The following is a 60,948-nucleotide window of genomic DNA, read 5'->3' on the forward strand; positions in this document are numbered from 1 at the left end:
TGAGGATAGCAGGCCAGTTTTCATACTCCTTTTAAAGCATCCTTTCCTTTCCAGAAGACTCAGAAGTCCAATTTCTTCTCCTCCTCAGTATCTGACACCAGATTCTCTCCAGAGTTGGTTTAGGCTAACAAGGCAGCTGATAGTGGTGGCAGTCCGTATGAGATATTAAGCCATCACTGAATAAATGAGAAATATGATGTCAAGCAACTCATGTTTCCTCACACAACTTTTTACCTTGATGGTGTAAAGTTAAATTGTCCCACTACCTACAAAGTAGAAAATGCCCTTCAGTAAAAGTTTTAAAAGCACATCTCTCCAGCGCCTATATTTTTCTCTTAACTGTTCCAACCCAAAACCAGGCAGCTGATTGCCTCCAAAGATCTCTGTCACAGAGAATTGAAATTATACAACTGAGTCATGCATAGCATGGTGCCATTTACTAAGATTTATTTTTTTAATTTTTAACTTTTTAATAAGCCTACCAAGGAGAGGTCTGCTTTAGTAGATCATAAAATGATAGGGAAGAATGAGAACTACAAAAACATTTTAAAGACTATTTTTAAGACAACCTTAATTAATGGAAAAAATTGTTAATAAAAATAAGTTTTTCTTGCCACTTCTAAATAAATGTTAAACAAATACTTACAGATGTCTGGTTGGACAGAGGGTTTTAAGTTATTAGTCTGCCTTGATGTTCCTTGATTTCTTCCCCTAGCTTAGCTGCTCCAAAAAGATGCTTACAAGCTAATTTTTAATATATTTGTTGTATATTTTACTGTTAGTCACTCTGGGCAGGGGAATAAATAAAAACAAATATAATGATATTACAAAAATCTAGAATTTTCTGAATTTATTATGACATTGATCCTGCATTTCTACTCCTGACTATTTTCTGAAATAATAACCAAGTTCCATTAGACATCAATTCTCCACTTTTATTCCTGTTAAACTCCACACAACTACTGATTATCTCTTTTACTTTAGAGGAAAGCTAATCACTCTTTGTACCCTTTTCCCAAAGCATCAGGTCGCAGAATGAAAGAGGTCTTCTAGATAGAACAATTTTGTTGTTCAGTCACTCAGTCGCGTCTGGCTCTTTGCAACCCCATGGACTGCAGCACGCCATGCTGCAGCACGCCATGCCTCCCTGTCCATCACCAGCTCCCAGAGCTTGCTTAAACTCATGTCCATTGAGTCAGTGATGCCCTCCAGCCATCTCATCCTCCAGTCTCCCCTTCTTCTCCTGCCTTCAGTCTTTCCCAGAAGGGTCTTTTCAATGAGTCAGTTCTTCGCATCAGGAGGCCAAAGTATTGGAGCTTCAGCTTCAGCATCAGTCCTTCCAATGAATATTCAGGATTGATTTCCTTGAGGATTGACTGGTTTGGTCTCCTTGCAGTCCAAGGGACTCTCAAGAGTCTTCTCCAGCAACACAATTTGAAAGCATCATTTCTTCAGCACTCAGCCCTCTTTATGGTCCAACTCTCAAAGCCGTACATGACTACTGGAAAAGCCATAGTTTTGACTAGACAGACCTTTGCTGGCAGAGTAATGTCTCTGCTTTTTACCATGCTAAGTTGGTCATAGCTTTTCTTCCAAGGAGCAAGTGACTTCTAATTTCATGGCTGCCGTCATCATCTGCAGTGATTTTGGAGCCCCCAAAAATAAAGTCTCTCACTGTTTCCATTGTTTCTCCATCTATTTGCCATGAAGTGATGGGACCAGATGCAATGATCTTAGTTTTTGGAATGTTGCGTTTTAAGGCAGCTTTCTCACTCTCCTCTTTCACTTTCATCAAGAGGCTCTTTAGTTCCTCTTCACTTTCTGCCATAAGGGTGGTGTCATCTGCATACTTGAGGTTATTGAAATTTCTCCCAGCAATTTTGAATCCAGCTTGGGCTTCATTTAGCATGATGTACTCTGCATATAAGTTAAATAAGCAGGTTGACAATATACAGCCTTGATGTACTCCTTTCCCAATTTTGAACCAGTCCATTGTTCCATAGAACAATATGCATTTCTTTATCTCTATCTGATCACCACAAGCTGTATTTGTGAAGACTCTCTCAGTTAAAAGTTAGAAAAATCTAATTCAAATTGGCTTAAACAGAGGGTGGGCTGACATGGTGGGGGTAGAGAGATTTGTTGGCTTATGTAACTGAAAAGTTTAAGCGTAAACTCTCTTTAGACAAGATCTGGTAGAGGGGCTCAGACATAGTCCCGTAGTTCATAGTATCATAGTTCATAGACATAGTTCATCAGTATCTCTCACTACCTCTACTTTCGACTTTTCTCTAAAGTTATGTGTTCAATAATTTATTCAATAATTGGTTCTAGCATCTTCAAGTGTTCATCAGACTCAATGCCAATGGACCCAGTGAAAACAATCCCTTTGGCCCAACAAAATGCCCCAAATCGAATCTCTGACCTGGTTTGTATTTTATGCCCATCCACAATACAATTATTGCACTCAAGGAGGTGAAAATTACTGACTAGCCAGCTTCAGTCACATGTCCACTTCTAGAGAGGAAACTACTCCACTGGAACCTAATGGATTGAAAGGCGTAAGAAGTTATTCCCCAAAAGAGTGAGCAAGATGCTCTGACTTAGGGAGAACAGCTGTGCCAGTTTACCCAAAACTGTGGGGTTTCCCAAGACCTGGGACTTTCAGTAATACAACTGGACCAGTCCCAAGCAAAATAGGATGACTGGTGACTCCAGTGCTGGTATCAGATGTTTCTAAAAGCTAATGTTGAGCCACAGTGCCTTGCAACCCATATAACAGAAGCAGTGCAAGGTCCTCCCTGGAGATTTCTGGATTTTCCCTCTTTCAGGTCTCAAGGGGGGACTTCCTGCCCCATCATTTTTGGTTGAACTCAACCATCATCATCACTGTATTACAGGGTGAGTCTGGATGGGTAAATCACACACCCAACCTCACGCTGCTCCCTTAGCTGGGTGAGCAGTCAAATAAGCCTGATCAACTCCATCTAGAATTTCAAGTTCCTTTTCTGTTGATAGGCTCTGTCTCAAAGGTCATTCAACAAATTTCTTGATCACTCTACTTTCCCCCCAATTCCAAGTTACATTCTCTCTTCTTTTTGCTTCATTTCATTTTTATTCACTCTTTCCCCCTTTTTTCTCTTTAATCCTAAAGAACTTGGACTACTCTCTTTTAGCCTTGTGTCTGTTCCTCAGACTTGTAGTAATACTCCTCTCTGCAAAACCATCGTTGCTCTGATCCAACAGTCTCTCTCTCAACTTGCTCACAGCTGATTTGGTCACTAATTTCAAAATAGGAAGACATACAGTGCGGGGACAGACAAAACATTACACTGAGATATAGGAATAGATTATTTCAGATCTTCTGTTTACAATCACTTTGTATTATCCTCCTTTCATTATGTGAGGTTATGTTTTGCAACATAATAAGTAAATATTGTAGCACATATATAATTTATAAGTAATTTTGCACATCTGGGAACAAGAACTGATTCTAATTTATTTCCAGATTCTCAGTGCTTAGTGTACTACCTGATTCAGCAATTGCTTTTTAAGCAAATGTGTCCATGAATGAATCAAATATGTCACATAAAATCAATCAATGTATCAATGATGTTCCTTACTCTTTGTCCATAGAACATTCTAAATAAGTCCTTGTAAGGTCATAGGCACTGTCCTTATAGACTTTTCATTGCTTTTCTCTTTTCCACACCTGATGATAATGACTTTTTCATCAGACACACTGTAGACCTCAGTCCCTGCACCCTCAATCAAATAATCCTGAGACCTCAAGATCTCCCATCTTTGCCCATCTGTATCTCCTCCAAAGCTGGCACCTCCCTTCAGGACCACCTAAACTCCCACTCAAGAATCATGTTTCTGGTCCTTATATTCTGGCATTTCCCACCTCCAACAAGCCTTAACTGTGCACATCTCACTGGCTATAAGTCAACACCCAGTCCTCTGGCTCTAGGCTTCTACGGCCATGCTGGTCCCTGATGATGGTTTCCCATCTAAAAGGAAACAAAGCGAAAAGTAAGGACAATGTAAAACATATATGCAATTTATATATATATTTTTTTCTAGTTGTCCTTTATTGTCCTTTATATTACTGTCCTTTACTCTGAGATTGTGTTTTTCTGTATGTTTTATATCAAAATATTTTTCTCTTACAAATGTTGATAATCATAATAATTAGTTATTGTCCTTACTGGGCAAAATAAAAATTTGGTGATTTCCTTTGTGTCCTGGTATCCTTTACATGAAAATTTACTCATTCATACAACCCAAAGTCTGAATATCACCAAACTACTAGCAAACACGCAATGTTTTATTTGTTTTTTAGGTGGAGAGAAGTTGATTCATGGGGCAAAATACAGAGAGTCCAGACAAGGTTACAAACTAAGCTTTGCCATTCAATCATCATGTCTTCATACATCTCTTTCCTAACAGCAAATTTTAGAGCCAGGAGTGAGCTTGAGGAACCTGGGGCACTGAGCATCAATGAGAAAGTGAGATGGGTGAGGGCAGGGGGCTCTGAGGATCATCTATGATGTCATCACACTGGCACCAAGGGCTAATTCTGTCCTAGAATCTTGCCTAAAAGTGTCTCCTATATTTCAGGAGACTTCTTGATATCCGTGTGTTGCTGCCAACAGGAAAAATATGGTCCTTATGGACCTATCCATGTTCCTGCTGCATTTTACTTTATCATCAAAGGAAGCAAGATTTGCGTTTCCCAACTAAAACGCTGCTTGGCAAACTAATAAGGACCTAATTCTTTTTTTTTTTTTTAATTGGAGGCTAATTACTTTACAATATTGGAGTGGTTTTTGCCATACATCTACGTGAATCAGCCACAGGCACACGTGTGTTCCCCATCCAGAAACCCCCTCCTACCTCCCTTCCCATCCCATTCCCCAGGGTCATCCCAGTGCACCAGACCTGAGCACCCTGTCTCATGCATTGAACCTGAACTGGTGATCCACTTCATATATGATAATATATACATTTCAACACTACCCTCTCAAATCATCCCACCCTTGCCATCTCCCACAGAATCCAAAAGACTGTTCTTTACATTTGTAACTCTTTTGCTATCTTGCATATTGTAATATGCTGTCTCGAATATGGTAATCATCATTACCATCTTTCTAAATTCCATATATACACATTAATATACTGTATTGGTGTTTTTCTTTCTGACTTACTTCACTCTGTATAATAGGCTCCAGTTTCATCCAAACTCTTTAGAACTGCTTCAAATGCATTCTTTTTAATGGCTTAGTAATATTCCATTGTGTATATGTACCATAGTTTTCTTATCCATTCATCTGCCGATGGACATTTAGGTTGCTTCCATGTCCTGGCTATTGTAAACAGTGCTGCGATGAACATTGGGGTACATGTGTCTCTTTCAATTCTGGTTTCCTCAGTGTGTATGCCCAGCAGTGGGATTGCTGGGTATGGCAGTTCTATTTCCAGTTTTTAAGGAATCTCCACACTGTTCTCCATAGTGGCTGTATTAGTTTTCATTACCACCAACAGTGTAAGAGGGTTCCCTTTTCTCCACACCCTCTCCAGCATTTATTGTTTGTAGACTTTTTGATAGCAGCCATTCTGACTGGCAAGAGATGGTACCTCATTGTGGTTTTGATTTGCATTTCTCTGATAATGAATGATGTTGAGCATCTTTTCATGTGTTTGTTAACCATCTGTATGTCTTCTTTGGAGAAATGTCTATTTAGATCTTTGGTCCATTTTTTGATTGGGTCATTTATTTTTCTGGAATTGAGCTGCATGAGTTGCTTGTATATTTTTGAGATTAATTCTTTGTCAGTTGCTTCATTTGCTATCATTTTCTCCCATGCTGAAAGCTGTCTTTTCACCTTGCTTATAGTTTCCTTCATTGTGCAAAAGCTTTTACGTTTAATTAGGTCCCATTTGTTTATTTTTGCTTTTATTTCCATTACTCTGGGAGGTGGGTCATAGAGGATCCTGCTGTGATTTATGTCGGAGAGTGTTTTGCTTATGTTTTCCTCTAGGAGTTTTATATTTGCTGGTCTTACATTTAGATCTTTAATCCATTTTGAGTTCCTTTTTGTGTATGGTGTTAGAAAGTGTTCTAGTTTCATTCTTTTACAAGTGGTTGACCAGTTTTCTCAGCACCACTTGTTAAAGAGATTGCCTTTTCTCCATTGTATATTCTTGCCTCCTTTGTCAAAGACAAGGTGTCCATAGCTATGTGGATTTATCTCTGGGCTTTCTATTTTGTTCTGTTGATCCATATGTCTGTCTTTGTGCCAGGACCATACTGTCTCGATGACTGTTGTTTTGTAGTATAGCTTGAAGTTAGGCAGGTTGATTCCTCCAGTTCCATTCTTCTTTCTCAAGATTGCTTGGCTATTTGAGGTTTTTTGGTATTTCCAAACAAATTGTGAAATTATTTTTTCTAGTTCTCTGAAAAATACCGTTGGTAGCTTGATAGGGATTGCATTGAATCTATAGATTGCTTTGGGTAGTATACTCATTTTCACTATATTGATTCTTCTTATTCATGAACATGGTATATTTCTCCATCTATTTGTGTCATCTTTGATTTCTTTCTTCAGTGTTTTATAGTTTTCTATATACAGGTCTTTTATTTCTTTAGGTAGCTTTATTCCTAAGTATTTTCTTCTTTTCATTGCAATGGTGAATGGAATTGTTTCCTTAATTTCTCTTCCTGTTTTCTCATTGTTAGTGTATAAAAATGCAAGGGGTTTCTGTGTGTTAATTTTACATCCTGAAACTTTACTATGTTCATTAATTAGCTTTAGTAATTTTCTGGTGGAGTCTTAGTGTTTTCTATGTAGAGGATCATGTCATCTGCAAACAGTGAGAGTTTTATTTCTTCTTTTCCTATCTGGATTCCTTTTATTTCTTTTTCTGCTCTGATTGCTGTGGCTAAAACTTCCAAAACTATGTTGAATAGTAGTGGTGAGAGTAGGCACCCTTGTCTTGTTGCTGACTTTAGGGGAAATGCTTTCAATTTTTCACCATTGAGGATAATGTTTGCTGTGGGTCTATCATATATGGCTTTTATTATGTTGAGGTATGTTCCTTCTATTCCTGCTTTCTGGAGGTTTTTTTTTTTTTATCATAAATTGATGTTGAATTTTGTCAAAGGCTTTCTCTGCATCTATTGAGATAATCATATGATTTTTATTTTTCAATCTGTTAATGTGGTGTATCACACTGAGTGATTTGCAGATATTCAAGATTCCTTGCATCCCTGGGATAAAGCCCACTTGATCATGATGTATGATCTTTTTAATATGTTGTTGGATTCTGTCTGCTAGAATTTTGTTAAGTATTTTTGCATCTATGTTCATCAGTGATATTGGCCTGTAATTTTCTTTTTTTGTGGCATCTCTGTCTGGTTTTGGTATTAGGGTGATGGTGGCCTCATAGAATGCGGTTGGAAGTTTACCTTCCTCTGCAATTTTCTGGAAGCATATGAGTAGGATAGGTGTTAGCTCTTCTCTAAATTTTTGGTAGAATTCAGCTGTGAAGCTTTCTGGTCCTGGACTTTTGTTTGCTGGAAGATTTCTGTTTACAGTTTTGATTTCCGTGCTTGTAATGGGTCTGCTAAGATTTTCTATTTCTTCCTGGTTCAGTTTTGGAAAGTTATAATTTTCTAAGAATTTGTCCATTTCTTTTAAGCTGTCCATTTCATTGGCATATAGTTGCTGATAGTAGTCTCTTATGATCCTTTGTATTTCTGTGTTGTCTGTTGTGATTTCTCCATTTTCATTTCTAATTCTGTTGATTTGATTCTTCTCCCCTTTTTTCTTGATGAGTCTGGCTAATGGTTTGTCTATTTTATTTATCTTCCAAAGACCAGCTTTTAGCTTTGTTGATTTTTGCTATGATCTCCTTTGTTTCTTTTTCATTTATTTCTGCCCTAATTTTTATGATTTCTTTCCTTCTACTAACCCTGGGGTTCTTCATTTTTTCCTTTTCTAGTTGCTTTAGGTGTAGAGTTAGGTTATTTGTTTGACTTTTCTCTTGTTTCTTGAGGTAGGCTTGTATTGCTATGAACCTTCCCCTTAGCACCGCTTTTACTGTGTCCCATAGGTTTTGGGTTGTTGTGTTTTCTTATCTAGCCTGAAATGATGCATCCTGTTCAAATTATTTTCCAGATATATGAGATATATTTTTTATTAAAAATCTATATACAATTAGTCACTCCAACTGGGACTCAAAAACATAGCCAGGTCTAGAAAACTGATGAATTCTGGGCAGTATATTGATCAGCCTTGCTTATTGGTTTTAGAATTGACTCTTGAAACTCAAATGGGGTGACGTACTTGAGTTGCTTATTCTGCCTCCTGCCCCCCGCCACAGTCAAGGGAGTATTATCTTGTTACTCCCACAAGCCAAACCAAACGGAAATGAGTCACTGCGTGGCTGAGTCCTGTCCTTTGAACACCACATGAGGCTGAAACTCAGGCTTCAGTGGTCATTCTGAGTCATAACTAACTCAGGGGCATAAGCTTATGACAAGGAAATGCTAAGTTTCTCCTACAGAATCTGTGGTAGACCTTTCACGTGGAAAGAGCAGGTTGGCTCTCTCACTTTGGGAAATTTGAATTTGTTTTTTCAGAGCTCACATTCAGTGACAAAGATCTCTGGATGTTGTTGTATTCAGCCTGTTATTTTTCAAAGCATTCCTATAGTGTGGATAAGAAATGTTCCTCATTTCTCTGGGGAACAGAGGCTCAATTTTGGTAAAATGGTGTAAGCAAAATCCCACAATGTTAAAGTTAGGACATGAGCTTCTTCATACGTTAGCATATATACCGAGATTGCTTTGCTTGCAATTCCTAGATTTGGTGGGAAAAAAAATCCCAGAAGTTATTTGTTTTTATTTATTTTTTGTTTGAGCTGGTCTTCATTGCTTTGTACAGGCTTTCTCTAGTTACAGACAGCAGGGACTACTCTTGGTTGCAGTGCACTGGTTTCTCATTGCAGTGGCTTCTCTTGTTGCAGAGCATGGGCTCTAGGCACACGGGCTTCAGTATTTGTGGCACAGGGGCTTAGTTGCTCTGAGGCATGTGGGATCTTCTCTGACCAGGGATCGAACCCATGTACCCTGCATTGGCAGGCGGATTCTTATCCACTGCACTACCAGGGAAGTCTCCTACAAATTTTTTAAAAATCCTTGACCACTGACCCCATGGACAGAAATTTGGATATAAGAAGTGTTCTCTTGGTCATAGGGCTTAAGATGTGTATCTGGCAGCCAGAGGGTCAGAGCTAAAAGGAACCAGCCTCGCAGTCACTGATGGACATTTTGAGTCAGAATTCTCTCTGCCCAATTCAAGTCTCACAATCACTCCATTACCAAGAGTTTGAGTGTGTTCTGACTTCTTTCCCCCTCCCTGACTGAGCACATCACTAGGATATGGTCCCTGCTCCTTCTGCTTGTCATGCAAATGAGATCTCCCCTAGGGTCTCCCCTGTCCCTGAAGACCTGCATGAGATTGTTTGGGCTCTTATTCTACACCTTGAGAAAGTCTACTGCTCACTCCAGAATTTCTCAGAATTCCCAGGAATTTTACATTTTCATGGGCGTCTCTCATTCCAGCTCCCTGCCCCTACTGAAGTCTTGTTCTCTGCTCCACCCTTCCAAAGATGTTCTTTCTCCAGTCAGATATCAACCCAAAGATGGAGCTCAGCCCTTTTATTAAAAATAGATTTTATGTTTTAGAGCAGTTCTAGGCTCACAGCAAGATTGAGAGAGTTCCCATGTAAGCCCTGCCCCACACATGCACAGCCTCCCCAACTGCCAACATTCAGCACTAGAATGGTATATCTTATTATAATCAATGAATCTACACTGACACATCGTTCTCACCCAAAGTCTGTAGTTTACATAGAGTACACTCTTGATGTTGTACATTCTTCACTCTCTGAGCTACCAAGGAAGCACCAAACTGTCTTCCAAAAATGGCTGTACTACTCTGCATTATCACCAGCAGTAAATGAGAGTACTGTTGCTCCACACCCACATCCTCACTAGAATTTGGTGTTAGGGTTTTGAATTTTAGCCAATCTAGCAAGTAGATAGTAGGATCTCACTGTTTTTGATGCTTAAATTTGAGATTGATTTTACTGCCTCGTACATGATCATTATTCGAAATGTTGCAAGATGTGTCATCTCATCACAGTATGTGTAGTTCTACTCATATATTTTTCCTTGTTGTTGTTTTAATTTGTAATTCCCTAATGACATAAGATGTTGAGCATCTTTTCAAATGCTTAATTTCCATTGGTATAATTTCTTTGATGAAGAGCTCTTTAGATCTTTTGCTCATTTTTATATCAGGTTTTTCATTTCCTTAATGCCAACTGTCAAAGAGTTCTCTATATATTTGGGATGAGTCTTTGACCCAAAAGTTTTTTGGATAAAATGTGGTTTGGAAGGTATTTTTCTTTGGCAAATACTTTCTCTCCATTTGTGGTCTATCTTCTCATTGTCTTGAGGTTGATAGTTATTTTTATTCTCAATTTTTAAAGATATAATTCTGTTACCTCTGGTTTCTACTGGTGCAGTTCATACAATGGCTGTAATTCTTTTCTTTCAGGTTTTTTAAATGTTTTCCTCTTTTTCTTTGGTGTTTTTTGCAATATACAATACATTCAGATATTGCAGAAAATTCTTAGCCAATAACCTATCTAATAATGTCCTTCTTTCATTCTCTTGATTCTCTTCCTTCAGTACTCCAATTGTATGTTGGAACTTCTCATTCTATCCTCTATGCCTCTTACTGCCATTTCATGCTTTCCATCTCTTTATTTGTGTCTGTATTTTGTGTACTTTTCTCAGGTCTATCTTTTTGTTTATGGATGCTGACTTTAGCTGTATTTAATCTCCTGCTTACCCATCGTTAGCTTTCTATTTCTGCAATGTTCCAAATCTTTTACTTTATTTTTTTCCTTGTACACAACATATTGATTCAATGTTTCTATACATTACAAACCCTTTACTTTAATAATGGGGGACCTGAGGCAAAGAGGTGTTAGCCAACAATGTATAATATAGTCCTGTGAGTTGGAGAAAGAGTTGAGAATTGAATCCAAGTTCAAAGTATGTGGAAATGATTGTTGGACCAAAAAAATTTTAAACTTCTCTAGAGATACTTTGTGTGGAAGACTAGGGTCTAGTTTCTGATCAATGTGAAGAAACACAATGTGAAAGTGACTAGTCAATCACTAAAGCTTTTAATTATGTTGCCATCAGTCTGCCGTACTACTATTTGCTGTTTTCTGAGTTTAGGGTTCCACATTTAAGCTACAATCAACCCAGGGAGATAATCATTATTATTATGTGATTTTACAGATGAACACAATGAGGCTAGGAGAGGTGAAGTGATGTAGCTGTTGCCTCTAACAGCTCGTCAGCAGTGCCATGAGGATGAACCCAGGCTATTGGCTCCAGAGCCCAGTGCCTTCCTGAAACTTTCCTCTGCCATCTTCCCTCCCCTGTGGTCTTTGGGCTGAAGGCAGGGTCAGTGCCACAAAAGCTACAAATAGCTTGACCCCATTCACTACCCAGTTCTATCAAATAACTATATTTGATTCTTTGCAGATTCATACTTGCCCATTCACCTGCTCCCTAAAATGGATTTTAATCAGTGTTCAAGGTGCTTCCTCAGTCATCACTGGACATGTATGTATGCATAGGGCAGAAAATGTGGGTGGTAGGATGTGTATGCTCCTAGGTGAGGTGGAACAAGACAACGTTTTGCCTTTCTGTTTCAGCTCCTCCCATAAACAAATGCCCTTCTTGCAATAGTTTTAGTGCCATTTTATTCATATCTTTGTGCTTTTTATTGGTGATTTCTTTATTTAAAATGGATCTTTGTGCTTTTTGTTGGTGATTTCTTTATTTAAAATGGCCCAAGCATAGTACTGAAGTGCTGGCTAGGGCTCCCAAGCACAAGAAGACTGGGATGTGCTTTACAGAGAAAAGGATATATTAGATGAACTTTGTTTAGGCACGAGTTCTAGTGCTATTGGTCATGAGTTCAATGTTAATGAATCAACAATGTACATTAAATAAGGTGTCTTTAAGCAGAAACCCCAATAAAACAAAGTTATGTATTGACCGATTGATAAAATATGACCTGAGGCTCACAGGAACTGAACTCTGTATTCCTTCAGGGGGCAATGATTCTGTATTCGCTAATTCAGTGTTCCTGGTAACTGTATAGACTGCAATAACAGTGGTTAAGAAGAATCAGCTGTATTTCATGCTGCCCCATAACCTGCCTTACCTAGGTTTTTAAGTAAAGCAGCAGCAGTACCTTGGGAGAGCCACATGGATAAAGCCCTTTCATCTCCAATCACTGTTTTATTTGATGTAGAGCTGATTTACAATGTTGTGTTAATTATGCTGTGCAGAAAAGTGATTCAGATATAAATCCATTCCTTTGGCATCTCCAAGTATTGTGTGGCTTAGCCACCGGGAGCCCTCCCCAGCCAACCTGCTGGGTCCTCCAGGCAGTGCCCTCTGCTCCCGCTTTATCCTCCACAGAGGGGAGCCTGGCTAATCAGGAAAGAAACTCCCTCAAAAGGTAAACAGTGAGCAGAGTGTACATATGGTGGAAAACAAATGGCTCTTGGTACCATGTTGTGGAAATTATCTCACTTGGGAAGATAAAGGTGCGTGCGGGGCGGGCCCAGGTGGCACTGTTGAGTCCCCACCTCCTTACATGGTCCACGGTGACGTGTGTGCCAGCCTCTCTAAGAAAGCTCCATCCTGACACTCAGCACTCTCAGAACTTGACTGTCCCCCTGTCGAGTGGTACTCCGTGTCAGCTCTGCACCCCACCATGTCCGTGACCGCCTGCCAGGGCTTGGGGTTTGTGGTTTCACTGCTCGGGATTGCAGGCGTCATCGCCGCCACCTGCATGGACCAGTGGAGCACCCAGGATCTGTACAACAACCCAGTGACAGCTGTATTCAACTACCAAGGGCTGTGGCGCTCCTGCGTCCGAGAGAGCTCTGGCTTCACCGAGTGCCGGGGGTACTTCACCCTGCTGGGGCTGCCAGGTAAGGACTGGTACCTGACAAGATGTGGGCAGACAGAGCTGAACAGCATACAGCCACCTCTGCCTGGGGCACCGCCAAGGGACCACTGGGGAGGGAGAAGCAACAATCCCCACCACTGAGGTGGAAACAGGAAGTGCAGGAAACAGGGACAGGGAGCTTCTTGGAGCTGGTAGGGCTCCTGTATCCCTAACTAGGTGGTACCCAACCGGCACATTTTTTAAATAACTCCACTGCACACAAGTCTCAATCACCCACAGGCTCAGGACTCAGGAGGCCCAGGTCATAGCCACTTCCTTCCTTTAGTCCCAGATCCTCCTCCCTGAGTTGGGGATGGTGAATTTCCTGAATGGAGTTCCATTTCCGGCCCTCTGTGCCTGGTCCCAGGTTCTAGGGCACCTATGCACAGAGCAGCAACAGAAAGTGGGCAGAGGAAAAGAACTGAGTGCTATGTTTCTCTGGGGGACACCAGATGGGCCCGCCCCTTGTCTGTGTCTCCTGACCTCCAAAATGTATTGATCACATGGAACCAGCTTCTGGGTTCTCTCTGCACAAAGCAACCTTGTAGAAAGTGCGCTCAGCCATGCAGGACAAAGGAATGACAGCTGTGAAGTGCAGGCTGGCCTATTAGCAGCACAAGGATTTGTTTGCTTCACAGATGGGTCATGTTAACAAAGAAAACTTCAAACCTCAAGAGCAGAGATTGTCAAAAGTGTCTTTCACTCAGGTATCAGAGTAAGACAAAAAATACACTTATTTTTATTTCTTAGTTCTTTTTTTCTTTCATAAATATTCATCAAAGTCTGGAGACAGACAATGATGTAAGGTGGGCACAGTAAGGAGGATCAGAAATAGATACTAGGATTTCTACTCCAGGAATTTCTCACTGGGTTGCAGAGCCAAGACTTAGGCCTGCACAGAAGTTACAAGGTGAAGACTCTGTCTCACAGTGATTCGGTCTTTCATACATTCCACACTTGGGGATGGAGAGCTCAAAACAGCCTCAGGATTCTGTGGGCCTGGCATCCCCAAAATGTGAAAGTGCACACCAGGGTGGTATGATAAGCTGACAAGTAAGGAAAATAGAGGGCTAGTGCTGCAGGAGATGAGAGAAAGATGACTTGCTCAGGAAGAGACCCAGTGGGAAGGAAATCCTACAAGTGACCCTTGAAAGGTAGTTATGAGTTAGAGGTGCAGCATCACAGTAGGAAAAACAACATGGGCAAAGGCAGGAAGGTACTTCCACCTGAGGCTTACTCAGGAGAAAATGAAGGAATGACCTTGGTAGGAAAAGAGGATTTATATGGAGACGATGGTGGAGAGCACTGAATGCCAGGCTAAGAGTGGAATGGCCTGTATACAAATAAGAACATAAGCCAGATCCCTGGGTTTCCAGTGACTGATTCAGTGGGATCTCCTTCCTCCAGGGACTGGAGAAAGGTGAGCCACTCCCATATCTCTATGTCCTGCTGACCCATCCTGAGCTCCAGGTCTAACCATCTGCCCTTGGAATTCACCCTCAACTCAAATGCAAAATGCCCCTGCTCTCTCAGAGACCTCAGTTCATGGGCCTGGGTCCACACAGAGCTAGAGGCCCTGAAGGAGAGAGTCAGACTGAGGCAGAGCACCCAAGTGACACCTGAGGGGTCCTACAGCTTCATAAATCGCAAACAACAATGGCAGACCAGGCACTAGCACTTGAGCCAACAATTGCCTTGAAGTACTTTGTGTAATCTCTACAAGCCACCCCGTCCATGAACTTGATGCTATCATTACCACTCTTTTAGAAACAAGGAAACTGAACTGGGGTAACTTGCCCAAGGTCACATGCAGATAGAGCTAGGGCTCAGACTATGTCCTACCTGAACCCAAGTCCCAGCTCACAGCCCTCACAGGGAGCCCCATGGCTCTCAGACACAAAGCAGAAATCCCCAGTGCAAAAGCACCTTCCTAGCCTCACCTCTTAGCTAAGACTTAGGCTGCAGTCTTGGGGGCGTCCTAGAGTAGCAACAGCTGTCAACAACCACCCCCCCACCGCCCCATGTTTATTTTGCAAGTAAAGACATGGAGACTCAGAGAGTCAAAGTGACTTGCCCACATTAACAGAGCTAAACTGGGGCCGTACTGAAACTGTTTTAGGGCCTTCTCTTAGAACCTTTGTGTGTGTACATATGTGAAGATTCTACCACTAGATAGTTCAGAGAAGTACTCTTCAAAAAGAATTTTGTAGAAATCTGTTTTAAAAGAAAAAAATTCTTGCAGCCCTTCAATATTGATTTCAATTATACTCATTTTACATCACTTTAACATGGACATGTATAACAACAGATTTAAATTCCTAATGCACATAAATTTTATACAAGGAACCAAAACTACATTTGCAATTGTAATGTAAATACCACTAAATAAACCCAAATGTCAACATTCATTTGGTGTTAGGGATATTATTGGTTTTCACTTGGAGTTTAATAGGACAAAGATACAGTTCAATTTTGTATTTTACCTCTCTCAAAGTTTTGACTTTAGTATTATTAATGCAGATTCTCTATTCACATGAGTTTGTTTTACAAAGTGGTATTAATAAATTCAAGGTACTCACATCTCTCACCCTTAGCCACCACTTCATCAGGGAATTGTCCTCTCTTATCTACGGTGATGAGGCATCTGTGACGTGATGCTTTTTGCAATGGTTTTGTTCATTTGAGGTGAGGTTGGGATGCGGTGCTTCTGAAATGTGGCTCTAAGACTATTGACCTGATTACTTCTGGGATCTGGGGAGGAAAAGTTCTCCGCCGTGTATTTGCAACTGTGTGTGCTCAGTCATGTCCGACTCTGTGTCCCCATGGATTGTAGCAAGTCAGGCTCCTCTGTCCATGGAATTTCCCAGGCAAGAATACTGGAGTGGGTTGCCATTCCCTTCTCCAGGGGATTTTCCTGACCCGGGGATCGAACCCAGGTGTCCTGCTTTGAAGGCAGATTTTTTACCATCCGAGCCACCAGGGAGTGGGTTGCTATTTCACACTCCAGGGGATCTTCCCGACCCAGGGGGTCAAACCCAAATCTCCTACGTCTCCTGCATTGGCAGGAGATTCTTTACCACTGTGCCACCCACCACTAATTGTTGCAATCAGTTTTGTGCAAAATAGGACGTGCAGTACTTGTTGGTGAAGTTCCTGCAGAATTGACCACTGGGGCACGGGTGTATGAGTCATAGTACCAGTGCCACAAGGTGGGGGAAATTCCCCTGACTCCATTTCTATTTGAGCTGGAATGAACCCTTTGTTCATGGATCATTTAAGGCTTTCACTTCACTGACTCGTGGTATAAACATGATCATTCATACCAACATAAACCTAGACCATAAGTGGCCAGCCTGAGGGTCTGGAACATACTTGCTTTAACTTTTTTCCATTGCCATTGAAATGAAAGCACAGAATTTTTTAATTTCCATGGAGAAGCTACACACTCCCAAGAATGCAAACACAGATACTTAGGCTCAGAGGGAAGAAGTCAAGCACAACTGAACCCTCCAGAGAAACGCGAGGTTCTGGACTGACAGTCAACCTTCCTAGACAAAGTCATCTCACTAAAACCAAAACTGGCAGCCACCCTCTCCTGGACTGACCGAGTTTAGACAAGGTCCCCTCTGGGCAGGGATAGGAAGGAAGAGTAAAGCCTTTGGTCTTCCCATATACACAGAAGTAATAAGGAAATAACTGTAACACACACAAAAAAATAAAAGTAAAAAATTTTAAAACTCAGTAACACAGAAATCATGACACTAGAAAGAACATTTATGTATTCAACAAGCATTTGTTGAGTACCTGCTATGTCCCAAGCTGTCTGCACATGGGGAAAGGCTCAGAAATCTAAAAGAGAGACAGAGGATAAACACACCATTGCAAAGCAAAGTTTCTCAACCTAGGCAGTATTGATACTTTAAGCCATATAATTCCTTTTGTAGGGTGCTGTTCTCCGCTGCTAAATAGCAGCATCCCTGGCCTCCACCCACTAGATGGGAGTAGCAGCACCTTTCCCTCCCTAGTTGAGACAGCAAAAATGTCTTCAGACTTGTCACATATCCCCTGGAGGCAAAAGCGGCCCCAGTTAAGAACCACTGTTATAAAGCATAGTCAGTGCCTCACATGGTACACGATGTAGACATGAGGGAAGGGAAGACTTCCCAAAGGAGACGACAGCTGAGCTGAGTTACTTAGTTATGACATGTATGAGTTACCCAGAAAGACAAAGAGGTAAAAAGTTTTTCAGAGAGAGAGAAACATTATTGGAAAAGACACAGTGGCATGAGAGAGTGTAGTGTATTAAGAGAATTAAAATAACTTAAATCTCTTTGTGAGGCAACACACTACAGTGTTATGTGTTAAACACTTGGAATAATATCTTTAAATGTTAGGCAAGAATAAACTGAAAAAGGAAGTTTACTAAGGAAAATTTAAACATCAGTTAAAAAGGAATATATACTACAGGATCCTAGATAGGGATATTATAAAAATGTGAATTTCTTTCTAATTAATGTATAATAAATACTATATTTAACTAATTGTATTATAACAATAATAAAACATATTGAGACCTTACTCTGCCCTAGGCATTGGTTTGAGAAATTAGCATATGTTAATTTATATTTTAAATCTAATTTAGTGATTATATAAATTTACATAAATTACCTTATACTTACTTTAATTTTCACAACTCTGTGAGGTAAGTGGTGATATTATCTCCATTTTATAGATGAGGAAACTGAAGCACAAAAGGGTTATAGAATTTTCCCATTGACATTGTGATAATAAGTGGCAGTTGAGAATTCAAACCCAGGCAGATGTTTTGCAGAGCCTAAGCCTGTAAGAATAATATTACAAGAATTCTAATCAAAATGCTAGTGACAGTTTTCCCTTGGGAGCATGGCAAAGTAGTTATCTATAAGAAGAAGCAGATGAAATTAATTTTTTAATTTTTTTAAGGATAATATTAATAGAAAAGTAGAGAGTTAACTCTGCCAGATATTTAACCAAATTCTAAAGCTGTGATAATTAAAAGTGTGCTTTGTCCCAAAGATAGACACAGGTGAATGGAGCAAAGTTTAAAATTAGGAAGACATATATGTGAATTTAATATAGGTAGAGGAGGTTTTACAAAGCATGAGGAAAGGGAAAGTTATTTGATAAATGCTGTAAAAATTATTGATTAGCTTTTTTGAGGGAAAAAAATGAATCATAAACTACAAACCAAAATAGTTTCCAGATTAATTAAATATAAAGATACACAAGACACTTTTAAATTTTCTAAAATTCTAAAATAATTCTAGTATCATTTCTAAGTGGAAAATAAATTCCTAAGCATAGAAAAGAGCACTCATTTTACTACATCATTTAACAGATTTTTATTAAGCACCTATTATGTGCCAGGTACTGTGAACATATAAATGGAAAACACAGTATTTTTCTAAAACCACAAAAAAGAAATTAACAAGCAAATATTCAATGTGAAAAGATCTTTTTAGTAATCATAACACTATATTAAGATCCTTAACAAATAATTCACGTAAGTTGATAGAAAAAATGCCGAATTCCAGTAAATGTATCAGGAAGAAGTACAAACTGATAATTCACGAAAAAGAAAAACAAACACTCCACAAATATGTGTTTAAAAAATAGTTTCAAGCTCATTAATAATCAAAGTAATGCAAATTTAAACATGCAGTCATGTATAACAACAAATTCACAAAGCAGGTAAGGGTTTCAGTGAGACAAGATCTTTCAAATGCTGTTAATGCTTCAAATGCTGTTTACTAGGAATAAAATTCATAGGAAAAAAGTCTGCCTCTACATAAAAAACTTTTTTTAAAAAAGGTTTTTTTAAAGCCTCATACCCTTTGACATCTTAATGCCTCTCTTAGGAATCTGTCCTAAAAGGGTAATCAGAAATGCTGGCAAGAGAGTCATCTGAAAAATGTTCATCATTAACATTGTTTTTCATACAAACAAAAAACTGGGGGAGGGGTAAAGTCTAATTATCTAAGAATAGATGCTGTTTTGGTGAATAGTTGCACTTCTATATGAAAGTGAAAGGGTTAGCCACTCAGTGGTGTCCGACTCTTTGTGATCCCATGGACTGTAGCCCATCAGGCGACTCCGTCAATGGAATTCTCCAGGCAAGAATATTGGGAGTGAGTAGCCATTCACTTCTCCAGGTGATCTTCCCGACCCAGGGATCAAACCAGGATTTCCTGCATTGAAGGCAGATTCTTTACTGTCTGAGCCACCAGGGAAGTCCAGCATTTCTATATAATGAAATACTAACATACTCATAGATTAAATATTTAAGATTAAATATATTAAACAATGTTTAAAGTACTTTAATTGTATCTGTATGCAATTAAGTGAAAAGAGAAAAACATTAAATTGTATGATCTCTTAATTATGTAAAAAATATATACAGAAAATAGATTAAAAAGAAAGTATGCCATATATTTTGTCTAGGGTTTAAAATTATGAGTAAGATTTGTTAACATTTTCCCGCTTCTAAGTTTTCTATTATGAGCACCAAAAGGTGGAGTCAGAAGTTAAGACTATAAAGTGTGTTAATACTTTAAAAGAAAGGAATCAATGGATATATCAATCATTTGTCTTGCTAATAACACTAATTTAACTCCTCCCATATTCCTAGCTATAATATTTTATATTGATATTTGACTGCCATTTTGCCTAATTAGCATAGATATTATTGTATTAATATTCCTATAACAAGGTAAAGAAAAGTTAGGGGAAATGTTTTCTCCAATATCAGTAAAATAACATAAGCTCCTGAAAATGTACAATCTGAAATGGCAACACCAGAATCATATTTAAAGTTGAATATAGGGAGGATTCCCCTCAAGAAGTCAGCAAAATTTTTTGCTCCATTGTAAAAGTGATTAAACAAAGTTGAAACAGACCCATTATTGTTAAACACAATGAGATCATGTTAATTGATTGTTATCATTATTGTTAATAATGATTGTTATCATTATTATTATATACTATCATAATCAGACCATGAATTGTCATTATCATTAGAGATGCATTTAATATATTTTAACAAAGCCAATTGCCATAAACAAGGAAGCCAGATGTTCCTCTGTGGACCCCCAATTACTCTTTAGCAGTGACTGCTAAAGCAGCAGTCCACTCATTCTAGAGCACAGAAAACTCACCAGGAAGTGAAAAATCCCATTTTCCACATGTTTTAAAGCAAGTTAATACTTGGCAACCCACTCCAGAATTCCTGGCTGGAAAATTATATAGACAAAGGAGCCAAGGAGTCACAAAGAGATGGACACGACTGAGCTTGCACGCATATAAATGTATACTTATTTCATACTTTTTAAAGTGTGTACACTTAGAATCCCTCTCTACTCATTCAATAGTTTGCCTAAGTAGAGGGAGATTTACTTTATCCTTTAAAACTAACTTTTCTTTCCTCCAAAAATATAAAGTCACTGTCACCATTTCAAACAAGAAAGAAAGCTTAATTCATTGTTACCTGAATATCTTTTTATTGTCTTGAAATTTTGCATAAAGACATTTTCATAGGGAAGTGAGAGGAGAAACTGTCATGAATGATACTAGGTAACTATAATAACCTTTTCTTTTAAAAAAAAATAACCTTTTCTTTTTAATTTTGCCATTTTCAATCTACATTTGGGTGGTCAATGATGGGGGTGAGGGTGTAAACAAATGTCATAAAATGAACAACTGGAAACCAAACTCTCATAAATCTCTTTGTGAATAAAAAGCCTAACTTTTAATTGAAATGCGAGTGAAATGAGCTCTGTCCACAGAAACAGTGGCAGAATCTTTCCTGAATTATTCCAACACTTTCCAATCTAACTGGTCAATCCCTGTCCATTAGCGGAGACCAGAGTCACTTCTTCTAGCTGCCCCCTCCCCACCTTTTAGCTTTGTAGCTCAGTTCAGGAGTTACAGAGCCACCAACAGGACTTCACCTATGTCATATAACTCTTGCCTACTCTCTTCTTTGGGGGTTTTCTGGCTCATTCTTCTTACCGTGCAAACCCTGATCACAGAACCTAAAGCAAGGTGTGCGGTTGAGGGGAGTGTTGCCTCCATTCAAATCAGAGGGGAGACTTTGCATATCTGCTTTCTGTGTTTGCTGGGAATAAAGCCATGGGAGTGGTGACTGGGTACACCCAAGATAACATTGAAATGTCCAGATGCACAGGCTTGTTTCCTGGAGAATGTATATAGGCTAGAGATTGGGGTATAGGTGTGTATCAGGGCCTTGACATCCAGATTCGAGGAACATCTCGCTAAAATGTGTCTGACTTCAGACACCAGACACACACCACCCACAGGAAGAAGCAGGTCCATCAATTCTCTAATGTAATTCTAAAATCAAATTATGTAGACAAAACACACCAGCTGATCTCTGGCCAAGTCTCTGTTTTAGTGATTCCATAATTCCTGACATTTTGACCAACTATAGTAAAGATTCTTTTGCAAAATGTAGACGAGAACAGGGTATGACACCTGAAAGGGTTCTGAAGTGTTTCGGCTTACCCTGTCCATGTTACAGATGAAAACACCATGACCCACATAAGTGGAGCCATTTGCCCCAATCACCCAGCACACAGCATGTTAGGGACAGGGTCAGGAACAGATGCTAGGCCTCTCAGTAACCAGGTCAGGGTCTCTGGTCCAGCCTGCCTGTTTCCTCCTCATGGCCTTCTGTGGAACTTCTGTGTCTGCTTGCCACATGGTCTTCATAGGGTTCCTGCAGCAAGAATGAAAGGGTGAGATGTCTGTCAACACAACGCCCTGCTTCTTCCCATCCTAGATCCAATTCCTGCAGACCCAGAGTATAGCTGTAGGATCTGGCCACCTGTTCTCAAGAGTGGGGACAACTCTGCCTGCCCCAGTCACTCCATATGGAAACAGAAAGAGTCCCAGACTAGAAGTTGAGATAGGACTTCCACCTTTGCCATCTTTTAAGTTAAGCAGCTGTGGTGCAAGACACGGGGGCAAGTACCTTAACTTCTTTGTACCTTGCTTGACTCACCACCCCCCTCCCCCGCAAAACTATGGGTGGGAATAATTAATACCTGCTCTACCCATTTCTGTAAGATCAAAATGGAAAGATGTCAGTGGTTTACCAGTTTACCAGTTGTGAAGAGAAAACGTCTGGTGTGAGACGGAGATTTCTGGGGCCATGTTTTTTAAGTGAGGTCAGTCGAACGGGTTTCCCATGATGAACAGGGCCTCAGGGAAGGCTTGTGTGTGTGGGTGGGGGTGGAGGAACGCGAGTCTTAGCTGCGCTTCTCCCCGGGGGCAGACCCCGAGCCGGGATGGGGCGGGGGTCCACTCAGACTGCCGCGCCCTCAAACCAACCCGGCCTGTGCCGCTCCCCAGACAAGTGCCTCTTGGGGCTGCTTCCCTAACAAATGAAAAAATAATGTCCTTGAACCAAGAGTGAAACTGAACTATCTAAGGAAAACACTGTGAACAAACACAGAGGGCCGAGGAAAACCATCTGATCAGAGCAGCTCCCCGGGAGCACGGCAGGACGCAGGCGGCAGCTGGGCGGGAGGACGGCGAGCCGGGCCATGTCCACCACCAGATGCCAAATGGTGGGCTTCCTGCTGTCCATCCTGGGCCTGGCCGGCTGCATCGTTGCCACGGAGATGGACATGTGGAGCACCCAGGACCTATACGACAACCCGGTCACCGCCGTGTTCCAGTACCAGGGGCTCTGGCGCAGCTGCGTGCAGCAGAGCTCGGGCTTCACCGAGTGCCGGTCCTACCTCACCATCCTGGGCCTGCCAGGTAGGCGTGGGCGCAGGTGAGGCCGGGAGCCGGCTGCTGCTTTCACCGCGGCCAGGAGGGACCTCGGAGTTGGGCGCGGGGCGGGACCCTCACAGCACTGGCTCCCATCAGAGGTGCAAGAGGAGAAGCTGGCCCCGTGTCAAAGAGGGCTATGTAGACCTAGGGGAGAACATCCAAGATTTTACACTCTGGTCAGAGGAATCGCCAGTGAGAAAGCGGGTCATGAGAACAAAGGGGCTGTGGCTCGTGGTACTAGAAGAGACAATATTTCTCAAGCAGGAAAGTAATCGTGTGCAGGTATGTGCGTGTGACTTGCTCTTGCCTGCACATACCTGGGGCTAGGTAGGATGGTGAATATTTTCTTACCTTCGAAAAAGTTTATCAGGAGTTAATATAATTTCATTATCAACTTGGTTAATTTTTCCTTTGAGAAGTCAGAGTCTCAGTCAGAGCCATAAAGTATATATTGCCTTTAAATTACAAATATCCTTTCTCTGCATTTGTGTTGAGAGGTTCTCGGGTGCACTCTTAAAAAACAATGCATGTCAAAATATAATTACAGAACTATAATAATTATAATAATCTCAGAATATAAATATAATTATAAATGATATCCTTTCACCCCTGAAGATGATATCAGCTAAATCCTTGTTTCTAATAGATAATTGGTTCAAATAGGAATCATAGGAATTTTGCGTCCTAGATATTATGGGACCTCTACTTGATTTTTTTAAAAAAAGCAAAGAAAGAAATAAAAGGTTAGACTAATCAGTGGCCCCAAAGAGTGGCCCTGATGTGAGTTTGTTGAAGAAAGGAAACCAGGGTTTTGCATCTCTGAAACAAATACCTCATGGACAGGGAGATGAGGATAAATTTGCAGGAAACTGCAAGGCCTGTAAAGCCCTTGAAATTGAATTGTGAAAAGCAATTCAATTAATTATCTCATTTTGCAGAAAGAAATAGAAAGTGGGTGTCAGAGTAGAACTGGGGTGTTTATTCCATCTTTAGAAGCCACTTGTATTGTGAAACAGACTGATCACTGACAGATAAAGCAGTAAGGGAGGCTGGCTGGAGGGAAGGAAGCTCCAGAGAGGGGCTGATACTACAGGGCAAAGGTCAGAAGGGAGGAGATGCAAGACCATGGACTGTTGAGTTGCTAGCTACCCCCAATTTTAACTATTAAATAAAAAAGTAAGAATGAACTTGTATTCAAAATTAAGGCATGACATTCCATGACTTCAGCTCAATTACCTCTTCCCAGGACCCCATCACACATTATCAATCTCTGGCTCATTCTGTATCTTTCCACATATGAGGATCCCAAATAGCCCCACTCTCCAACATGGTCAGAACTCACTCTCATTGTTTTTCCTGTTCTACTGAGGGATCCCATCATCCCTAAGCCCTCTCAGAATCTCTCCTCAGCCCATCAACAGTCTACTCTCTGCGAACAAGACTCCCTCCCTCTCACCTGTCCAAGACCAGCCTCTCCACTAGGGCTCTGAGGACCCTGCCCCCTCCTGTCTGGCCACCCCTGCTGATCAGCCCCTCCCCTTCTTGCCTCTTTCATCTTCCCTCCTCACTCATGCTTATATCATCTTTTCCTGGAAAACCTTCCTGATTCAGAGCGTTGTCAAGTTCTCTCTCTCCCTAGCTCACTGACGATCAAACTGAAAGACAAAGTTTTTCTCCCATCCCTCCCTCCTCACTCTTAACCTCTCGCATTCTGGTTTCTATCCTTTATTCCTTAGAATGTTTGCTCTTTTGACTATGGCAGAAGGTCAGGCAGAATCTTTCAGTCACCAGCTTCCAGTTCTCTGCTCTCCTCTCCCTGGAAACACCTTCCATGGTCCCTCACTCTCAGCTGAACTAGGTGCAGATGCGACAGCCTGACACACACCTCCAGCGTCACTCACCTTCCTTCCGTGACCCATCTCTTACCAGCCTGCTGCCCCCAGCCCATACTTCTCCCTTCAGAGAGGGAACCCCTGCCCTGCCTGTCTGCGTCAGAAATGCATCCCACCAAAAGCGAGGAAAGCCGTTTCCTGGGACTGAGTTTGTGGGAAAAGAGATACTTTAAGTCACTAATCATGTGGGGCCAAGGAGAAGAGTGTGGATTTAAGAGTAGCTAGTCCTCAATGCAGCAGGAGTGACTACAGTGCAGACTGGCATCCTGAAATACAAATATTTGTTTGATGACTTAAGATGTGGCTAACTGACTGAGGTAAGGGAAGGGCGGGAGGATTACTAAGAGGAAAAGACTATGAAAAAAAAACCTCAAAAGCTGCAGGCAGGATCATAAGGCAATGAAGAAGCCAGAGAGGAGGCCAGAGGATGGCTTGTGGATACTTATGGTGCTCCCAAGGGGGTTGAAAGGATTAACATGAACCAGCCAGGACACAGTGCCTGGAGGGGATGCGGCCACCAGAAACAGTTGCTGAAAGCATATTCTTGAGCTTGACAAAGGGCCTTGGGAAGAGACATCTGAAGCAGAGGAGCTGGGAGGAATACCTGAAGGTAAAAATGGAAGGTTGCAGAGAGTTCAATTTTGACCTAGAACTCAGGGAGGAATATTATCCTCCTGCAGACAAGTAAGGCTTTAAGTGCTGTAAAGGCATGAGGTAGATACCATTTTAATGCTTTAATCATCATAATCACAACTACCAACTATTCAATTCTTCTTTGCTCTTTACTTGCAAAAATCTCACTTTTCATTCATCTGATAAAAATGTATCACATTTAGTTGGAACTGACAGCCATAGAGTAACTTAATTCCATTCATCTAGTTGTACTATACCTACAGAGAGATGAATGAGGTAAATGGTGGTGGTACCAGGACTGTTTACCTGTATATTACCAGCACTGTATAATTTATAGCCCAGGATTCTCTGCACTGGATTCCAAACAGCCAGTGTAGCATGCAATTCTCCAAAGACAGTGCCCAGAAGTGAAAACAGCTATGGTTTATTGGACTGCACGTAAACTCTCCAGTTTAATCTTCACAATAATACATGGAAATATGTATTAGCTTTATTTTTACAGAAGTGAAAACTGAGGCTCAGAGAGAGTGGCAAGGTAACATGCCCAAGTTCCCATGGATATAGGATGGCAGAAGTAGGCTATGAACACAGACTGAAAGACTTTCAAGTTGTGTCTTTTCCTGCCCACACTAGTTCCAGCTAGAAGGGGCTTCCTTATGGTTGAAAGGATTGGTCTAGGCTTGAGCACATAAAAGTAGAGGGTGCGTTGGCACTCTGACCCATTGATAGTAATGTCATTAACAGTGCACAATCAAGAATATTAAGTATAAAGATACTTATAAAAATACTAATTCCCATTTCCCCTCCCTGGAGATTGGAGACTGTGGGAGGAAACAGCAAAGGGCTGTCAATGGACAGGATGGAGAGGAGACAAAAGCCTGGCAAACTCATGTTTCTGGCCTCCATGATGGTATATCAGAGTCAAGTGATGTTTTCTATAACATGTTTGCAAATTTAGGACTGAATTTGCTGCTGTAGCAGGATCTTGTGGTTAGAAGCAGATGAGTTGGGATCCAGGGCATAGCTGGGCCACCTATATCTCTTGACCTGGCTTTCTCTAGGTCTGCAGTGCCTCACAGGAAGGCATTTGTGTAAAGGTGCTCTGTGACCCGTTTACAAGATGTGGCTCTTTTTATGTTTTGGCCTTAGCTTGTGTAAGATCTCATCCAGAGATCTTAGCTGCCCAACCAGAGATTTAACTCTCCCTGCTTTCATTCAAAGTGCTGAGTTTTAACCACTGGATCTTCTGAAAAGTCTCTACAAGATCTGGCTCTTGGCATCATTAAATCATTACTGTCATGTCTATACCACCCAAAGCTCTCAGTTAGGATATTTGATCTTCCAGGTTTTTTTCTTCTCCAAAGTCAGATGCCTTTTATGAATCTAAATATCTAAAGTAAAGATTTATTTAAGGTCCTTTTTATCTCCTTTCCACCCCCCATCCCCCTGTGTTCTGGGCTCTTTACTGATTCTCAGCCCCGTCACAGGCATTGAAGGTCTTGATTTTTTTTCACACAACTGACTGCATTTTCCCTTTACTACCTCAGTGTGCAAAAACAACAGCCCCTGGAGAGCTAGGGAGTTTCCCATCAACCTGTCAATCATATTGACACACACAGCAATGGGGGTGTTTAAGGAAACCATATTTAACCCGGGGAACAGTCTCACAAAATCTGAAATCCATAAGGAAAAAAAAATCTGAAACTGCTCTTTTATGTATCTTTTCAAAAGGAACTATCTTGTTCATTTCTTCTTACTACTAGCTAGTGTTTCACATAAAGTCTAGCACTTCTGATGCTGTGGAACCAGCATGTCTTTCCTCAATGTCCAGTGGAAGAAATTGGCCCTGAAAGGTAGAGCTAGTATAAGTTAGTTGTAAAATTGAAATGAGATCTGGAGGAACCTCTTGGATTTGGGTTAAGCTGCTTTCCCTTTCTTCAAAAAAGAGACATGTTTTAGCACAAACATGATTTTTAAAGTATGTGGACAAACATCTGATGTATACACATTATGGCACATCTGAAGGAGATTCCACAGAGAACTGAGAACACATCTACAAAGCCCAAGAGAACCTGTACCTTCAGTGTAAAAGGAGGCTGTTGCTCTGACTTCTTGTTTCTCAAAACTATGTAGACCCAGGAATCAGGATGCCTCCTCAGCTTGTGGTTGTAGAGGTTGTTACTATGGGGTTTTTTTTTAATGTTTATTTATTTACTTGGTTGCACTGGGTCTTAGCTGCGGTACTTAGAATCTTCAGTCTTCACTGCAGCTTGCAGGATCTTTAGTTGCAGCATGCAAACTCTTAGTTGCAACATGTATGCCAGAGAAACGTGTGCTAAGTCACTTCAGTTATGTCCAACTCTTTGGAACCCCATGGACTGTAACCCCCCAGGTTCCTCTGTCCATAGGATTCTCCAGGCAAGAATATTGGAGTGGGTTGCCATTCCCTTCTCCAGGGGGTCTTCTGGACCCAGGATCGAACCCGCGTCTCTTATGTCTCCTGCATTGACAAGCAAGTTCTTTACCACTTGTACCACCTGGGAAGCCCCTGGGATCTTCAATCTTCATTGAAAATTAGTATCTAATTCCAAATGTAGAACATACAATATCTAATTAGAATATATCATATCTAATTCCTGACCAGGGGTTGAACCTGGGCACCTGCATTGGGAGCATGGAGTCTTAGCCACTGGACCACCAAAGAAGTCCCAAGTTTGTTAATTTGATAGCAGGGGCATCACACCCTAGCATGAATTGGTCAGCGGTGGGGCATCATTTCTTTGTGGGAACATACATGGTCAGAGTTATGTAGTTGGAGCCCACCTTAGAGGTGAAAAGGCAATAGGGACAGAACGCACCTACACTGCATCAGCCTGCTCATTGCCCACCAGATCCTAAGCCCACTTTTCCTGATCTCCTCCCTACACTGGTCCAGGCCTTTCTCTTCCTCCTCTTCTCAAATCTTCTTCCACTCCTGCCCTTCACACTCTCTCACACATGGCTTTTTCAAACCCTCAACTGTATTTTATCAAATGAAAGGATTCAAGTTTGTACACGGTTACTACAAGCCAAAACCATGTAGAGTTGGAGAGAGATAACTACTTTTTTAAATTGTCTTATTTTTAATTAATTTTTATTCAATTTTTAAAGATCATTTTCCATTTACAGCTATTACTGAGTGTTGGCTACATTCCTTGTGTTGTACCCTACATCCTTGTAGCCTATTTATGTCCTCCACTCCTCTACCCCTAAATTACCCCTCGTCAATCCCCACTGGTAACTACTACTTTGTTCTCTATGGAAAAATAGCTTCTTTTTAGGGAAGGGGAAGAAACCGAATCTTATAGATCCTGACTTAATTCTATGCTGGGACCAAGCAGCATCTGATCTTCACAACATTTCTTTGCAAGAAATCTCTCTATCCCACTCCAGAGTTGAGGAGACTTGGCTTCTGTGAGGTTAAAAGACTTGTCTAATGACACTCACTAGGTATCATGAAGTCTGTGGGATCTCATGAGATGCCTAAGACCTCCACATGGGTTCCCCAGGATCTCTGGAGAATCGAGGCCCTCCCACCTTGCTCTGAAGGCCTTTCCTCTAAGGTCTGGCCTCAGACTTCCCTCTTCTGGGATCCCCCTCTTTGAACTCCTCCACCAGACCTACCTGCCTCCAATCTGAGGCCAAGCTGTGCCTGAAGATATGGGTCATCTCCCCTCCCCATCCCAACGAAGACTCCATGTCCAGGCTTTGGCACTTGGTGACTTGCTGTCTCACCAGCCCCACCCCCACCCTCCAGCCAGCTCAGCGATATCAGCTACTAGAAACTTTCCTCTTAGCTCCACATTCTGAGTACCTCTTCCTATGCCCTCTTGAGGGCTTTTTGCCCAGATTATTCCTTGCAGTTTTATGTCACTGAACAATTAAATGAAAGTTCTTAGGGATCAGGGCAAAGCATAAATATTTATCTAAAAGTTTCCCCAGGAGATGCTAAGGTACAGCCAGGATTGGCAACCATGTCCAAAGACACCTTGCCTGTCAGTTCATAGCTACTTTGGGAGAATAAGACATATAGCAACAGGGAAGGAACATTCAGTTCCCATTTTTCTGTTTGCTTCTGTCAGCTCTGAATCCTGCCCACCCTTCAGCTCTGATAATATGTCTTTGTACATTGAAAAGAATGCTGTAGTCACACCTTTAGTGCAGGGAATCAGTCTATAGAGCCCGTTGACTCACCTGTTATCAGTTGATAAGCCTATGCCTCTTGCTCAGAATATCAAATAAGACACAGAGTAGCTAAAAGAGAAATGTACCTCCTTCGGGAGCCATTTCTCTGGATGGTAGAGTCTTCCAGATGGAAAGGAATTTCCAGTCACCACCATGCACCTCCATGGTCATTACTAAACATAGGGAATCTAGCAGTGAATAATAAAGAACATAGTCCCTCACTCTGGCAACTACCCCCATCACATCCCCCACCCTCAGAAGAACCCCTCCCCAAGGGGTCTCCAAAGCAAGGAAGAGCTTAATTCATCCGTCCAGGTTCAGAGTTTTGGCTCTGACGGTGGTTCCTCAGAATATAAAACTGGGTTGTCTTTGTCCAACTACAGGCTAAAAGAAAGTGGTAGGAGTAAGCTAATCCTATCCATAGAAGGAGATTCTAAATAAAAAGGAGCTCAAAGTCACAGTGGACCTGATTCAAAACAGGTACCAGTGTTGATCAGAAATCCAGAAATCAAGAGCAAGCAGAAAAGAAATAAGGTCTTATTTCTGACCTTAACCTGACCCAGCAGAGGCAAGAGGGCATCTGAGAGCCCAAGGCAAAGGCTGGCCAAAACAGACTGACTGGGGCACAGTACCCAAGGGCTCCTGTGGCATACACAGCAGCAGCTGCTGTCCACATCAGGCAAGACCAGAGCTTTTATTAACACCTCCCACCAGCGGGCATCACCATCCCTTCTAGTCCAACAAGCCCAGGGTAGACCACATATCTCAGCCACAGCCACAGTCACAGCACATATATATTTTCCAGACTAAATACTAGAACCACTCAATTGAAAGAGATTCGGTGACCCCATCCCTGTTCAGGATAAATATGACGTTCATAGAATGAGGAAGGGACATTCCTTATTCTACTTTGTTAATATTGTTTGGTTCATTGGTTGGTTGGTTAGTTGGCTGATTGAGTTTTGGTTGTTTTAACCAGATGCCTTGCCAGGTGCTTCCCAAAATGGAAAAGAGATTTTGTTCTCTGAATGGCTTAAGGTTTAAGATATCAGAACAAGAGCAGTTATTACAACTTCAAATAGGCTTCTGAGTATATTTGAAGTTCATAAAAGGCCCATGGGGACAAGATAGAAGGAAAGTCAATGTGTCTTCCTCCTCTCATATGTCTGGTTTTCTGGTAGCAACATTCAAAAACAGAAGAGCCCTAAGGATATTTCCTGAAGTCTGGGGATTCCCCACAAATGTCCTCTTCTGAACTAACCTTCTTGAACCACAGTTTTGAAGCTTGATTGTGTGTGCGTGTGTGTGTGTGTGTGTGTGTGTGTGTGTGTGTGTGTGAGAGAGAGAGAGAGAGAGAGAACTAGAACCACACAATGAGTGACGTCAGAAAGTAGTTCTATTATGATTTCTTAGCCAAGGTATTTCCAAGGTGAAAAGACATTTAAGGTTCAGTATTTCCAATGGAAATATAATCTTCCCAGGTTGTAAACTGCTTGAAGACAGTGATTATTTCTTATGAAACTTTATTCCTCATATAGCACATGGGAAAGAGCTTGGCAGAGAATTTGAGCTTAAAAATTTCTTGATGAATAAATGAATGAATTCATGGGTGAGTGAATGAATCTGTTAACATATGACTATGAGAGTATACCAATATGCTGAGTGAATGAATACACAAAGGTGTAAATGAATACATGAGTAGATGACACATGCTTGCATTTGCCAGTGAGGGAATGGATGGGGTGTTTGTTCCCAGTGTGTGTGAGGCCAACAAAGCCATTGGGCAAGGCATTGGAAAATGGAGGTAACATGCTAGAGCCCTCTTAAGGAGTAGATCCAAAGGCCATTCTTAAACCCTCATGAGTTCTTTTCAGCTTCCTGGGGTCACCATGACACTAGCATCAGAAAGCTGAAAGCCCAAGATGCCAATGTTCATCAGTTCTCCCAGCAGTGAATGGTCAGATCCTAGAAGATTGATCCACACTGTAAACCAACACATTTACCCTGGGAATATAGTTGTTAACAGGACCAAGGTTGATGATGGATGCCTATAGAAATCTCTTCCCAGCAAGGAAGCAAAGTTAAAATCAGAAGTTTTCTTAGGGAGAGAATCAAGGGAATGGGGGTCAATGGCATAGAACTAGAGTATCTGGTTTCCATCATCTCCCTACCTGGTGAGAAAGTTCCCAGGACTCCATTCCTCAGACACAGCAGGAGGCTCTTTAATGAATTCTGCATGATCTACCTCTCTTTTCAGTATCTTTCATTGATTGCCAATTCTCCCATCATGACAAATTGCTTTATGATACACATCTTAGAGTGAATAAGCAGGCAGTTCCATGGATATTGGCCGTATTTGAGATGGAAATCTTTGCAAAGAGATTGGAAAGAATTTCTCCCAGGGCTTCCTTGTCTTGAGAGTCACATTTATAAATACTCTCCTGGGGCAGGTAATTCCCTGAGATGACTTTTGGAGAATATTCCTTTATACACTCTTAGCATCCATTTCAGAGGATGACATTTTATGGCCAAGTCTCCAAGTTTGAAGGATACATTCTATTAGGAGTTTACAGAACCCTGTACCTTGCTGGCAGCCAGAACTCTGCCTCTTTTTCTAGGATAAAGTACCTCAGAGCAATGTACTGTGATGGGAAAATAACTATTTTGAGATAGCTCCAGGTTTGCACCCCAGCTCTGCTTTTCCTTTGATATGTGTGTCTGGGCAGGTTATTTAACCTCTGAATTTTTATTTCTTTAAATAATATTACCTACATTATAGGGCTTTTAAAATATGGATTCAGTTTTTTAATGTCTGAAAATTCTCTAATAGCTTTCAATTAAAAGTAGCAATTGGCTATGACAACTTGGATAGGACAGAGCTTTCTGCTTTGCTTCATGTGGTTCTTCAGTTCTGTTCCACCAGAATCAGCCAACCTAGTGGCCTCTCCCTCTAGAAGACACAAGAACTCATTTGTCTTCCTTTTGTAAAGTTCATTGTGCTTGTAGTAGACATGTTTGAAGACCATCTTTCCCCACTTGGGTATAAGCTCCATGAGGGCAGAGACCTGTTAATTATTGTCATCCCTATGTCTAGTCATAGGAGGGGGGGTTCACTCAGTAAAAACCTGTTGCTAACACTCACTGCACTTTAAGGAGGAACTAGAAACCACTTTAGAAGTATCTGGAGGGGAGGTCACTGCAAGAGAGTCCCCAGAGGACAAAGAACTTCCATTGATTCCTAGAAAGGGAACTGCTGATAAACTGTGGTTGTGCTGAAAGACCTGAGATTGATATAATCATCTTTTTATATAGGCCCCAAATACAGCTCACCATGACCTTAATAGTCCCTTTGGGAAGAGGCAATGATACAGTGCCCTTGGTATATCATCTAGTGACTTCGCTCCATTATAGGCTATAAATTAAATTGAGTTTTCTGGAAGTGGACACAACTCTATGAATCACTGAGCCCCTGTGAAAAGACTAGAGAAGAAAGATGTTTGAATTGGAAGATAAAGCAACCCAGTTTTACTATAAGCTCTATCAATAATTTTTTCTATCAATAATCTTTAATGTCACCTTATTCAAGCCATTTCCCCTTCTTGGAACACAGATTATCAGGTTTTAAAATGAGGAGATGAAATATTAATAATTAATATTCTTAATAGCTAAATTCCCTTGACACTCTCAGCTCCAACAGTCCATAGTTTTCTCATTCTATAGACATCTGCATGCATGTTTTTCATCCATGAGGGGAGTGTAAGTGATGGTTTTGCACTTTCCACAATTTCGTGTCTCCTAACAAGGCCGAGGTTCACAGTTTCTGGGCTTTCTGCCTCTCTGAAGTTTGGTATTGGTTGGTTGTGGTTTCTCTGTTGTATTAAACCAGAGCCTGCTCAATCTGGCCGAGGTGGTCTTACTGTCTGCTTGTGCCCCGCCCCTTGTCCCACAGCCATGCTGCAGGCGGTGCGAGCCCTGATGATCGTGGGCATCATCCTGAGCGTCATTGGCCTCCTGGTGGCAATCTTTGCCCTAAAGTGCATCCGTATCGGCAACATGGATGACTCCGCCAAAGCCAAAATGACACTCACCTCTGGCATCATGTTCATCATCGGAGGTAAACAAGGAGCCTGGGGATCCCTCTTTCAGAATCACATCCGAGAATGTCAAAGCAAAATCATTCTGGCAGAGAAAACACAGCTTCTCTCTACTGAGCATAGTCTGAACATGGGTAAGAGCTTTACACAGTGGGCTTCAAGATCTGAGATTAAGCCTCAATTGCACTCTACAGAATTACCACGAGTGCTAAGGTCCCTCTTAGCTGCCAGCCTCACCTCATTATAGGAGATTCTCAACTCTAAGATAGTCACATGACTCTATCCTTAAAGGCATTATTTTGTTGAGACTTTACAAAATGATTTTAAGGGAAGAGCCCTTGACATTGTCAAAGGACCAGGCCCCAAATATTAATATTTATACTATTGACCCCTTGTCCTGAGATGGAAAATCTCTCTGCACACACACCTATCCTTCCACAAGTAGAAATAAGAGACAGCCCAACTCAAAGTGAGAATTCAGTAATCAGTGCTTGATTTGACCATTCTGTTATAGGAATGGAGTATTCTTCAACCTGCTCATCTAAACTCATGTAAGCATACACTGCCTCACAAACAATGTAATCCCTTTAAAGCTGACTCCAGAGTCTTCTTGTTCTTTGCTTGCAGGTCTCTGTGCGATCGCTGGAGTGTCTGTGTTTGCCAACATGCTGGTTACTAACTTCTGGATGTCCACAGCTAGCATGTACACCAGCATGGGGGGGATGGTGCAGACCGTTCAGACCAGGTAACCTCCTAATCTAGACTCAGTATTTCTCAGTGAACATTGTTGTAAAAATCCGATTAAGCACATATGCCTAATGTGACTGTCAGCGCCTGAAATAGCAAAAATTTATCAGAGGCAACCATGCCATATCATAAATCAACAATGATCTGTAAATTCATAAACTTCATTTCAGTGAAATATCCTTGGTGATATGACTTGAGGCTGATCTGACATTTCCATTGAAATACAGCGACAGTTCACAGTATTTATCTAACACTCTTACACATGCCCCATTGTGGTAGCAATGAAACAGGCACTGTTAACCCAAGCATGTAAATGAGCATCACCCCACATCTCCAGTCAGTGACAGGAACCCAGCTAGGGACAGGGAAAAGCTAGAATAGAAATGAGTGAGGTGCAATATAGGTGAAGAAGTGATGTTTCTTCCTTGTATGGCTGCTCTTTCTCTCATTCATTAACTCATTCATTCTACAAATGTATCGAACACCTGCTGTGCGCCAGGAATCACTCTGAGTTCTTGGAATAACAACAAAGTCCTCGTTCTCGTGGGGGTCACAGCCTAGCAGAGGGAGATGAAACCTCACTGTAATTTGGTGTCGCAAGCAGAGTAGAACTTTACAAAGATGCAAGAGGAATTCCAACACCTGTTTTCATTTAGCCACTTCAAAGGAATGTATTTCATAGCAAGAAGCAGCAGCAAATTCCTGAAGGAGAAAGATCTTTTTCTAGGAGAGCCATGTAAATATTATACCTAAGTGACCCATCATCTTTGGAGTGGATATGCTTGGTATTTCTCCAGCAACACCATCATGGAAGACAGATGAGTGTGAGCATCCATTACTCTCTGGCTCCCTGGAACTCCATTCACCATGTGTGTTCCTGTGTTGTTTTAAGAATGGGAAAGATATGATCCCCATAATATGCCCTCATCCTCCTGTACAGTCCTCCCATGGTCTCCTAACTACAAGGACAACTAAGAAGCATGCTGATCAACTCATCCTGGTTTCCCTGGGTGGTGGTTGTTGTTCAGTCACTAAATCATATCTGACTCTCTGCGACCCCATGGGCTGCAGCACACCAGGCTTCCCTGTCCTTCACCATCTCCCAGAGCTTGCTCAAACTCATGTCCATTGAGTCGGGGATGCCATCCAACCACCTCATCCTCTGTCACCAACTTCTCCTCCTGCCTTCAATCTTTCCCAGCATCAGGGTCTTTTCCAATCAATCAGCTCTTTGCATCAGGTGGCCAAAGTATGTATTGGAACTTCAGCTTCAGCATCAGTCCTTCCAATGAATATTCAGGGTTGATTTCCTTTAGGATGGACTGGTTTGATCGCCTTGCTTCCCAAAGGACCCTCAAGAGTCTTCTCCAGCACCACAATTCAAAAGCATCAATTCTTAGGCACTCATCCTTCTTTATGGTCCAATTCTCACATCCATACATGACTAGCGGAAAAAGTGTAGCTTTGACTATATGGACCTTTGTCAGCGAGGTGATGTCTCTGCTTTTTATACATTGTCTAGGTTTGTCATAGCTTTTCTTCCAAGGAGAAAGCATCTTTTAATTTCATGGCTGCAGTCACTGTCCACAGTGATTTTGGAGCCCAAGAAAATAAAGTCTGTCACTGTTTTCCTGGGACATACCTACTTTTAGCACTGATAGGCCCAGATCCTAGGAAACTTCTCTGTCACGGGCAAATTAAGATGGTTGGTCACCCTACCTAGAAGAGCCCACCTTGTCTGCAGTATCTGGATGCCTAGTGTCACTGCCCCTGCCTGGAAATGTCACCTACTACCAGGGATCCAGGGCTAATGCCCACCATTGCTCTCTTATATCATCTCCTTAGAACCTGCCCATGTCTCTTGGACAGGCAACTTCAGAGATTTTTGTTCTCAGATAATCCTATTTGGATATAATTCACAAGGAGAAGGTCACCAGTTTTAGAGTCAGACTTCCACAGGTTAGAATTCAGTGTGGGCTGGAACAGAAGCATCATGAGGGTATGGTCTGTGTCTGTCTTGTTCACCCCTCTGTCCCAGTGCCAGGCAGTAGGAGGCACATAGTAGGAGATCAATAAATACTTGTTGACCAAGTAAGTAAAAAAATGAATGAAGAAATAATGGTCTCTTCTCATTAGGTCTTTCAAAAAACAGCATCCATGCTCCTACTGGCATGGATGGTTACCAGAGTTACTTGAGTCAGAGATGATGAAAGCTTCTTGGTCCACAGTAAGAACTCAAGAGACCAAAATTCCTTCTGAAATAATAACTTGAGACTGATCCCATATCACTCGAACTTCTCTTGCCAAAACTTCAAGACACTTCCCTTTGCCAATAGGGAAGAAGTGGAATTTTCCTAAGGTGTTTCTCTGAAATTAGAGACTCGCAATGAATCCTATGCCTGAGTGATGTTAGGGGCATAAGAATCTCACAACTGTTTTGCTGAGTAGCTTCATTTCCAATTATGATCTCAGAGCACCTGGTTCAGTTGACTGTGACCCAAAGGACAGTGTGTTCAGGGGCGGGCTGGAGTAGGTGTGGAATCCGAAAGTGGGGACCAAGAGGATGAGTATGGCCAGATTCACAGGGTAGAGCCCGGGCAGAGTCAGCCACATTCATAGCCACTGTCTCCCCACCCAGGTACACCTTTGGTGCGGCTCTGTTCGTGGGATGGGTCGCTGGAGGTCTCACGCTGATTGGGGGTGTGCTGTTGTGCATCGCTTGCCGGGGTCTGGCCCCTGAGGAAACCAAGTGAGTCTCCCCATCCCAATGTAATCAGACATTTGATCTAAGTCCATTTTAACATATGATTTGCAGCCAGAACAATCAGCATACATATACAGAAGAATGCTATTTACAGAAGTATCATGAACCTTATCTTTTATGGGGAAGCCTAAAGAACAGAACAGGAATATGTCGGCCTGAGCAGATTTAGAAGTGATGCTATTGAAGGAAAAATGAAACAGCCCTCTAGGCTATCCCCCAACTCCAGTATTCTGTAACTCGATGATTCTCAGCTGGGATCAGTTGTACCCACCTCTCCACCTCTCCCCACCCCCTACCCTGCCCTAGTCCCCAGGAGATATTTGGCAACATCTAAAGACTCTCTATTGTTATTGCTCTGGAGTGGAGGGTTGGGTGATACTGAAATCTGGTGGGTGGAGGCCAGGGATACTGCTAAACATCCTGCAAAGCATAGGACAGGCCCCTACAACAAAGATTTTCGGTTTCAAAATGTTAGTAGCACTGCTGCTGAGAACACCGATTGGACTTCTCTCACTGGGACTGGGACTGGGAGCCCTGGCTCCATCTGGTTCTCCTGCTCACCAGTCCTGTGACCTCTAGCCACTCATCTGCCTTCTCTGAGCCTCTGTTACCTCATCCACATACTGAGCAGATTAGCAGAGATGGGTTGCTCATACGTACTGAGCAGCTTACAAATTCTATGATTCTTTGGTATAACCATGTTCCCCTGAACATTGTTTCTGGTTCAGCTTCATCTGAATTGATGAACAGATGGAACTCACTGGTCACTAACCCCCAGCTCTAATACAAAGCAAGAAATTCTGCTCCACTGCAGAGGCTAAAAAGCCAGTGTTCCAAAGCCCAAAACAGTAGCAGTCTCAGTTTACGCAGGACTAAGGGTTTCCTGGGACACTGGACTTTCAGTGCTAAAAGTCAGACATCCTAAAGAAAACGGGTAATTTGTCCTGCTACCAAATACATCTCTAGTTGGTCATAGAGTGTTTCTTTTTCTTTCAGCTACAAAGCCGTCTCTTACCACGCCTCAGGTCACAATGTTGCCTACAGGCCTGGAGGCTTCAAAGCCAGCACTGGCTTTGAGTCCAGCACCAGAAACAAGAAGATATATGACGGGGGTGCCCGCACAGAGGATGAGGGACAGTCTCACCCTTCCAAGTATGACTACGTGTAGCCCTCCCCACAAGTCACCCAAGCAGGGGCAGAAGAAACCCCTCAACGAGATCTCACCCCAAAACAAGGAATTTTACCTTGATTTCCCATACCTTTTGACTCACAGTTGGAAGTTAGAAAGCCTTGGTTTCCCCTGTGGTGAGGCCAGATGGTCTTGGCTACATGTCTCTGTCTCTAAATGTTCCATCACAAAACAGCTGAGTTATCATATGGCTTTAGAGGCTACAGCCCACATCTTCCAGTCCTCTTATTTCTTTTTTTGACATAACCTTTTTAATCTGATGATAGAATGTGGTTTGAATTCCTATCAATCACTTAGATCACTTAGGCAAAATGTCCGTCCTTCTTCTAGCCGATAGCCCATTGATGATCTATTTCCCAACTCATCCCCCAGAACAATTCTGAAAGGAAAAAATGAGTCAATCAAATGACATCATTTTCTGATGTTTGATTTTTGCCTACCCTCCCACCCCCAGCCCTCACTTGGCTACTAATAAACACTGATTGAAGAAGAAATAGGGAAAGGGGATATTTATCATATCTGCAGTTCATTATCTGAGTTTTCTTACACTGTGATCTTTAACATTACTTGAGCCAAAGGGATTTCACTTGGCAGAAACCAACACTTCCACCTCTGCTAACATCTGCTGGACTCCCCACTGCATGTCCTCTTTCTGTCACAGGCCAGAAAGAGTCTCTGGAGGAACAAGAAAAGGATTTTTTTCTTTTTCCTTTTTATTTTTTTTGTAATCTAAATATATTTGGTATTCTAAATATAGTTAGAATAAATAATGTATTAGTGAAATGATACACTGTCTCTGTGAATTAGCCTCACCCCTGCACATGAATAGAAGAAAATGAAAAAATAATTGCTTTGATGTTGTCTGTATTGTACTTGGTAAAATCACATTGAAGTCTGAATTTCATGAAATGCTCACTGATCCTATTTCTTTCCCTTTGAGGTCTCCTGGACTCTGGTTATGGATGATAGAATCAGTGTAATCCATGTAAAAACCAAATAATGGGACACAGCAGGTCCTAGAAAGTGAGTTGAAACTAGTTCTTTTTTGAAAAGTGATGAGCCTGAATGTAGTGCTTCCCAGTGACATGCGGCCACACTCACAAGCCTACAGGCCGCTGAGAGTTGAGGGTAGCACTTACTTGCTGTTCCCTTCACCGAATTCACCTCCACTGGTTGGACCATTAGATGTTCAAGAACCCTCTGCAGTGACCCACCTTCCCTGCATTTCTGTTACTGCTGCCAAAAGCCTAACCTCCTTCCTCCAGGCCACCAGCATCCTGTCCCAGCACCAGAGGCCCCCTCCAGGGAACTGTGGTAAGGGTAATCTCTCAAAACTACCTAGTCAGGCAGCGGCACTGCCACTGAGGGAATCTGACCAGTGGGTTATTATTTGAGGGGGTGGGGGAGGAAGTCCTCATGCATATGAAAGTGGCTTCCAAGGAAACAAGGAATATTCATAGGGATCTTCAGGATCGAAAGACTATGTTCAGGGGAACTCCAGACCATGGCCCGTTAAACAGAGAGGAATCATGTTCACCAAGAACCCAAATAGCCAACCCAGAGACCCTACGCACTGAGACATGCATGCATGCGTGCTCAGGTGCTTCAGTCATGTCTGACTCTGCAATCCCATGGACTGTAGCCTCCCCAGACTCCTCTGTCCATAGGATTCTCCAGGCAAGAATACTAGAGTGGGTTGCCATTCCTTCTTCCAGGGATCAAACCCGAGTCTCCTGCATTGCAGGCAGATTCTTTACCACTGAGCCACTGGAGAAGCCCTCTCACTGAGACAGCAGTGTTTAAAGACCAAATCAGTACTCATGAAACTCTAAGACAGGATAAAGAATGGACAAATAAAATCAGGATGGACCTAGAGATGATCATACTAAGTGAAGTAAGTCAGAGAAAGACAAATATCATATGATATCACTTATATGTGAAATCTTAAAAAATGATACAAATGAACTTATTTACAAAACAAAAACAGACTCATAGGCTTAGAGAAAAAATTCATGGTTACCAGAGGGGCAGGGTTGAGGGAGGGATAGATTGGGAGTTTGGGATTGACTTGTACACACTGCTATATTTAAAATAGATAACCAAAAAGACCTACTGTAAAAAAAAATTTAAAATTAAAAAAAATAATAAAGTCAGCAAATGCATGCACACCAAAAAAGTAGGGGTTGAGAGAGAGAAAGCTGAGCAATGTAAGACATGGAGATTGTTCAGAGTCCTCAGTGTTTAAGTTGAAGGCCATGGGCACAATCAATTCTCCCTCCCACCAGTGCAAAGTCCTGGTCAGTTCTGAGGCCCTGAGGTGTGGCTCAATCAAGTCTTTAATTAACATGTTCTCTATCAACACTGAATTGTTTGAAAGCCTCCATGTAGTTACAGTGTGGTTTGTAATTTTTTTTTGTTGCTCCGTCTTATTGTATATGCATTGAGTATTGACCTGCATGTTTTGTTACTTAAATATTAAAGATACTGTTATCTCACTTTTGAACAGCTTCTGCTCTTTTTTCCTAAGCTTCAGAAAGTGGAGTTAGGAGCCTCAGCACCTCAAAGCTGAGTGCCTCTCCCTGGGGTGTTCTGTTTGCAGAATCCATGTCTTCTCAGCAGTAGCCATGCTGCCTGGAGATCGGCCAGGTCTGCTCCAGTCCAGTTAGTAGTTTCTGCAGGTTGGGAAGCCTGAATAAAAAGGGATTCCCAGAGCTGCCAGGCATGCAGCATGGGGTCCAAAAACCAAGATTAGCTTGTCTGACGCTGAGTACACCAGCTTAGATGTCTAATGTCATCGGTCAGCCCAGGCGCTAGTAAAACAAGACAGCCAGTGCCTGTGCTCCTGATGACATCAAGGGCTGGCTTGACCAGCTCAGTCAGCTGTACTCACTGAGGCTGCAGCAGTCTTTGGGAACAGCATGAACTACAGAGTCAGAACATCCCAACCCCTAATCCAGGTCGCATCACTTCCCAGCTGTGTTAGCTTGAGCAAAGCACTTAACCCTTCAGAGTCTCAGTTTCCTTATCTATAGAATAGAAATAATAAGGCTAATGGAATAATATAAGTAAAGGATCTATTTAAGTGAAAATATCTGACTTGAACAACTTTAAGACAAACAGGGCCTTGGCTTGTGAAGCTAGGATATGAGGCCAGGGTAGGTTTCAGGCTGGATCAAGGGATAGGATCAAACTCTGCCTTTTTCTGCCCCCATCTCACATCTGCTTTCCCGTCAGTTGGTGTCCTTCTCAGGCAGCCTGCCCCCATAAGATAGCAGGGATGGCTCTTATTTCCAGGCATAGGCCATCTTTCAGCTAGGGAAACTTGCCAAACTTTCCTGATATCTGTAGGAGAAAAAAGTCCTGATAAAACTCACTGGACTATTTGAGTCATGCATCCATCCCTAAACTTCTTCCTATAACCAGAGCAATGGTATTTAGCTTAAATAAGCCTGGATCCCCCAGTCAAAACATAGAGATTCATCAGATTCTCACTTGCCTCAGGATCCCCCTGCAATGCAGGAGATGCAAGAGACACGGGTTTGACCCCTGGATTGGGAAGATCCCCTGGAGGAGGAAATGGCAACCCATTCCAGTATTCGTGCCTGGAGCATCCCATGGAGGGATTGTGGGAGCCTGGTGGACTACAGTTCACAGGGTCGCAAAGAGTCAGACGTGACTGAAGCGACTGAGCCCACATGCACAAAGACTGTATTCTAGGGACCCAGAGTCCTTAGCACTCAGACATTTACAGCTTTGCCTCATTGTTTAGCCCCTTTGGTTGAACCTGAACTCCCAAGAAAAGCCTCAGAGGCACAACCTCTGAACCTCTCTGACCATTTACCAAACAGCACAGCATTTACAGTACAGAGGGAAGGTCTGGGGGACTGGTTTTATTCTCATGAGAAATTGATAATTATAACCTAAAAATGACAAAAAAAAAAAAAAAAAACCCTTCACATTCAATTTTTAAACAAGTGGGATTTCCAAACTGGATAGTAGAAAACTAAGATTAGGGACATTTTGAAGACCCTGTGCAAAAACAGAGTGTGCAAGTCACAATGTACATGCTCAATATATGCCTCATCACTGTTACCCATAAAAATCCCTGGGAAATCCTGAGGAGTAGGCTAGTGTTTTGCTGTCATTCATACTGAGGTAGAAAAGAAAGGCAGTTAATCAATGTTTCCATAGGATGTCCAATTCTTTTTCCTTTTTCTTAGATAATAGCCTCATCCTGCCTCCACAGACATTATACAGGGTCACCCACTGCAACAACCACACCTTTTGCCAAAGTGCCTGGCATCTCAGAGTTGGAGCATTTCACTGGAGACAGCACTGGCCTTGGAATCTAGTCTTTCAGGAAACCTGAACTCCTGGTCCTGACTCCATGGCCAACCTGTTGTGTGACCTTGAAAGGATCCATCACAAAGATTCCCCAACATGTTTTCATTATTTTGTTTCTTTATTGAGTCGTTGAGATTATCAATACTGCATTCAGGACTGTACATACTTTAAGCTTCCAATACCCCTGATCTCTCCCCACCAACCTTCATCCTGTGATTAGATACTCAGAGAACACACAGTTGCAAACATGCACTCATAAATACTCACACAGACTCAAACATTCAGCTGTATCTCTGGGTGCTGAGAAGAGTCCACAGTTTTCTTGATTTTTCACTTCTCAGGCATTTGCAGACACCTCAGAACCTCTTTTAAACTATTTCATTTGTCCAGCTGAAACCAGGCTGATTTATCATCCCTCCCAATCCACGCTGAAGAAGGAAAGGGAGTATTTTCTTCAGAATACCCCCAAATTAATATGAAATGAGTAAAAGACATATTAGGAGTTGAGGATAAACAGAGTTTCCTTTTGGTTTAGTGTTAAATGCAAGATACTATATCGTGGAGACAAAATGTCACTAAAATTCTTCAAAATATTCCAGTTCTATTCTTGAGAAAAAGTATTTAATTTAGATACAGAAAAAGGATCTAACAGTAATGGTTTTCAGTATGTATACCACCACAATATTCAATAGTAAAGGAAACTACTACCTAATGATCAAATAAGATGAAAACCTAGCCACCTCTACTATAGGATTGCTAAGAGAAATCAGAGATTTCTTCCTGGAGAAGGAGGAGTTGGAACCTGCTTGGAGATGAGGAACATGCAAGTCCCTTCTGTAGACAATATCATATTTTGTCTTATCTTTTAACTTAGATTTTGGGGGGAAATGTGAAGATAATCGAATACCTAATATGAAAAAGGCTAAAAATATTTGTTCTTTAATACAGCAGTTCCTTTTTCATATTCCCTAAGGAAATAATCATAAATATTTATACCCAAAGATATACATCAATTGTTTGGAAGAGTGAAATTGTATCAACTTAAAATCCAACTAGAAGAAAAAAAAATCCAACTAGAAGACTTAAATAATCATTTATTTATTAATCATAAATTAATACACAACCATTAAATTAGTAAGATATTTTAAATATTAATTCTTTTAAGTAGTGCATTGAAAATGCTGTGGAAAGAAATATATTCTAAAATATTTTAAAGTAGTTGCTCTTATAGTGATATAATGATTCTTTTCCTTTATACTTCTCAAGATTTTCCAAATTTTCTTCAATGAGAATATCTGCATTTCATATCCAAAGGAAAAAAACAAAACTGAAAATTTATGGAGAAACAAAAACTTGAAAATGAGATCCAGACATGGTACAACAATATGAATATATTTAAATATACACTTCAAAAGAGTTAATATGATAAATTTCATGATATGTGCCTTTTTAACTACAATTTTAAAATAACATCTAAGCTGGAAGTCCACAAGGGCAGGTGCAGCCTGTTACCTGGAGACCTGACCATCTCAGGCAACTTGGTGGGAGGAAGATGATAAGTCCTGGCTGAACAGAGCTCTGTGTTTATTCTGAACTAATAAAATGAAAAGCTCATGAGCCCAGAAACTGAACCACTATTGAATTGCTCGTTTTTCTTCCCCTCTGGAGATCCTGTGGCATTCATTTCTCCATTTCATCACCTTTACTTGTCCTTGAAGATGGGAGACAGAGGTCCACACCCCATAGAGGATGAGGGCCAGAAGAGAGGGGAGCCAGGGACAAAAGTCCACACCTGTGTTTAATCTCTTACTTTCTCCCCAACACCACACACTCCCACTCCATTGGCCTCCCCAGTTCCCAACTCCTTTTTCTGGGAGAAGGACCAACCCAAAAGAGCAAGGACAAACTTGCTGTGGGGCGGATGATCAGCAGGTGATCTAGACCTCCACTCCCCTGTGTAGGGAAATATCCTGAGCAGACCCTCAGCTCCTAAGCCTTCAACACCTGGAACATGTCAAACCTGCATCTGAGAAAAAAGGAGATTGGTTTAAGCTGTGTGTCTTGTATGTGAAGAGGAAGACTTTACGGGCCTCAGTGAGTTTTTCAGGGTTTCTTTAGGTGTAGAACTAGGTGATTTATTTAACTTTTTTTTTGTTTCTTGAGGTAAGCCTGTAATGCTCTGAATCTTCCCCTTAGCACTGTTTTTACAGTGTCCCATAGGTTTTAGGTTGCTGTGTTTTCATTTTCATTCGTTTCTATGCATATTTTGATTTCTTTTTTGATTTCTTCTATGATTTGTTGGTTATTCAGAAGCGTGTTATTTAGCCTCCATATGTTTGAATTTTTGATAGTTTTTTTTCCTGTAATTGAGATCTAGTCTTATTGCATTGTGGTCAGAAAAGATGACTGGAATGATTTCAATTTTTTTGAATTTACCAAGGCTATATTTATGGCCCAGGATGTCATCTATTCTGGAGAAGGTTCTGTGTGCACTTGAGAAAAAGGTGAAATTGATTGTTTTGGGGTGAAATATCCTATAGATATCAATTAGGTCTAGCTGGTCCATTGTGTCATTTAAAGTTTGTGTTTCCTTGTTAATTTTCTGTTTAGTTTATCTATCCATAGGTATGAGTGGGGTATTAAAGTCTCTCACTATTATTGTGTTATTGTTAATTTCCCCTTTCATGCTCGTTAGCATTTGCCTTACATATTGCAGTGCTCCTATGTTGGGTGCATATATATTTATAATTGTTATATCCTCTTCTTGGTTTGATCCTTTGATCATTAGTAGTGTCCTTCTTTGTCTCTTTTCACAGCCTTTATTTTAAAGTCTATTTTATCTGATATGAGTATTGCAACTCCTGCTTTCTTTTGGTCTCCGTTTGCATGAAATATCTTTTTCCAGCCCTTCACTTTCAGTCTGTGTGTGTCCCTTGTTTTGAGGTGGGTCTCTTGTAGACAGCATATATGGGGGTCTTTTTTTTTTATCCATTCAGCCAGTCTTTGTCTTTTGGTTGGGGCATTCAACCCATTTATATTTAAGGTAATTATTGATAGGTATGGTCCCGTTGCCATTTACTTTGTTGTTTTGGGTTCATATTTATACCTTTCTGTGTTTCCTGTCTAGAGAAGATCCTTTAGCATTTGTTGAAAAGCTGGTTTGGTGGTGCTGAATTCTCTCAGCTTTTGCCTGTCTGTAAAGCTTTTGAATTCTCCTTCATATCTGAATGAGATCCTTGCTGGGTACAGTAATCTGGGTTGTAGGTTATTCTCTTTCATTACTTTAAGTATGTCCTGCCATTCCCTTCTGGCCTGAAGAGTTTCTATTGATAGATCAGCTGTTATCCTTATGGGAATCTCTTTGTGTGCTATTTGTTATTTCTCCCTTGCTACTTTTAATATTTGTTCTTTGTGTTTGATCTTTGTTAATTTGATTAAGATGTGTCTTGGAGTGTTTCGTCTTGGGTTCTCAGGGTTTCTAAAAGATAATCTGAATCTCAGTTGGTGTGTCACCATTAGACTCCACTCAGAGATGTTAGGAATCAGGCAAAATTTAGTAGTTTTCTTTTTAATTGGGGAAAGTAAAGTTTCAGAAACCTAGGACTTACATAAAAATAAAAAAAAAACAAGGACTTCCCTGGTAGTCAAGTAGCTAAGACTCCTGGTTCCCAGTGGAGGGCCCCCAGGTTCCATCCTTGTTCAGGAAACTAGATCCCACATGTCACAACCAAGACCCAGGGCAGCCAAATAAATAAATATAAATATCTTTTAAAATATATTTTTAAATGAAGAAACCAAAATAAACTCCCCTTTTCTGAACAGACGGTAGAAGTTAAGAGAAAAGCTTTGATGGCAGAAATGAATAATGATGAAAGATCACTTTGAGGTTTAAAAAAAATACAGAAAATTACTAATATTAATATTGCTATCATTATCATCTATTGAGATCTAGTAGATTTCAGATACAGCTTCAGACCCTTTTTTTTGTACAGTAGCCCCAATCCTTAAAATAATTCATGGGATAGATATTACTATCCCACTAAGTCATGGCAGAGTAGAAGGACATGTACTTATCTTCTTTGGTGAGAACACCAAAACAGCAACTAGTTGCTCAGCAACCATCAACAGGAGAATGTTGGATCCCACCAAAAAAAGATACTCTGCATCCAAGGGCAAAAGACAAGCCCCAAGAAGACAGTAGGAGGGGTACAATCGTATATAAAATCAAATCTCAGACCCATTAGAGATGCTCAGAGGGTGCAAACAAAACCTCATGTACACCAGGACCCAGGGAATGGAGCAGTGACCTCCACAGGAGACTGAGCCAGACCTGCCTTTGAGTGTTTGAGTGTCTCATGTGGAGGCATTGGTCAGCAGTGACCTGCCTTGGGGATGGGGGCTCTGGCTGTAGCAGACCTGGGAGGCATGGTATGTGGCATAGGTCCTTTTGGAGGAGGTTGCCATTGGCTCCACTGAGCCTCTGAGCAGAGGACCCACAAACTGGAGTACAATTGTATCAAAGAAGTTCTCCCACTGTTTCAAAAGTTCTAGGGCTGACAGCAGATTTCCCAACCTGGGGATCTGGCAAAGGGAATGAGAAAACCCAGGGAATTTTACTTTGAAGGCCAGAGTGATTTGATTGCAGAACTTCACGGGACAGACTCTTGGAGGGCACAAACAAAACCTTGCACACACCAGGACCCAGAAGAACAGAGCAGTGACCCCATAAGATACTAAGCCAGACTTGTCTGTGAATGTCCAGGAATCTCTGGCAGAGGCGGGGGTCAACAGTGGCCTGCTGCAGGGTCAGAGGCATTGACTGCAACAGTTCTGGGAGCTGCAGCATGCTGGCATAAGTCCTTTTGAAGGAGGTCACCATTTCCACCATTACCCCACCATAGTTTGGCTTCAGGCCAAACTACAGGGAGGGAACACAGCCCCACCTATCAGCAGAAAATTGGATTAAAGATTTACTGAGCTTTTGAACTCTGGTGTTGGAGAGTCTCTTGGACTGCAAGGACATCCAACCAGTCCATCCTAAAGGAGATCAGTCCTGGGTGTTCATTGGAGGGACTGATGCTGAAGCTGAAACTCCAATACTTTAGCCACCTCATGCGAAGAGTTGACTCATTGGAAAAGACCCTGATGCTGGGAGGGATTGGGGGCAGGAGGAGAAGGGGACCACAGAGGATGAGATGGCTGGATGGCATCACCGACTTGATGGACATGAGTTTGAGTAATCTCCAGGAGTTGGTGATGGACAGGGAGGCCTGGCGTGCTGCAATTCATGGGGTCGCAGAGAGTGGGACATGACTGAGTGACTGAACTGAAATGAACTGAACTGAGCATGGCCTTGCTCACCAGAGCAAAACACAGTTTTCCCCACAGCCAGTCCCTCCCATCAGGTAGCTTCCACAAGGCTCTCATCCTCATCCATCAAAGGGCAGACAGTATGAAAACCACAATTACAGGAAATTAACCAACTAACATAGGGCTTCCCTGGTGACTCAGGTGGTAAAGAATCTGCCTGCAATGCAGGAGACCTAGGTTTGATCTCTGGGTTGGGAAGATCCCCTGGAGAAGGGAACGGCTACTCACTCCAGTATTCTGGCCTGGAGAATTCCATGGACTGTATAGTCCAAGGGGTCACAAAAAGTCGGACATAACTGAGTGACTTTCACTTTCTAACCAAACTGATCACATATATCACAGCCTTGTCTAACTCAATGAAACTATGAGCATGTTGTGTAGGGCCACATGAGATGGATGGGTCATGGTGGAGAGTTCTGACAAAACATGGTCCACTAGAGAAGACAATGGCAAACCACTTCACCATTCCTGCCTCAAGAACCCCATGAACAGTATGAAAAGGCAAAAAGATAAGACTCTGAAAGACAAACTCCCCAGGTCAGTAGGTGCCTAATATGCTACTGGAGAAGAGTGGAGAAATAGCTCCAGAATGAAGAGGCTGAGCCAAAGTGGAAACAACGCCTAGTTTTGGATGTGTTTGGTGGTGAAAGTAAAGTCTGAATATTGAGCTGTAAATCAGCTTTTTCAATCTCCTCTTTTACCTTCATCAAGAGGCTCTTTAGTTCCTCTTGCTTTCTGCCATAAACGTGGTGTCAGAAATATTGTGACATAACGTGGTGAAAGAAATATTGTAAAGAACCAATATTTCATAGGAACCTAGAATGTTAGGTCCATGAACCAAGGTAAGTTGGAAGTGGTCAAACAGGAGATGGCAAGAGTGAACATCAACATTTTAGGAATCAGTGAACTAAGATGGATGCGAATGGGTGAATTTAATTCACATGACCATTATATCTACTATTATGGGCAAGAATGCCTTAGAAGAAATGGAGTACCCCTCATTGTCAACAAGAGTCCAAAATTCAGTACTTGGGTGCAGTCTCAAAAATGACAGAATGATTTCTGTTCATTTCCAAGGCAAACCATTCAATATCATAGTAATCCAAGTCTGTGCCCCAAACACTAAAGCCAAAGAAGCTGAAGCTGAATGGTTCTTTGGAGACCTATAAGACCTTCTAGAACTAACACCAAAAAAAAAGATGTCCTTTTCATCATAGGGGGCTGGAATGCAGAAGTGGGAAGTCAAGAGATACTTGGAGTGACAGGGAAGTTTGGTCTTGGAGTACAAAATGAAGCAGGGCAAAGGCTAACAGAGTTGTGCCAAGAGAATGCACTGGTCACAGCAAACACCCTTTTCCAACAACACAAAAGAAGACTCTACACATGGACATCACCAGATGGTGGTTACCAAAATCAGATTGATTATATTCTTTGCAGCTGAAGATGGAGAAGCTCTATACAGTCAGGAAAAACAAGACAAGGAGCTGACTGTTGCTCAGATCATGAACTCCTAACTGCAAAATTCAGACTTAAATTGAAGAAAGAAGGGAGAACTGCTAGACCATTCAAGTATGACATAAATCAAATCCCTTACAATTATACAGTGGACGTGACAAATAGACTCATGAGATTCTGATAGAAAGACCGCCTGCAGAACTATGGATGGAGGTCCATAACATTGTACAGGAGTGGTCAAAACCATTCCCAAGAAAAAGAAAGACAAAATGGTTGTCTGAGGAGGCCTTACAAGTAGCTGAGGAAAGAAGAGAAATGAAAGGCAAAGGAGAAAAGGAAACATATACCCATCTGAATGCAGAGTTCCAAAGAACAGCAAAGAGAGATGAGAAAGCCTCCCTAAGTGAACACTGCAAAGAAATAGAGGAAAATAATAGAATCAGAAAGGCTAGAGATCTCTTCAAGAAAATTAGAGATACCAAGAGAACATTTTATGCAAAGATGGGCACAATAAAGGACAGAAACAGTATGAACCTAACAGAAGCAGAAGATATTAAGAAGAGGTGTAAAGAACACACAGAAGAACTATACAAAAAAAGATCTTAATGACCCGGATAACCGTGATGGTGTGATCACTCACCTAAAGCCAGACATCTTGGAGTGCAAAGTCAAGCGGGCCATAGGAAGCATTAGTATGAACAAAGCTAGTGGAGGTGATGGAACTCCAGCTGAGCTGTTTCAAACCCTAAAAGATGATGCTGTTAAAGTGCTTCACTCAATATGCCAGCAAATTTGGAAAACTCAGCAGTGGCCGCAGGACTGAAAAAGGTCAGTTTTCATTCCAATCCCAAAGAAAAAGAATGCCAAGGAATGTTCAAACTACCACACAATTGCATTTATTTCACATGCTATTAAATTAATGCTCAAAATTCTCCCAGCTAGACTTCAACAGTATGTGAACTGAGAACTCCCAGATGTTAAGGTTGTATTTAGAAAAGGCAGAGGAAACAAGAGATCAAATTGCCAGCATCTATTGGATCATAGAAAAAGCAAGAGAATTCCAGAAAAACATCTACTTCGGCTTCATTGACTAAGCTAAAGCCTTTGACTGTGTAGATCACAATGAACTGCGGGAAATTCTTCAGGAGATGGGAATACCAGACCACCTTATCTGCCTCCTGAGAAACCTGTATGCAGATCAAGAAACAACAGTTAGAACTGGACATGGAACAATGGACTGGTTCCAAATCGGGAAAGGAGTATGTCAAGGCTGTATGTTGTCACCCTGCTTATTTAACTTATATGCAGAGTACATCATAGGAAATGCCAGGCTGGGTGAAGCACAAGCTGGAATCAAGATTGTCAGGAGAAATATCAATAACCTCAGATATGCAGATGACACCATGTTTATGGCAGAAAGCAAGAGGAACTAAAGAGTCTCTTGATGAAGGTAAAAGAGGAGATTGAAAAAGCTGATTTACACACTGGGAAGACCCAGAGGAATCGGGTGGAGAGGGAGGTGGGAGGGGGGATCGGGATGGGGAATACGTGTAACTCTATGGCTGATTCATATCAATGTATGACAAAACCCACTGAAATGTTGTGAAGCAATTAGCCTCCAACTAATAAAAAAAAAAAAAAAAAGAAAGAAAGAAAAAAAAAAGCTGATTTACAGCTCAATATTCAAAAAATGAAGATCATGGCATCCAGTCCCATCACTTCATGGCAAATAAATGGGGAAACAATGGAAACAGTGACAGACTTTGTTTTGGGGGGCTCCAAAATCACTACAGATGGTGACTGCAGCCATGAAATTAAAAGATGCTTGCTCCTTGGAAGAAAAGCTATGAGCAACCTAAACAGCATATTAAAAAGCAGAGACATTATTTTGCTGACACAAGATCCATCTAGTCAAAGCTATGGTATTTCCAGTAGTCAAGAATGGAGATGCGAGGTGAACCTTAAAGAAGGCTGAGCACTGAAGAATTGATGCTTTTGAGCTGTGGTATTGGAGAAAACTCTTGAGAGTCCCTTGGACTGCAAGGAGATCCAACCAGTCAATCCTAAAGGAAATCAACCCTGAATATTCTTTGGAAGGACTGATGCTAAAGCTGAAACTCCAACACTTTGGCCACCTGATGCAAACAGCCAACTCATTAGCAAAGACCCTGGTGCTGGGAAATATTGAAGACAGGAGAAGAAGGGGATGACAGAGGATGAGATGGTTGGATGGCATCACTGACTCAATGGACATGAGCTTGAGCAAGCTCTGGGAGATGGTGAAGGACAGGGAAACCTTGTGTGCTGCAGTTCATGGGGTTGCAGAGAGTCAGATATGACTGAGCAACTGAACAACAACATTTCACAAATGAATAAACCAAGGCTCTGAGAGGTTAAGTGTCTTGTCTAAGTGAGGTGATCAACTGTCCTGATTTGTTCAGTACTGTCCTGGGTTTAGCACTGAATGTCCTGCCTTCTAGGAAAACTGTTAGCCCTCAGCAAATTAGGACATCTGGTCACCCTATGCCAAAGCTACATAGTTAATAGGAAAACATGAACTTCAATGAAGGTTTGTCTGGCTTCATACCTCAGTCTCTTTCCACTATGCCAGAGTGAATCCCACTAAGGGGAAAATACATTTGTAAATGCACACACAGAAGAGGGAAGGAAGGGAGAGGGAAAGGAGAGGAGGAGGGAGGAAGAAAGAGACAGAGAGGAGGAAAGGAGGAATAAATCTACTTTAAAGGAAAAAGTATTTGCCTATGAAGCCAAGAAACATAATACTTAAAACAACATACTGTAAAATTTCAACCTTTAATTCTCAAATTTTAAAAAGTATCAAAAAAGGCCAAATCTATTGTAAATGGTGGACAAGCAGATGGTAGGGATAGAGGAAGACATCAGGTTAGCTGATTCCTCTGAGCTAACACATTCAGCCTCTGCAAAACTCTCAGTGTGCTGTGTGATGCGGGTATACTTTTTAAGAGTTTCCAGGCTAAGGAAGTCTGAGGTGTGATGCCACCCAGAGGGTCAAGGACAGCCCATGGCCCTCTGTCTGCAGGTGAAATCACTGATCCCTCAAGTGGTGGCAGCCAAAAGCCACCCAAAGTTCACTGGGACTGGGTTTGGGCTGAGATTCATTTCATCTCAGTGCTAATCTCAGATTAGAGCTCTCTAGCAATCTGGGATCTCAGTCAGTCTCCACCAATCAAGAGTTTTTCCATTCCTTTCTTGTCTCGAGTGGAGTTGGATGTGACTTGCTCACTCTGGTCTCAGTTTTGTAACCAGTCCAGCCTTTCCCTTTTATCAAAGCCGCCGCCCTTAACCTTTGTTGATAATAAAAAGCATATTTATTTTGTTCAACAAGCCAACTTGAATTTACCTAGAGAATTTTTTGAAAGGTAAAATATCAAACATATTAATCATGTAGGACTTTGCCACCCGTACTCATTGCCCAAAGGAGGACAGTTTCCATGGCAATGGTTCTGGTAAGGAGGATGGAGTCTGGCTGAAGGGTGAATAAAATACCATAACGAGGCAGAAGCCACCCAGCCAGCCAATCCCTTATGATCCTAGGAGTGTTTGCACAAGTCTCAGGAGTTAAGTCATAACTAAGAGAGGGTGAGAGAAAGAAAAGTGTCCAGCAAACATTTTGAGGGGTGGGGCTGAGGGGTCAGAATGTGGGTAGAGATATTTTGAAAGTCAATGGAGGGTGCATGTGACTGTGTCTTCTCCTGAGAGCTCCCAGAACCCTCCCACCAGTAACCCTTGTGCAGTCAGACCAGCCCCGTTCATCTGCAAAGAGGCACAGCCAATGGGGCAGAGAAAAGCGAGGGAAGAGTGCACTGGAAACTTGGTGTCAGAATGACCCTCACGGCCACTTTGGCAACATACCCCAAGTTCCAACCTGGCTCATTCTCTGTGACCCAGTGGTCGCTTCCTGGGAAACTGCCCAAAGAGAATCATGCACGTGGAGGCTGTTCCTCAGTCATATCCAATTCTTTGTGACCCCGTGGACTGTAGTCTGTCAGGTTCCTCTGTCCATGGAATTTTTCAGGCAAAAACACCCAAGTGGGTTATCATTTCCTTCTCCAGGAGATCTTCCCCACCCAGGATTGAACCTAGGTCTCTTGTTTCTCCTACACTGCAGGCAGATTCTTTACCACTAGTGCTACCTGGGAAGCCCCAAAAGGGGATCATTCTGACTTTAAAAAATTTGGTCTGCAGCTAAGGAAACCATCAACTGAAGGTACTTGATAGTACTTCCGGTACTAGTATCAGACAATATATGTATTTCCATGTGCAAGAAATCCCACTGAAAGTGGTGGGAGAAAGCTGAACAAAAATAAAACTTTACCTTCTAAACAAGCAAAATTCGGTCCATATGGAGAGAATAAGTTCTCCACTTGCAGAATTTGCAAAAGTTCTATGCACCAACCCAGGTTCTCATTACTGCCAGGGCTGTGTCTATAAAAAGAACATCTGTGCAACGTGAGGGAAAGGGGCTTTAGATATCAAAATCTACCACTGAACATCTGTCTAGATGATTGATGCCATTGCTGGCTTTCAATATGATTTTACTTTCTTCTTGGACTTCTCAAGGCATTAAGTAGATGTTCAAGTTACAAAATAATATGTTTTAAGACAAATACTTAAGTTTAAAGCAGGAGAGTTGATAGGTATTCATTCTTTCCCTCTCAAGAAGTTCTGAATAGCAACAATGTAACAATGCTTTAAATAGTTATTTTCCTTACAGGCATTTTGTTGAACTAGAATAAGTGGCAAATTTAACGGGAAAAATTTCCTGGTTTAGAAGCACTTTTATTTAACATTATCCATGTAATTCTTATTATCCTTTCCCTCTATTCTATTACAGATACTGCAGATTTGAGCAGGATATTACTAATATTTTGATCTGAACTTGGTATCCAGACAAAACTCTCTCCTCATTGCCTTGGTTGCACAGTTCTTTGAATCAACAGATCTTTAATTAATTACAGTTTCACAGAGTATTTAAATATTTGAGACCATTGTTGCTAAATAGTTGCTTTGTAATCTGCTCAGACCCAAATCAAACACAAGTTGTACTTATGATTTTTTAATTTGTTCTTGAAGCCAAAATGTCAATATCTTTCACATGAGACCAAGAACACAAGGAATGCTGCACATAGGTCCAAATGAATACACTGGACTTCAGAAAGCATCACACACATTAAGTGAAATTCAAACTGTCATGAAAGCCAGGAAAAGAGTGTTCATAATGTAAATGAATCACCACTCTTTGGGAGAGTTGTTTGAAGCAGAAACCAAACTTTTCTTTTTAACCTCTTCCTCTCCCACCAAAATAGATTATTGATGATAGATAGAAGGTAGGTAGATAGATAGGAACAAAGGCAGGGAAAGGATTTGGGCACAAACAAGTTCAGGACAGAGTTGTTTTTAATTCTGTAAGACTAGAAAAGTGGGGTGGGGGAACCTTATTCTTAACAGCAAGGAAGAGGTTAAACTATGATGTGGTAGCATAGTGAAGTATGATGCAGACAATAAAATGATGTTTAAGAAATCACCGTAACATATAGAGAAATGATCATCCTTTCATGTTATAAGAAAAGGTAAAATTCATCACTGTAAATACAATATGATCTGAATCAAAGGGAAACCAACAAGAATCTGGAAGGAAATGCATGAACTATTGACAATTCTTGTCCTGAAGTGCTGAGACTAATGGTAAGTTTACTTTCTTCTATGCTGTTCTTCTAAAATTTCTATAACAGGCAGGTAATTTTTATTTTCTCAATAATCAGTTCAGTTCAGTCGCTCAGTCGTGTCCTACTCTTTGCGACCCCATGAATTGCAGCACGCCAGGCCTCCCTGTCCATCACCAACTCCCAGAGTTTACTCAAACTCATGTCCATCGAGTTGCTGATGCCATCCAACCATGTCATCCTCTGTCGTCCCCTTCTCCTTCCACCTCCAATCCCTCCCAGCATCACGGTCATTTCCAGTGAGTCAACTCTTTGCATGAGGTGGCCAAAGTATTGGAGTTTCAGCTTCAGCATCACTTCTTCCAATGAACACAAAGGACTGATCTCCTTTAGGATAGACTGATTGGATCTCCTTGCAGTCCAAAGGACTCTCAAGAGTCTTCTCCAACACCACAGTTCAAACGCATCCATTCTTTGGTGCTCAGCTTTCTTCACAGTCCAACTCTCACATGCATACATGACCACTGGATAATAATCAACTCTAAAAGACTCAGTATTGTCTCTTACCTCACAGCTACCCCCAACCCTCATTACTCTTATCTGCTTATACTAAAGAGGCTGGAAAACCCAAATGGTCACTTTTCTAGCTACCTCTGACCTAGCAGAAGGCACGTTACAATTCTCACCAGTGAGCCGTGAGTGGAAGTCTGAGACCTGCCTTTCCCCCGCCCTCCTCCTTCCTGTCTAGGATGGAGTGACTGGGGCTGCAGAAGCCTCTGGTAACCAAGCTGAAAAGGCCAGGAGACCCACAAAGATGCTGGCTGTACCGCTGTCGGTGCTGGACCAACGCCAGCAGCTGAGAGCTGTTAAGAATATGAGGCAAAACGTTGGAGAAAGCTTTGCACCAGCAAGGCCAAGAACAGAAGTTCTCAACCATTAGATTTATGTGGGCAGATCTTATAAATACTGATACCTGGGTCCTGACCCTGGAAATTCTGATTTAATTGGCCTGGGCTGTGCTCTAGGCACCGTGATTTTCTTAAATTCCCTAGGTCATTCAGCCAGAGTTGAGAACAAAGTTCTGGAGGCATATAGAAAAAGGAGGTCTGAGCTAACATCCCACTACCCAGTGGTTCAGACTTTCCATTATGTAAAACCAATAAACCCAACTGTCCTTGCATTTTCTGTCGGATGTATTCCTAACTGATGTAATTTTACTGTTTCTTAAGGCTGGCCCAAGAGTGTGAAAACACGAGCAAAAAATAAAATAAAATTTCACAGCACATAGTAGTCATGTAGATTTTTCTGTTTCTCTGTGTGGACTTTTTTCCCTTTGAAATCAAACCCAGGCAAAGACAGATTTATGATGTAAAAGTACAATTTCACTGCCAAGACTTAACACCTCATTTCTCTATGCCTCCATTGGTAATGCCCCCTTGTGGCCAAGGTCAGGAACTATGGCAAAACTCCCACATCTCATCCTTGCCCAGCCCCTTGTCTCCCTTCCCTTGAGGTCAGCACCTGGCTATACCTCTGAATTGAAAAGCCTTGATACTCAAAGTATGGCCCATGGGCCAGCAGTTTTGGCCTTATGACCGAGAAGGACTCCATGGGACTTTCCCAGGTCAGACCCCTCCCACGTAACCTTTAGCTTTATCTCCTCTCTGATGTACCTCGCTGACAGCATCCAATGCACATTTGCACCAGGCCCTTCCTCCCTCCCCTTCTCCCCAGCCTAGGGTGGGGACCTGGAGCCCCCTGGGCCTCAGCCCCGTCCCTACTCGTGCGCATCCCAGGAAGGAGTGGGAAAGGAACATATTAAACCCCTTCTTTTAACCTTTTTGCTGCAGCAAGTGTGCCAATCCCACAGCAAGTCCTTTAGGGAAGTAAAATTTCAGACAACTTTGAAGGGAAAAAAAATTAATCACCTTTTTTTGTGTGTGGAGAGAAGAAAATAGAACCTTAGAGGAAATGAAGGGATCAGGATGGGAGAGGAGAGGCCAGAAGAAGTGGAGTTGGGTACAGCCTATATACCCATTCAGAAATTGTTACACACAGAACATCCACCATGAGGGAAACCTTTTTGCCGGAGGATCCGGGGGAAAGATGATAGACATCTATGAGACTAACACTTAGATGCTGACACACGAGGTTAAGGCTTTAGCAACAAGGGAAGACAAAGTCTGTCTCCCAGTTTACAAAGGAAGCGGCTATACATGAAGAGAAAAAGTCACTCTGAGGCAGGAGAGAGGCTAAGTGCCCCAGTGAGTCCGGGATCAGTGGTTTGGCATATCTGGCATAGAACATTTTGAAGTCAGACACAGGCTGGCATTGCTCACTAGCCCCTTGTCTCAGCCCTTGGGAGCTTATGCCAAGGTTTAGGCAGAGGAGTCTGGAACTGGGTGGGTGGCATTCCTCTTGGATAAGAGCCTCCTCCCAGCTCAGACAGAAGTAGCTAAGCACACTGATGCCTGTGTCAGCTGGAGTTGCAACCCTTGCCTCTCAGTCAAGGTGGCAAGCTGAGCTGATACAGGATGCTCACCCCCAACCACCACCAGTTCAATTACACAGAAATGCCATATAAAATTGACCAAAAATTCTTTCTTCTCTTTAGCCAAACTGGAGTGGGGCACCCACAAGTGTTGGAAATGAAAAAAGAAAGAGAGAGGGGGGAAGAAAGGAAGGTGGAAAGAGAGAAAGAAAACAGCCTGAAATAACTAAAACGACAGGGTCACAGAGCAGGTACACCATATGGATGCATCCACATCCCACTATACACAAGTTTCCCTCACAAAAACATCTTTCACTAAAGTCAGGCTTACTATCAAAAGTTATAAGGCATCTAAGGAAATAAATCATGATGAGAAAGTCTCTAGACTTGACAACCAAGAGGAATCAGAAATCAGGGTCTATGACTAATAGAAAAATATAAGAGACTGTAAATGAAGGACACTTTAAATGTATCCTCCCAAAAAAAGAACTGGGGGGGGGGGGGGGTGGGGGGAAGCAGGTGGTATTTTAAAATGAACCAAATAAAAATGCTGGAAATTTAAGACTTAGTTGTTGATCTAAGAATCACGGTCAAATTAAATAGTGGACTAGATATAGCACGGTATCTCAGAAGAGTGAGTAAAGGAAATGAATTAAGCTATACTTAGGGACATAGTCATGAAAATTCAGAATATCAGGAATAAGAAAACCATCTTAAAATAAGTAAAAAATAATTATTATAAATCCATGGCAATGAGACTGACATCAATACCAACAAATACCAGAAGACTTGGTAATCATATCTTCAAAGTTCAGAGGAAAAATAATTTTCAAGCTAGAATTTTACACCCAGCTAGGCTATCATTTCAAAGTAAGGACAAGATGAAGGCTTTCCAGGGACCAGCATAGAAGATACTAGCCATTCCAGCTGTCATTGAGCTCGGAAAGCACAGTGTGACTGTATGAGCCACCCAGAATCCCCCCAGTGGAAAAGGGTCATGTCTGAGGAACTAGCGATCTTGTTGACCTTATTCGGTGGGTATTGTCCCACCTAACAGTCCCTAGAAATATTCGTAATATTCCCAAGAAAATACTACTGAGGATTATACTCAGACACGCAAGAACAAGTGGGCCCTTAAAGATCAAGCATCATCTTAGCTTTAGTGCTTTTTACACATCAAAATTACTTCATTAATTTGAGAAGCACAAAGATAACACATCCTAGGTAGGCAGAGGGACCAGCTAAATCTACATTGTGCTCAACCTTGGATGCAAACATACATGAATATCCTGATCAAGTCTTTTAGTATACAGGTGCAGAAAACCCACTGTAAAGTTTGGGGCCTCTCTGCCAGCTGCTTACTCCTCAGCTGAAAATGGTTGCACCACCCAGATCCAACTCTGCATGAGCTTTTAGTTAAAGTATCTATTACACTCTAAGAAGAACCTATGTTTCTCTTAGTTTAAATTATTCTCATGAGAATCTGATTGATTTTTCTAATCATTAATCAACAGAAAGTTTTGTCACCCTTTGTGAACGTTTCACCTGTGATCCAATTAGTTCTGTCCCTGCAGGAGCTATTCGACATCCAATCTATTACTATCACTTTTTCTTGCTTAATAAGTGTATCCACTGCTCAAGGGATATATTTTGATTGACATAAGTCAATCATAGTGGTTCATCCCCCTTCCCAGTGATTGGTTTAGAAAAAAGAGCATATGATTCGTTTCGACTAGTGATTCCTAAAAGAAAGTCTACAGGAGGATTCTAAAAAAGATTTCTTCCCTCCTAATGAGAAGACAGCAAAATCTTCAGAACCATGCCCCAAGATACACACACACACCTTTCCTCCTCTAAGCATAGAAAGTGTGAAAGTCACTCAGCCATGTCCAACTCTTTGAGACCATGGACAGTCCATGGAATTCTCCAGGCCAGAATACTGGAGTGGGTAGCCTTTCCCTTCTCCAGGGGATCTTCCCAACCCAGGGATGGAACCCAGGTCTCCCACATTGCAGGCAGATTCTTTACCAGCTGAGCCACAAGAGAAGCCCAAGAATACTGGAGTGAGTAGCCTATCTCTCCTCCAGTGGATCTTCCCAACCCAGGAATGGAACCGGGGTCTTCTGCATTGCAGGTGGATCCTTTACCAACTGAGCTATCAGAGAAGCCCCTCCTCTAAGCATAATCAAGATTAAAATTGCTGACTGAAAACACTGAAGCTAGGTTGCTACCAGCCTGAAGATGAAGGAAAGCAGAAGAGAAGCCTAGGAAAAGTGGAGTCAGAACACTAAATTTTTGCTCATTTGCAGACATTACATCTCTAAATTCTTTGTGATATATGATAGTTAGCTTTTTTATTACATGACCAAATTTCAGTATGGATTTACTACTACTCCCCAGTAGCTCTGCTGGTAAAGAATCTGCCTGCAATGCAGGAGAGCCCAGTTTTATTCCTGGGTCAGGAAGATCCGCTGGAGAAGGGATAGGCTACCTACTCCAGTATTCTTGGGCTTCATTGGTGGCTCAGCTGGTGTAAAAAAAATAAAAATCCACCTGCATTGCAGGAGACCTGGGTTTGCCTGGTTTGAGAAGATCCTCTGGAGAAGGGAAAGGCTACCCACTCCAGTATTCTGACCTGGAGAATTCCATGGACTATATGGTCCATGTGGTCACAAAGAGTCGGACTTGACTGAGTGACTTCACTTCACTTCAAAGCCAATGCATTTTAACCCAAAGAAACATGGACACCCAGGCCAGGCTTTCTCAGAGGCCTTGAGTGGGTACAGTTCCCAAAGAAATATCCACTGTGCCAAGTGGGTTTGGTAGACTTTAGGAACATGAGGAATAAAGAATGTCTTAGGACATCCCAAGAGAAGAAAAGTGACAAGGAACAGATTTGCTTGAAGCATGAGTAGGGATGATTCTGGATGCAGTGTGAAGGTCGTCATTTTGACTGTCATCTAGTCTAGTGTGCACACATAGACTTGTGTTTGCATTCCAGTGCAAGTGCATTACAAAAACAAACAAAATATACTAATGACAATAATAGTTTTTCTTATTTTCTTAGTATTTCTTATTTTCAATA

General features: G+C 41.7%; 1 protein-coding gene across 2 annotated transcripts; it reads left to right on the top strand.

Annotated features, from left to right (window-relative positions):
* Window positions 1–12,881: 12,881 nt before the first annotated feature.
* CLDN18 (claudin 18) lies at window positions 12,882–39,152 on the top strand. 2 transcript variants are annotated; one of them, XM_061168004.1, is made up of 5 exons: window positions 12,882–13,101; window positions 33,654–33,818; window positions 34,426–34,543; window positions 37,184–37,294; window positions 38,306–39,152. In XM_061168004.1, exons 1-5 carry the CDS (start codon window positions 12,882–12,884, stop codon window positions 38,475–38,477), a joined length of 786 nt encoding a protein of 261 aa, XP_061023987.1. In that variant the 3' UTR covers window positions 38,478–39,152. The 2 variants fall into 2 exon arrangements, with proteins under 2 accessions (XP_061023987.1, XP_061023985.1); XM_061168002.1 differs by lacking the exon at window positions 12,882–13,101 and adding an exon at window positions 22,533–22,940.
* The last annotated feature ends 21,796 nt before the right edge of the window (window positions 39,153–60,948 follow it).

This window comes from Dama dama, chromosome 19 (genome assembly GCF_033118175.1).
Source record: "Dama dama isolate Ldn47 chromosome 19, ASM3311817v1, whole genome shotgun sequence".
Taxonomy (NCBI): Eukaryota; Metazoa; Chordata; class Mammalia; order Artiodactyla; family Cervidae; genus Dama; species Dama dama.

Bases quoted from the DNA above. Each gene is read 5' to 3' on its own strand.
- CLDN18 (XM_061168004.1), top strand. From the start codon at position 12,882: ATGTCCGTGACCGCCTGCCAGGGCTTGGGGTTTGTGGTTTCACTGCTC. The intron at 33,819-34,425 runs GTAAACAAGGAG...CTTTGCTTGCAG, and splicing joins CATCATGTTCATCATCGGAG to GTCTCTGTGCGATCGCTGGA. The intron at 34,544-37,183 runs GTAACCTCCTAA...CTCCCCACCCAG, and splicing joins GTGCAGACCGTTCAGACCAG to GTACACCTTTGGTGCGGCTC.